The sequence below is a fragment of the Lynx rufus genome, unplaced genomic scaffold, assembly GCF_022079265.1.
Source record: "Lynx rufus isolate CCGP_SWC_20201006 ecotype Redwood Valley unplaced genomic scaffold, mLynRuf1.p SCAF_8, whole genome shotgun sequence".
NCBI lineage: Eukaryota > Metazoa > Chordata > Mammalia > Carnivora > Felidae > Lynx > Lynx rufus.
In genome coordinates this window covers 110,419,048-110,479,995 of record NW_025814896.1, presented here as the reverse complement: position 1 = coordinate 110,479,995, position 60,948 = coordinate 110,419,048, and the positions used below count along the sequence as shown (strand labels likewise).

Below are 60,948 nucleotides of genomic sequence, written 5' to 3'. Positions count from 1 at the left end.
CCTGCTTTCCAAAGTTACAACTTCGCTTGTTCCTAATTTGTAAGACAGATTCAACCCTAGACTGTTGGAACGATTTTCTTGAAAGACTAAACAAATGTATTATGAAAGGCAATTATTCAATCTCTTCTACTTTCTCACAGATCTGTGAATTCAAACGTTAGCGTTCCCCATAATAGGCATGAGACTTCACCCAGTGAGAACCACACACAAAAAAATCAAGGTTTGGCGAGTGACAGAAGGGGATTAGTCTTCCTAAAACTGTATGCTCCGTAATTTAAGCTTCTTTTAAAGGGAAAGTCAGGTATACTCTTGGCCTCGTGCCAATGGCCGCTCTCTTGAAATGCGTTTTCAAACATTAAAATTGAAGGTGGATTAGCTCATCTAATTTATTATGGTCTGAACAATGTTGTATATGTAAATCATAGGGTTGAAAGGATTTTTTTTATGGCCACAGTCCATGCTGTTTTAAAATTATTAAAACACTTCAAATACTTTGCTAATGTCTTCAGATATATAAATAAAACAAACAATGAATTCATCCTAAATTTAAGCAAAAATGAAGATATATTTAGGAACATATGTGGTTTAAGGCAGAATTTGGGTTATGGTATTGTGTTGCAACTTTCTATCATTATTATTAATAGCTATGGTGGCATTGTCCACTTGACTCTTTTGTTTAATGACTGTTGCCAGTTTCTGCATATTTGTATCATATTTACTTGCTTTCTTAACATTTTATTTTCGAATCCTGCAAAAAGAGATTTTAGAGCCTTTCTTCCTACTTTATTTGACGCCGCTGGGCCTAACCTGAATCTGAAAAACAATTTTTCTTTGTTTGTTTGTTTGTTTGTTTCTGACTTGAAAATTACTCTTGGAATTGTTGTTCTTTTGAAGGGCTTAATTAACAGCCCCAATTAATACTGCTGCAGAATTACAAAACTGAAAGGAGTGCTTTTACAATTAACTCTGATTACAGACAGTGTAGCTTCATCAGTAGAGAATTCTCACAATTTCCTATCATTAGAACGTAAATAAATCGAATATAAAACCTTAGAAAATCCATAAATGACCCCAAAGCAAAAGATAACCAGTGCTTTAGTCTTTGCAAAGGTCTGACTCTGTACCGCGGAAGCAAACATTCTAATTTTTCGTTCCATCATTAAAAGCTGGGGTGGATGGATTCGGGCAGGGACATAATGTGGGCGTCTATAGTCTATGTGGCTATTCAAGGAACAAAGGGCAAGGTGTTGTAGTGTGAGGCTTGTGCACGGGCAAAAAGTGAGGGGAAGGGTGGGAGGTTTGGGTCTAAACTTGTCTACTTCAGGGGTGCCTGGGTTTAGAGTGTATTAATTTACATTGTAGTATTTCATTTTTTTTTTAGAAAAAACTTAGCATTTCCCCTTCTAATTAATAGGTATGGTATTAGACATCTGATGAAAGGAGAGAAAGCAATACAAAATGAGTACTCTGCTTAACACTTGGAAATAAAATGATTTCAAAGGTGTCTGGGTTTACATTCAGGACAAGCTTACCTTAGCATATTAAAAACTAGATTTTATAACTACTTAAATTTTCTCCTTTGAAACTGGAAAAGCCTATGGGCTACAGCAAAAGTACACTACCTACAGTTGAGTTGGCTTTGTATGCGCCAGGGGCAGGTTACTTGACCTCTTTGTGCTTTTATTTTCTTATCATTCACAACAAGGATAATAATAATGGTTTTCATCATACTCGTATATAGAATTAGAGGACCTTTAAAAATATATCATTGACATGCCTAACACCTTTGATCATATTTTTAACTTGCATCAAAAAATTTAGCTAGTAATTTTGGATGCAAACAAGTTCGTGCACTAACAGCTTTTTGTCATTCACATAGTAGCATTAATAGTTTCGAGAAATTGGTTCCTTGTCACCTACTTAATCCTTAAACTGCAAAAAAAAAGAAAAAAAATTAATGGATACGCAAACATACACTATATGAACACATACTCTTCATAACAGTCGGTTAATTGAAACCACAGTCAATTTGGGCGTGCAGAGCAGTAAAGAGATGAACTTTTTTTTTGGTTTTTCATCTTTTGATTCTCTCTGCCCTCATCTCTGTGAGGAGATTAAAATTCCTTACTGGAAATTCATTTCTTTGGATCTTAAAGGCTTTTGGTTTTTAGAGCTTGCAGAGAAAAATTGATTTAAAAAAGCAGGATAAAATTAAAAAAGGAGTAAGAGGAATTTTGTTTGGGAGCAAGATGAGTGTCAGTGAAAGGAATCAGGGGTCAAGGGGAATGTTCTCCTCCCCTTCTTTGAGAGGAGAGTGAGTTGTTATTCTAAACGGCTGGGAAGGGAGAGGGCCAGAAAACCAGAGGAAAGGGGATTTTTTTTCCTAACTTTTATTGCCACCTTGACTTGACCTCTGATAAGGTGAAGGGAGCTGGGAAGATTTACAGGAAATCTGGATTCCTGAGATTTCTGAGGAACAGCAAAGGTCTGACTCTGTACTGAGGAAGCAAACATTCTAATTTTTCGTTCCATTATTAAAAGCTGTGGTGGGCAGATTTGGGCAGGAATATAATGTGGGCGTCTTTATAGTCGCTGTGGCTATTCAAGGAACAAAGGGCAAGGTGTTTTAGCGCGAGGCTTGTGCACGGGCAAAAAGCGAGGGGAAGGGTGGGAGGTTTGGATCCAAACTTGTCTACTTCAGGAGCACGTGGGTGACTCAGTAGGTTGACATCTGACTCTTGATTTCGGCTCAGGTCATGATCCCAGAGTTGTGGGATGGAGCCCCGCATTGGGCTCCTCCGTGCTGAGTGTGGAGCCTCTTTAAGATTCTCTCTTTGCCCCTCTCCCACACTCGTGCCTTCTCTCTCTCTAAAATAATTAAAAAAAAAAATTATAAACTTGTCTACTTCATAATTTGTCTAGGATTGTCCCATTTTACCAAGTTCTTTTTTTTTTTTCACTACCATTTCCCTCAGAGCTTTCACAACATGATGATTAATGTTATCATTAATCTGATTATATGATTTTTGGTAATGTATTTCTCGGAGCATGGGATTACTGCAATGGTTCTTTGCCTGCTAGAATCATTTGGGAAGTTTTGAAGAGACCTGATGCCCAGGCCACACACCAGACTAATCATATCAAAACCTTCAGGGGGTGGCACTCAAGCATTATTTAAAAAAAAAAAAAAAAAAAAAAAAAACCTTTCAACATGATTTCACTATGTAGCTCAAGTTAAAACCATTGAACCATTGGCTTAATGTATTATCTTTCCCAGATGAAATAGCTTAAATACAGCAGCTCTCAAATATTTTTTAAATTTTTTTTTTCAACGTTTATTTATTTTTGGGACAGAGAGAGACAGAGCATGAACGGGGGAGGGGCAGAGAGAGAGGGAGACACAGAATCGGAAACGGGCTCCAGGCTCTGAGCTGTCAGCCCAGAGCCCGACGCGGGGCTCGAACTCACGGACCGTGAGATCGTGACCTGGCTGAAGTCGGACGCTTAACCGACTGCGCCACCCAGGCGCCCCGCAGCTCTCAAATATTTTGGTCTCAGGACTCCTGTGCCTTAGTAACAATTATTGAAGACCAAAAATAACTTTTGCTTGTGTGAATTATGCCTATCAATAGCTCTTGTATTGAAAATTAAAACAGGCATTTTATAAATATTTAATCATGAGTTATTTAAAAATAACGAGGGGTGCCTGGGTGGCTCAGTCGGTTGAGCCTCCGACTTCGGCTCAGGTCATGATCTCACAGTTTGTGAGTTCGAGCCCCGTGTCGGGCTCTCTGCTGACAGCTCAGAGCCTGGAGCCTGCTTCAGATTCTGTGTCTCCCTCTCTCTCTGCCCCTTCCCTGCTCATACTTTGTCTCTCTCTGTCTCTCAAAAAAATGAATAAAAATTTTTTTAAATAAAAATAAAAAAAATAACGAAAACACTGTATGTTAAGTAACACATTTTTTATGGAAAACTTGCTGTTTTTAAAAACAAAAATAATTTTGTGAAAAAATGGACATTCTTGAATATTTAACAATTTTCTTGAATGTCTGACCTATTAGAAAATAACTGGATTTATTTATGCATTCAATCTGCTGTAATACGTTATTTTGGTTGAAGGATATGAAGAAAATTTGGCCTCATGCTGACATGTAGTGGGAAAAGAAAGAAGTATTGTAATAAATTCTCTAGATAATTATGGATAATCTTTGTTATTCAATCAAAATATGATAGAAGGTAATGTTGTAAAAGTTAGTCACAAAGTGGAATCTAAGACCATATAAATAAACATTTTTTACTTCATTACATTAAAATCTGTTGATCTTGATTATCTTAGTTAAGTAAGACTGATTTAAGGTTATAATATCCTTCTTACACATATAATATTCTGAGCACTGTATGCTATTTCTAACATTTTTATATTTGAAATAAAGAATAAAGGTGTAAAAGCAATTCTAAAATAAATAAAATCTTATACTTTGAATCGATCTTCTCTCTGTGATTAGGCACTGAGCATTTGGAAAATATTGGTTCACTAAGTTATACAGATATTCCAAATGTTGAAATTTAATTATGTATTATTTAAAAATTACATTTGTTAAAATAACTGACTTGGTCAGAAAAGTTGTCACATATAAGGAAACTGTCAGGCTTATGGGAACATATACAAGTTTTCCAAAATTCGAATGTTTATTTGGAAGATCTAGTTTTTTCATTGGTGATAAAAACTGCCAGTTAGTTTCCTTGAAGGCATAAGCACACTTTATTCATTTTTTTTAAATGTTTATTTTTGAGAGAGAGAGAGAGAGGGAGCGAGAGGGGGAGGGCCAGGGAGAGAGGAGATACAGAACTGAAGCAGGCTCCAGGCTCTGAACTGTCAGCACAGAGCCTGACACAAACCCACGAACCATGAGATCATGACGTAAGCCAAAGTTGGATGCTCAACTGACTGAGCCACCTAGGTGCCCCTATACTTTATTCATTTTTAAACAAATGTCTGCCAAATATCCAAATCTAAATAATTGTAGGTTATTAGTAACTTATCATTCTACCAGAAAAAGTAGAATTTTCTGAAAAAGCAGATAGTTCACAATGCATCTCAAGCAATTGCACAAGTGCTTCTCCTTGAGACAACAATTGTCCTTCAGTATGCAGTAGGAGTACTTTATTTGCACCTCCCATTTTGTCATGTAGAACAGAAAAAGATTCATACTCTCAACTTATGCTTCCAGTCAAAGTGGAGTAAAAGAGACTTGATTTATCATCCCATCTTGAAAAAAACAAAAATCAAACAACGTTGTTCCAAAGTTGGGAAGCAAATATCACAGAAGAGTGATGGCAGAAGGAAAGGAAGTGAAATGAGCTGGGCGCTTTCCCCACTTTCCACCTTAAGGAGCTTCCAGGATGCAATGTCGGTAGGAGGAATCCCAACAGAACCAAGTGGTCTCTGTGAGATGCAAGAACGGGGTTGAGAACATGGGAAAGTGGCTAGAATTTGCAGTACAGAGTGGAGGAGAGAGAGAGAGTACTTCAGAGATCATTTAAGGTTTCTCCATAAGTCTTCACCTGAGTAAAGGACAGCAACTGCAGGTGAGGAAACTATTCAAGGTGGAGGAAAGAGCTAACAAAAAGGAGCAGGCAAAATAAGCCCCAGGACACAGATGGGGTCAGGAATATTTTATGTTTCCACCAGTCAAAGTGGAAAAACTCCAACATACAAGGGGCAAAAGTAAATGCCCAGAGAGTATTGTTTCAGCTGGGGGCCAAATTATACCTGGATTATGAGCTGCTCTGCTCCAGCCTAACAAAATTTAAAAGCAAGCCTCCAAAGGACCAAACTATTTCCAACTCCACTGTGTTTCATATACCAAGATTATTTAAAGGAAAACAAATATGCTCAGCACCAAAAAAGGTAAAACTCACAGCATCTGATATCTAATAAAAAATTACCAAGCATGCAAAGAAGTAGCAACATACAACCCATAATGAAGACAAAAATCAATCAATAGAAACAGACACAGAAATGACACAGATGATAAATTAGCAGATAAGGATATTAAAACCGGTTGTCTTAATATAACTATATTCTATATGTTCAAGAAGGTAGAGGAAAGGTTGAACACGTCAAGGAGAGGCATGGATGGTATAAAGAAAATCTAAATCAAACCTCCAGAGAAGGAAAACAGCAATGTCTGGGATAAAAAATAACCGGATGGAACTAATAACAGGTTAAGCACTGAAAAAAAAAAAAAAGAAGTGGACTTGAAGATATAGAAACTATATATACAAATGAACCAGACAAAAAAATTATCAGATCACTGGTGAACTGTGGGAAAACTTGAAACAATTTAATATGTGTATAATTGGAGTCCCCAATGGAGGAGGCAGATAAAAGTACTTGAAGAAACAATAGTAAACATTTTCCAAATTTGAGGAAAACTTAAAACCCACTGATCCAAGAAAGTCTGTGAACCCCAAGCATGAGAACACAAATTCCACCAAAGAATATCATAATCAAATTGCTTAAAACTTGTGATGAAGGGGAAATCTTAAGGCAGACTGATGCACATTACATACAGAAGAACAAAGATTAGGATGACAGTCAGTTTCTCATCAGAAACAAAGCAAGCAAGAAGACGTTGAAGCAATATCTTAAAAGTACTGAAAGAAAAGAAAAAGTCACCATAATATTCTACACTCAGTGAAAATGTCTTTCAAAAATGAAGGCAAAACAAATTTTTTTTTTCAGCGTACAAAAATTTCCACTATACCTGCAGTACAAGAAATGTTAAAGGACATCCTTTAGGCAGAAGGGAAATGATACCAGATGGATATATGTATCTACACAGAGGAAGGAAGAATATCAGAAATGGCAAATATGTGGGTCAATGAAAAGCACTTGTAAAAACCTCATTTTAACAATTTCTTTGAAAGGTAATTGTTTAATGCAAAGATAATTGCAGTGTATCATGAGGTTAATATTTAGAAGTAAAATATCTGACAACAAGAGCACAAAGACTAAGAAGGGAAATAGAGGTATGCTATTTTAAGATTCTCATACTGTACATTATGTGATATAATAATTCTTGATGGTAGACAGTAATACGTTAAAGATATATATTATGAATCCAAAAACAACCACTAAAAACAGTTATGCTGACAAGCTAACAAAGGAGATAAATGAAATAATAAAAAATAAGTTAGTCAAGATAAACAGAAAAAGTGGTAAAAGATGAACAAAGAACAGATGGAACAAATGAAAAAATAATATAGTGGTACATTGAAATTTGACCATATCCATAATCACATTAAATATACATAATCTAAATACCCCATTTAAAAACCAGAGATTGTCCAATTGGCTAAAAAAGGTGAGACCTCACTTACTATATGCTGCCTACAAGAAACCCACTTTATATGTAAATAAGAGAAATAGTTTAAAAGTAAAAAGGATGGGGAAAGATATACCATGCTAACACTAATCAAAAGAAAGTTGGAGTGGCTACATTAATATTAGGAAAAAAGTAGATTTCAGAGCAAAGAATATTACCAAGCATAAAAAGGGTCATCCCATGATGATAAAGCGTTCAATTTGTCAAAAGGACACTGCAATCCTAAATATGTATGCACTCAATAAGAAAGCTTAGAAATACGTGATATAAAAATTAATAGAACTAAAAGAAATAGGCAAATCAACAATTATACTCAGAGATTTAAGCTGCAGCCCCTCAGTAATCAATATAACAAGTAGAAGAAAACCAGTTATTAATTGGAAGATTCAGAGAACATTATCAACTGCCTTATCTAGTTGATGTTTATAGAACATTCTACCCAATAACAGCAGAATACATGTTCTTTTCATGTGCAGAAGGAACATTTGCCAAGACGGATCATATTCTGGGCTACAAAACAATTCTCAAAACATTTTAAAAGATTCATCCATATCAAGTCTGTTCCCTGACCATGATGGAATTAAATTTGAAATCAATAACAAAAAGATATCGGGGAAATCCTCAAGTATTTGGAAACTAAATAACACAATTTAAATAACCAATGGGTAAAAGATGGATATTTTCATTTTCTTGATGATGGTGATTGTTTCATGTTGTAAACATATGTTAAAACTCATCAGATTATGTACTTTAAGTTTGTATAAATTTAATGTATTTTAATTATATCTCAATAAAGCTGTTTAAAAAAAAGGCCGGTACTCAAGGGTTGAGATTTCATAATAACCACAATTTGTATGGCTTCACTGTGATATTCTTTTTATTTTTTATTTTTTTAATGTTAATTTATTTTTGAGACGCACGCGCGAGCACACACACACACACACACACACACACACACACACACACACAGCTTGAGTGGGGGAGGGGCGGAGAAAGGGAGACAGAAGCCGAAGCAGCTCCAGCCTCTGAGCTGTCAGCACAGAGCCCACGTGGGGCTGGAACTTGTGAATTGCGTGATGATGACCTGAGCTGAAGTTGGATGCTTAACCTACTGAGCCACCCACGTGCCCCTTCATTGTGATATTCTTAAGTGAGATTGGCTCTTTTGCTTTCTTTTGTCTGTTCTTTTCCTTTTCCTTTTTTTTTTTTTATTGTGCAGCAGTGAATAATACTTCTAAGTAAACAGTTGTTTTTAATAGTACAGTTTTGTGTCCTCTCTTGATAAATGCTAAGCTACCAGCAGTTTGGTATCATCAGTGTAGAGTTAATATAGTAAAATAGACTAATTTTGCTTTAGTATTATTACAAATATTGATTCAATCATGCAGATATTCAAAGGGTCTTGGAGAATCCCTAGGGGTCCATGAATCACATTTTGAGAACTATTTATTTTTATTTTTTAAAAATATATGTTTTTACATTTATTTATTTGAGAGAGACAGAGACAGCACGAGCAGGGGAGGGGCAGACAGAGGAGAGAGAATCTCAAGCAGGCTCCACACTGCCAGCACAAGGCCCAATGTGGGGCTCGAACTCACAAAACGGTGAGATCATGACCTGAGCTGAAACCAAGAGTCGGACGCTTAACCGACTGAGCCACCCAGGCACCCAAGAACTATTGCTTTAACAAAACTTTGTGGTTATGGCTGCATTAGTCCAATGATGGGACCATAGCAATATGAAAATCCTACCATGGCGACTGCACAGATATGATCTTTTATAGCAGTTGGTACCTTAATATGTTCAAATCACAGTACAGAATCTAGACTATAATAAAGATGATAACCATCCCACTTGTGATTAGTACTATCACTGCGTACGTAACTGATTATTTTCCATGACGAAAAACAGGGCCTGAAATGGTTTTATTGGATATAATAGTCACGGGCTTTCTTCCATAGGAAGAGTGCGAAGAAAGGAAAGGCTGCAACAGGGAAACATCTAGTAGATACGAGAGATTTCTGACAGTTTCTAGAATGAAAGAAGGGAGAAAAGAAGAATGAGTGAAGGAAAAGCGAAGGAGTCCTTTTATATTTAGTGTCTTTATGTAAAGTCCCTTTACAGTTAGTGTCTAAGGCACAAGAAAAGATACGAATAACGAAGGTAGGGATACGCAGATAGAGGCTTGCAGTTTTCTGGAGAGTTGTCAGAAAAGCCTACACGTGTAAGAAACGGTTTGCTAAAATCAGCTTCACTCATTGGTACGAGATACATCACATGGCTGCATCTGTGGTGGATACAGAGAGGCACTGCTCGGATGCCCCTGCAGGGAAGGACTCTGCTCCAGCTGTTGGAGTGCTGTTGGCAGACGGCCTCTAGCTGTCAGCTCCTTTGGCAGCAGAGAGCTGCTTTCAGGAAGTCACTCCACTGAGGTGGGGGGAGAAAGCCCTAGACGTTTTGGCTCACCGCTCAGACCCGGCTTTCAGCTCCAGGGCTCCCCGTGGAGTTGGCTGAGGCTGTGGAGCAGGGACCCCCTTCTCTGCTAACTTTTCTCTCGCCCAGTCCTATCTCTCCTTCTCCCTGCCTCAGGGGTTTGTCCCAAGGGCACATCCTGAATGCTAAACTCTGTCTCAGGGTCAGCTTCCCGCAGGTCCCAAACTACACCAGCATCTACTGACTAAAATATAAGCAAAATTGAAGAAAACTGGAGAACGCTTGGGGATGGAAAATCATCATAAAATTATGTGTTAACGTTTAACTCAAAGGTTCACTTGTCTTTCACTTTAAATTGCTTACACTGAGCATGACTTTACATTTTGTAATTGCTTTACATTTTTAAATTGCTTACGCTGAGCGTGACTTTAACACTTTGTTTCCTATCAGTTTGCTATGTCTACTTCCCCTTTCCTACAGGAATCGTACTGTGGAAAGATAAAAAGGTAACAGAGTAAGAAAAACAGTTAGGTGGTTTCTTCCCCGACCACTCAGGAAATCCACGATTTCAAGGCTGGCCTAAGCAGCAAGTGAGGAAACATGTTGGGAAATGTGACAGTGGTTTTGTTCTGAACATTAGACTAACAGAAAGTTACGAAGTGGTCTGATTATTGGAAGAACTGTCCCTGAACATAATAAAGAAGGTATTTAATTTTAAGCCTAAAGATTTCAACACTCACTTAGAAGTCTCAGACCTGAATAGGATTAGTAATTTTAAACATAAACAGGAAAGTAGGTACCATCCTGTCTTCCCCTACAGCTCCAGATGAGGGCAGAACAGTGGATTCCCAGGCATTTTGAACTCACGAGTTTAGGAGACAGGGGGGCACCTGAGTGGCTCAGTCGGGTAAGCGGGTAAGCGTCTGACCTCGGCTCAGGTCATGATCTCATGGTTCCTGGCTTTGGGTTGGAGCCCCGCGTGGGGCTCTGTGCTGAGAGCTCAGAGTCTGGAGCCTGTTTCGGATTCTGTGTCTACCTCTCTCTCTCTGCCCCTTCCCCGCTCGCTCTCTCTCTTTCTCTAAAAAAATTTATAAACATTAAAAAAAGAAAAGAGTTTAGGAGACAGAGCAGGTGAGTCTTCTGACTGCCTCCTTTACCTTCAGACCTTTGATCTCTGGGAAATATATCTATTTCAGTCTCCTTGTCCTGATTTTTCTGGGATCTATAGATTACCGGAGATGACTCAGGCAGGTTACACCCTGATCCTCACTGTGGAAAAAGAGAATGGTGACATAATTGTCCTGACAACATAGACTACATACCTACAGACAAAATTGAAATATTATTTTGTTTTTCTTTTCCCTAAGGTTATCTTGATAACAGTGATCTTTGATATTACAAAGTAAATACAATTATATTTAGGTATTCCTTTTGGGAGCATGCACTGGGGAAGATGACTATGTAAAGAGCCACTGTGAACATTTTCGATCTCATTTATTATGAAGATTCACTCAACCATACTCAGTTTGTGAGTATGACGATCTGTTGCCTATAAGGCAAGGCAACTACTTGTGAGAAAAGAGAAAAGATATAATGGGCTATTGTAAAGGAAATACTTTGAGGGTTCTAGTTCAGGCTCTGTACAGGGTTTGAGTCTCGGTTTTCTCATCTGTAAAGTGGGGTTAATACCTACCTCGTTGGTTATGAAGATCACATAAGGGGACATGGGAAGAGCCAGGCACCTAGGACAGTGCCTGGTACAGTAAATGTGGATTCCCTGTCCATCCCTTCCTGCAGAGCTGTGGGAAAACACTCCATAACCTCATAGGGTGTGATGAACTGTCCCTCCCCTTTCTATTCCCAGTTATGGCACTGGAGATCATAAAAACGCCTCTTCCCTGTCTCTTCCTTTCTTCCTTCCTCTCCAAGACAAGGAAGTGGCCGGCTCCCTTCCCTTGTTTCGGAAGCTTTCGCCTCCCAGGACAGCCCAGCCCCCGGGTTGCTAAGGTCGGGGGTTGGGGGTGGGGGGAGGAGAGCTGCGTCTCCGGCCTGCGCAGCGCAGTGGGGAGGCGGCAGGGAGGCGATGGGGAGGCGGGCGCAGTCGACCCAAGGGTGGAGAAGGGGGACGGCGAAGGACGCGCGTTCCCGGGCTCGTGACCGCTGGTGGCCCAGGGAGCCGGCGCCTAGACAGCCTCGGAGATGGCAGGCGGCGGGGACCGGCGCGCCGTGGGCACCCTCCACCTGCTGCTGCTGGCGGCTGCCCTGCCCCTGGCTGCCCGGGGGGTCAGCCGAGGCGCCGCAGACTGGACCCAGGAGAAGGTGAGCGGCTGCCGCTGCGCGACTGCACCTGGGCGGCTCGTGCCGCGCGCGCAGGGACCGGGGACCGGGCGACCACACTTTCGCAAGGGGGGTGGGGAGGCAGACGGAGTCGCCGTCCGCGGCCCAGGCAGCCGTGCCCGCAACGGGCACCCGGAGGAATCGGAGCTCTGCGTCCTCGTCGGGGTGCCTCGCTGGCCTCGGGACTGCTTTGGAGAAGCCTCGGGAGCTGGGTGATGTCACCAGCCTCCCCTCGGCTGCGGTCTGATGCGGGTAGTGATAGGCACAGGAAGTGTGTCTAGCCGGCGGCGGCCGAGCGGGGAGGTGAGGGCGCATCGCCTCGCCGCCGCCCACTCGGGACCCGGGAGGCCAGCGGTCGCGGCGCTCGGCTGGCGCGGGGGTGCCCGGCGCGCCTGGGGGTGTGCCTACTGCTCCCCCACCGCTGCAGCCGCGGACGCCCTTGGGACGCTGGGGTTTCCGTGCAGTCTCGAGACAGACGCGTGTTACCGTTTGCTTTAGGTTTTTTAAGCGGAGCAGCTCTAACTGGAGACCAGCTTCACTTTAAAAAAAATTTTTTTTCCCCTTAAGAGAGTCAATGCAATTGTCAGAGCAATGTATCTGGTTGTAGGTGGAAATTCATATAAGGAACTTAGGAGGCAAGCTTCCTCTGCGTGCAGTAAACAGGTTCAAAATTATTTCCTTTTCTTGTGTAACAGTTTTGAAATCATGAAATTGCTAGGGAATTATGCATATGTTAATGATATCGGAGTAAAATGCCCTTAAAAATAGTAAGAAAAAGCAGTCCAGGGTTATAAACCTTGACCGCGTTGCTGAGCAGAACTTTTAAATGCTTACAGTATGCTTGTATTTGCTGGCACGTTGGGAATACAGGGCACACTGGCGACTGCACGGGCCCTGTGTGGTCAACCGTGGGCTCGCACCCCGCCGCGTGCATGTGCATATGAATAGCCTGCTTGAGTTCTCTGGGTTATGCTTACTTAGCTTCAGGGTTCAGACCCCACAATGTGCCCCGACCTACACGTGGAGACCACCAGCCACAGGGAACCTGGTGAGGATGTGGGAAGGCAAACTCAAGAATAACTGCATTATAAGAAAAAATTTCTGTGGGCGTTCAGAAGGAGTAAGGTCCCTTAAGGGACATTGAATTACACACTTAAATCCTTTCCTTCTTCACTTCATCCTGGGTACCTTCCTGATCAGAAATTGGGAAGGGGGCATTAATAACCGGAATGTGGAGCCACACCAACTGTGTTTTTCTGATACATCTGAATGGGTGAGTAAGTGAGATAGGGAGTATTTGAATGAGCTGTTCTTTAGGCATCATTTGTAGGCAGGGTGTATTTCTAGGGGGGAGAAGGTGTTGGATTCTGGACATGTTTAAAACTAACGAGACTAACTTTTGAGAAAAGTCTTTGAAAGGGTAAATCCCTTTTATGTTTATTTTAAGAAGCTTCTAAATACTGTTCTACTAGGAAACTGGATGCTTTCAAATAGTGTAAGCAAGGGCCTGGGTGGCTCAGTTAGTTAAGCGTCTGACTTCGGCTCAGGTCATGATCTCACCGCTCGTGAGTTTGAGCCCCGCGTCGGGCTCTGTGCTGACAGCTCAGAGCCTGGAGCCTGCTTCAGATTCTGTGTCTCCCTCTCTCTCTGCCCCTCCCCTGCTTACACTCTGTCTCTCTCTCTCAAAAATATAAATAAACACTAAAAAAAAAAAAGAGTACATTCAAATGGTGTGAGCAAATGACAAGATTAACCATGACGGTTCTCAGTTTCTGGTTCTTTCCTCCCTTACTCGGTAGGCCTACATAAAGTCCTTCAGATGTCCAGTACAGCTTGTGGCCTGGGAAGTGAGTTGGTCCATATTAAAACACACGCCTTCCTGCTATATATGGCATTTAACTATTTTAATCACTGAGGTGTGCCCTTGGTACACTGGTCTGCCAAAAGGTGAGGTACAGTAAAGAAAACATTGATTCTGAAATCTGTTTCCTTTGCTTTGAAGTAAAGGCGTGTCTCTTTCAGTGGCATCTACTACATAAAACAGTTCAACCCTACTTGGTGGTTGAGTTCGGGGGACTGTGATTGGGTTGCTTGAAACCTGCAAACGTTTTCCCATAGAGGCAGTAGTATAAATGGTTAGATTCTCAGGTGGGCCCACAGGTGTATATTTAGAGGCATTGGCATCTGGGTTCCAGGACGCTCATGTATAACCATCTCACTTGAACCTCACAGTGCCCCTGGGAGGAGAGAAGTTTCATCCCCAATTTATAGGTGAGGACACTTGACTATGGCTACACCAGTGAACTGAAGAGCCTTCATCTTTCCTCTTCCACTCTCTTCTCCAAGGTAGATGAGTCCTGGCTGAGGGTACAGGGAACAGTGTCCAGGGAGTGAAGGAGGGTGGGGCTGGTGGGAGGGTTGGGGGGACCAGAGGAAGAGCTTATTTCTCTTTTCCTGGGTCAGAGTGGATCCTAAATGGAATTCCAGAATAGATTGTTTCTTTCTGGAACCTTCTCTCCCTATTTAGCCCCTTTCCGGATCTCCCTCGTGGAGCTTAAAGGTTAATTATCTGGGGCTTGGGCCTTATTCCAAAACTACTTCTCTGGAATCCTGTCCCATCCTTGATCCCCAATCCTATTTCTTTGGTACAGACCCATTCCTTTGGTACAACTTTGTCAACTGACTGTTAAAAGGAATCTTGTTAAATCAGTCCTCCCTTAGGTGTGGAAGATGAATGGCTGTTAGGAAAGTTGCATTTTTTTTTTTTTAAAGGAAGCTGTTAGTTAAAAAGTATGGCTTCTATTGAAGTCTCCCCATTATAAAGTTAACATGTGCTCATTTTAGAAAACCAGGAAAATACAGAAAAGTATACTAAAAAGAAAACTGTTGTGACCATAATCCCACATTTGGAGATGATTGCTGTTAACCGTTTTGATGTTGTTATTCCTAGTCTCTCTCTCTCTCTCTCTCTCTCTCTCTCTCTCTTTCTCATTCTCCCCTACCTCCTGTTTCTCCTTCCTTCTTTCTTTCTATAGATATATATCATATTTATATGTACACACATACACATGTATATATGTGTGTATTTTTATTTATAGAAATGGACAACAATTATATCAGTCTTGTAGGTTTTTGTGAGAATTGAGCTAGCCATCTAAAGCACTTAGCACAGTGCTGCCATGTGGTAAATGCTCAATAAACACTAATTATTTATTTTTAAAATAACACATGTGAATACTTATTTCTTACTAGGGATTATGCTCCGTATATGGTTTTATATTTTAGTATGTCACTTAAGAGTATGCGTGTTACCTTGAACCGATAAAACCCATTGAAAGCATCACTTGATAATTGCAAAATCATCAGCATTCCATAATTTGCCTGTCCTTTTATTGTTGGACATTTAGGTTGTTTCCAAACTTTCTCTATCATAAAGTTGGGACTCCGTGTATTGGTAGAATCTTCCTTTATTATAACAAGGGTGACGTAGAAAATTTCAAGTCATATTGGATGTGGAGGGGCAGAGTTTTTGAAGCAAGGCCAGACATACAGGAGGGTTGGCCTCACCTAGGGGTTCTCCTCCATGGTCATCTCTGGCAAGCTGCTACTGCTGTCTTCAGCCCTTCACACTTTTGCTTCTGGAGTCACACATATTCTGAGTGTTTAGGGTTCCCCTCTTCCATGGTTTTAAAAGCTCTTAGCCATTCTCCCATCTACCCGCCATGATTCTTAGGGAAGCAACAATGGAGACTCCAAGTCAGGGGACAGGGCGGTCAGTGATAGGCTGGGTGTTGGTAGGGGAAGAAAGACATTGCTTTTCTTTTAGCTAGAGGGCTCATTGCATTCAAAGAAGGCAGAACTTTACCTTATTCGGTTCTCAACTTCTCCACAACTGCATTTGTCATGCCAGGGACTTCGGACACACTGGAAGGGTGTCTGTAAATGCTGGCTGGGTTGAATTTACTGGTAGACACAGGAGTTAACCTGAGTGCTGTCTGGGAGACACTCATATGGGATGGGAACTAGAATTGAAATCACTGGGCTTCTGTAATGATCTCTCTTTAATTCAATGGCTTGGGACCTCAGATCCCCCTGCAAGCTGGGCCAGCGCTACAAATTATGTAATTAAAACCCTCTTTGGCCTAGCATCATGTGATTAGCCTAGAGGAGATGTTTCAGGATATCTGGTTCACACTTTTTTAGCTGAAAGATTCTTGTCACCCAAAGCAGACTTATTGTCCTTTCTGCCTGGCTGAAAAGACAAAGCAGGGGCTGTAATAGAGACTCATTCCTCTGAGAATGCCTATACTAAAGAAACTTGTCGATGTGCCTTTTAACTGAAATAATCCTAGACTAATTGGGGGTTTGCATTTAGCACTAGGCTCAACACTGTTTTTGCCTCATTTACTTTCCTCATGTCCAGCCCACACTTTCTGTCCAGGTTTCTCCTCTCTTTCCTTCCTCTGATCTCTGCAGAGATTTTTATGTTTATTGGGTTCTGAGAGGAAGGCTTAAGCATTTTTTGGTGCTGTTTCTCAACTATATTTCATGTAGGATATCTGCTACAGCTAGTGATGCTGGAGGGTTATTTATTTTGTTCCTGCTTTTCCTCAAATCTCTTAAGAACTCTCTAGAGTCTCCATAAACTGCCCATTTTAACATGAGCTTGATTTCCTCCCGCTGTGGACATGCAGTGAAGGACCTTGTCCACGGTGACCAGGTAGGCTCTGGGATAGAGTAATGGACACTAAACAGAAAAGGAGTCACTGGTCAGACAGCCTTCCCGACACAACAGTTCTTGGTTATCGCAGAGACTGCCCCGGGCCAAACCAACTCTAAAGCATCACAAGCATTGACTGTTAGAAATGTAAAAAGAGCAAAGACCACAAAACTTGAATCATCGCACTTCCTGGCCCTTTGCAGTAGGTAGCTTCTTGTTTTCCTGTTTTTATGATTGCTTGTACATTTAACTGACTTGATATGTATAATGCCCATTTTACTTTATTATTCTATAAGCATTGTCTTAGTGGAGACAATTTGAGAGAGGTAGTTCCTCTGTCAATTCCTTATTTGATGAGTTCACCCAATATTTCTCGAGTACTCAATATGCCCAGGGCACTGTGTGGCCCTGGGAAGACTAGAAAGTAAAGATAGTTCCCGCCCTCGTGGAGCTGATATCCAATATGAAATCAGATGTTAAACAAGTAAACACACAAGAAAGGGGTCTCCAAATTATAACCTGAGTTAAGTGAAGAGAGAGGGAAGAGCCTGGAAGCCAGAAATCACCGCAGAGGCAAAAGCCTCAACAGGTCAGATTCTCACACTGCTTTGGGACCTGGATGGTCCCAGGACCTGGATGGAGGCCAGGGTGACTGAAGCATGGTGCCCTGGGGGCGAGTGGCCCTGCCTGGGGGCGGTGAGGCAGCAGGAGAGACCAGACAGGCTCCTGTTGGCCTGGTCAAGTAGTAATTAACCATAGAAACCATCCCACTTCTTGCCTCCAGGTTCTTCTTTGCCCTTTTCACATTTCTGTTGTTTTGTCTGTTAGCTTCAGCTTTCTACTTCAAAGTGCTGAGAGTTAACATAAGGACTGAGATCCTGAACGTACCAGGGAATTGAAAGGCTGAGGTGACAAATTCATGACGTATATTTAAAAATGTATTATCACTAAACAAAGATAAACCTTAAGATGTTTGGACACAGCATCCACATTTGGGAGTAACTGGAGGTTCATAGATGAGGCAGGGAGGCAGAGCAGAAGGGCATGGGAGGGGGAATCCATGGAACCCGGATCTTTTCATGGACTTACCTGGAGCTCTCCTATGACCTTGGGAAAATCATCTGCTCTCTAAGAAAAACTCAGTTTCCACTGACATAAATTCAGGAGGTTGGACTAGATCATCTCTAAGTGTCTTTCCAGCTCTAAATTCTATACCTCTTTCATGTATGATAGAAGGTAATAGAATGAAAACTTATTGAATGTTTACTATGGTGGCTTATATATGTTAGCTCACGTAATTATAATTACTCTAGGAAGTAGGTGTTATTACCTCCACTTTACAGATGAGGAAATTGAGCCTTAATGAGGTTAAGTAACTCACCAGCATCACACCTCGTGAGTGGTGGGGGGCTGAGTTGAGAGGGTCTGTCTGAACCCACAGCCCATGTTCTCCGCATGATCACACTGGAGAGTAATGTTGAGACATAGCAAAGTGTAGATGAGTATAAGTGATTGGCAATTAGCATTCTTTAATTCCAGAGTTTCTCACCAGCCACTTGGAGAGGAAATACCTATGTGATTACTGAGACATATTTAACCAACACTGGTGCTGGAAAGAACTGTGAAGAAGAAAAGGCTCCTTCAGTTTCTGTTTTGCATTCCGAAGAACTTAATATCCTATATGACCTTCATCATTCCCCTTAGGGCAGAAATCAGCTGATCAATCACTCACTTACCTAGGGGAGGAGTAACACATTGCATTACTGAGTGCCTGATAAACACGCAATGAATCGATGATTCATCATTACTAGTGTCACAAGAAAATACAGTGTGTGAGGTTATATCTGAAGTACAAATTTGAGGGGCACCTGTGTGCCTCAGTTGGTTGAGTGATCAACTCTTGATTTTGGCTCAGGTCATGATTCCAGGGTCGTGGGATGGAGCCCTGCATTGGGTTCTGTGCTGCCAGCACAGAGTCTGGTTGGGATTCTCCCTCTCCCTCTGCCCCTCCTCTGCTTTCACATTGAGTGTGTGTGTGTGTGTGTGTGTGTGTGTGTGCGCGCGCGCGCACCCTCTCTCTCTGTCTCTCTCTCTCTCAAAAAATATATGTATATACATTAAAAAAAGCAAATTTAATTTTTATGTTTATTTAGCTCTTTAAGGTTAATTCAGCTAATATGTAAATGTTCCTATGAATGTGAGTGTTAATAGAATTTTAAAATAATTTTAAGGGAAGATAAAAAGTGTACTATTTAGCGGGTTATAGAATCATCAAACTCTGGCTGAAAGGAATTTCAATGATCATCTAGTTTAGAGCTCTACAACGAAAATATGTAATGAGAAGTACATATGTAATTTTAGGTTTTCTTCTTTTTTAAGTTTATTTATTTATTTTGAGAGAATGAGAGGTGGGGGAAGGGCAGAGAGAGGGAGAGAGACAGAATCCCAAGCAGGCTCTGCACTGTCAGCGTGGAGCCCGATGTGGGGCTCAAACCCACGAGGTGTGAGATCGTGACCTGAGCTGAAACCAAGAGTTGGACGCTTAACTGACTGAGCCACCCAGGTGCCCCCATTTTCTTTTTAAAATAAGCTGCCAAAACAGTTAGTTTAACTTTCTAGATCTAATGGGCCAATTTGAAAGTTGAGTAGTTTAACTTACTTTATGGCATAAGACCTATTTCCTTAGTTTGAGATTCAAAAGAAATAGTTTTCTATTGCAAATGTCTCAGGATAAGTCCTGACCGTGTTATGAAATGATAGCCAGTTAAATGATGTTATTTAATCCTCAGAATTATCACCAACCAGCCATTTTGAATTCATCGTCTCTTCGACAAGTTGCAGAAGGCACCAGTATTTCAGCAATGTGGCAAAATGACTTACGACCGTTGCTGATAGAGCGATACCCGGGATCCCCTGGAAGCTATGCGGCTCGCCAGGTGAGGACGCAGCACACAAATCTGGAGGTTGCTGAACACTTTGCTTGCACGTGGGAGATAATATTATGTCCCAAGTTCTGAGTTGTCTGATATTCAGACCTGTCATCTCATCATAGCATCCACCAAAATAAGCAACTCAAAAAACCAAACAACTGAGAGTAAATGTCTGTTCTGAACTGAGTGATACATGTTCATCTAAATCAATTTAGGTGTGAAATCTCTGTTGGGGTACAACATGAGATAGGGTACTAAGTATTCAACTCTTGGTCATTTCTATAATACACCCCCAGGCACCCCAGCACGTTTTCTTGGACCCTAACCACCCAACGTCACTAGCCCTAAGCAGTCCTTAACTGACAGTTTCTGGCCAAGAGTGGCTTTACTGTCCTATGAGGCCTTCATTCCTCTTGGAAAATTGTATTCTCCCTGGAGAGCAAGTCAAGATCAGTTATAAGCTACTTTCTCCAGTGCAGTGTTTCTCAAACTTCTGATTCTGATCCATGTTAAAAAAAAAAAAATAGCAAAGTTAAAAAAACTTACATTTTGTGCACACAAATATAAAAATAGATTTAACTGACACCAAAGTTTCATGAAAAAAAACCCGCACTCTTATTACCTGCATTACCTGTGATTTGCTCTGATATCGTTAATTCTACTTTACTAGTTTGTTCTGTATTGTTTTTTTTTAATACTGGTCATGACCCACTAAACTGATTTCGAGATTCACTGATTTTACCACTGCAGTTTGAAAGACACTGCTATAGAGGGTAAATTATACCATAGCTGGGCTAGACCTTGTGTCTCTGCCTCCTTAGTGCCAGTCTTCCTAAGTAATCTGATATCCCACCTCTGAATGAATGTTTTTCAAAATAGCCCCATTTCAAGGGGCAGCTCAGGAAAGAATGGGGAGAGACTGACCCCTCAAATCCTCCTCTGAGAGTACTCCATCTGCCTAACTCTCCAGGCAAAAGACCTTGGCACCCACTTCTGTCATAGAGTGACACCTGCAAGGTCCAGCAACACAGCCGTTGGGCTCATCCCTTGTACCCAGTATATGACTCTGCCTCTGACATCCAACCCAGATAGCCATTGTCTGCTGCCCCATTAGGCGCCTGTCTTCCAACCAAGCACCTGTTTCTCCTAAGGAATTAGATGGTGGAGACCCAAAGAGTGCCTTAGTTCTTTCTAACCTTTAGGCGGGGCGAGGTATAATAATGATGATGGCTGACTTACATGGAGCACTGTTTTTTGAAGTCAGGTACTTTATGGAGTTCTTCGCATGGACTTTTGCATTCAGTCCTCACAACCATGCTGTCGTGTGGGTACTATTATTATCCTAGTGCTACAGATCAAAAGGCCGGAGGTTTAGGTATATGAGTTAACTTGCTCAAGGTTATAAACATAATAGTGATGAGACCAGAATTTGGACCCAAATCAGCTTGACTTCACAATCCTATCACTGAAAAGCGGTGGCTGGGGGGAACCAGTGTGTGCTCATAAACGTCTCCACCTCTGGCTCTTCTCTTGCCTAAGTTGGAGAATGAGATACATACCTCTCATTTCAATGATATTCCTGGACTTCACCTCCCAAGTATTTTCTTTTTTTCTTAAGTTTATTTTTTATTTATGTTGAGAGAGAGCAAGTACAAGCCAGGGAGGGGCAGAGAGAGAGAGAGAGAGAGAAGGAGAGAGAGAGAATCCCAAGCAGGTTCCATGCTGTCCGCGCAGAGCCTGACGTGGGGCTCGATCTCACAAATCATGAGATCATAACCTGAGCCGAAATCAAGAATTGGAAGCTTAACCTACTGAGCTACCCAGGTGTCCTGAAAATCACCAGGATTTCTGTCTAAGCTGTGGAAAGAGAGGGATTTCTACTTTAGATGATGAGGTGGGGACACTTGGGTGGCTCAGTCGGTTAAGAGTCTGACTTCAGCTCAGTTTATGATCTCATAGTTTGTGGGCTCGAGCCCCGTGTTGGGCTCTGCAGAGCTGTGCTGCTTGGGATTCTCTCTCTCTCTCTCTCTCTCTCTCAAAATAAACTTAAAAAACTGAGGTGGGGTGCCTGGGCATCTCAGTTGGTTAAGCATCCGACTTCAGATCAGGGCATGATATCCTAGCTCCTAGCCCCGATGCCCAACATTGGACTCCGTGCTGACATGAAGAGCCTCCTTGGGATTCTCTCTCTCTTCCTCTCTGCCCCTTCTCCACTCGAGTTCTCTCTCTCAAAATAAATGAACTTAAAAAAAAAAAGATGAGGTAGATGACACTTGGGTTCTGATGAGGAAATTACACACTAATGCACTCAGTTTGACCTGTCACTCAGAACTAAATCCAAACAAGAATGGTGGAAAATCTGCTTTTTTCCTGAGGCCTTTTGGAGCATTGGATTCCATGTTTTATAATTTATGGCGTTTCAGGGTTGTAGCTAGAGAAGACTCTCAAATCTAAAGATACGTGGACTTGGTATAAAGTTGTTTTGAACTGACCTGTGCAGTTGACGATAAAGATGTGCATTGCAATGGATTCTTTTTCAGAGAATAATATGAGAACGATGTCCCAGAGTCTCCATTTTTACTGCCTCTCATCATGGAGCCTAAAGACGCCTATTGGATTTTTAGAAGTTTTATTTTTTTAGGAGATAATTTATTTGTAGAATAAATAATTTGAAGGCATGAAATTTTGGGGTTTTTTGGTAATTTCTATCTGAGATAGGAATAAAAAAAATAACTAAAAAATCAGGATGATGAAATCTTCGTAAGGAGCAAGCCAGAAACTTTGTCTAAAAGAGGCAAGCTACAAACCGTGGGGTTAAAATCCCCTGTAGATGCACAGTACACGTGAGAAGTGGCAGCTGGCCTTCTTCAGCCCAAGGTGGGGCTGTCCCTGAGTGGAGGGCCCCGTGTGGAGAGCGCTCAGCATGGAGCCTGGGAGACCGACGTGTCTAAGAAGGAGGAGGTACCTGACGTCCCCCGTGTCAGGAATCAGCATCCTGAGAATGACATGTTTGTAGACTTGGGACAAACATCGTAGAATCTGCTTCCTCCAAACAAACCTGGGCTGCTAATGTTACTGTTTCTTGGAACCTGGAAATAAGAATTTAAGTGAAATTAAATTAGACCCAGGATCATTCACTAATGTTAACCTACAATGCCTGGGGCCTTCCCTCCTGGAAGTAGAATGTCATATTTATGTCTGACTTTCTCTTCCTCTTTCACTCTCTCTCCTCGCCTCCACCTTTATCTTTGTATCCTTTTCTTTTTGGCTCTACCCAATGTCCGTCTGTCTCTGTGTTCATCTCTCTCTCTCTATCCATCCATCTCTTTCTCTCTGTCTTTTTCTCCCTTCCCCGTCCAAAAAATAAATCTAGAATAATCCAAAATACAATCTATATTCTGAACTGTCCTTTGCACTCCTGGCGGGCCTGGGTTCTTGCTACTTAGTTTCAGGAAGCACTCCCTACCTGGTTTCAGGGCATTCTAGTGAGCACAGCGGTGGTTTGGGGAACCCACTCTAGAGAATTGCAGTGGGAACTTGCAGACTAAGCTTGAAAGCCAAAGGCACAACAAAGGATATTGGTGACCTAATGAGATTATGGAGCCAATACGATTGTTTATAAAGAAATTCGTTGCTAAGGTAATTAAAAAAAAATTTACACTGAGTAAAAAAAAAAGATTCCTTCAGAGAGGACTCTTTTGGGGACATTTGCTGAGGCTTTTGTGGATTTTAGTGTCAACATAAGATATCAGAAATTATGCCCACAACTTATTTAGTAGTTGAGAAATGAGTTTGTGTGTGAGACTTCAGCTGAATGAAGCTAACAGATACATATTTTTAAATCTCAGTTCATTTCTGTAAGCATACGGGCTGCTATTGATTTGGAATCGTTCATCATCTGGATACCAGATGTTCTGGAATATACGCCTGTTTTTTGTTTTTTTTTTTAAAGATGACCCCTTTATGGAAAAATTTCTCTTCCCTAAAGTCTGGGAATAACTTATTTTCATATTCTGTGGAAAGCCGATCTTGGATGCGCAATGATTTGTCTCTATTCAAGCTCCCCAAGCTTGATATCATATAATTTTATTGTTCTCATTGAGAATAACTTACTAGTTAGAATCAGCCCATATTTAGAGATAGCCTACTGTGAGCAAAGCCCAGTATTAAGAATTGTGGATGAAAACAAAGTGAATGAGATATGAATGACGATTTCTTTTAATTATTTGAAAGGTTATTAACATTTCTTTTTATTATTTGGAAAGAGAACTTGTGAACTTGTAATACAAAAGGTAAGGGACTGTGTACACATGCCATTGTGACCAAAGTCCGCGTCACTGCAGAAAGCAGGGAATGAGTATCAGGGAACCGTTTGTTTATTTGGCTTTTACAGAATTGAATGGGGAATCCGTGTCCTCGTTCTGGTTTGGTTATTTTCCTGGAAGCTTCCTGCCACAGTTTTTCCAAAGCCTTTGCCTACATGTCTTGTCACATTAGTTATGACAGGCCATACAAGAGTTGGCTAGGCTAGAAAATCTTGTATTTCCTTGGGGGTGGGGGAAAAAACAACCAAAAACCAAGCCTCGATTCTTTTCCAGTGATTATGAGTTGTATGTTTGTCACCTCACGGTCCTTCCCTACTGGATATTCACGGTGCAACAAATTGCCAGTCCTGTTGATGGTTAGTTTGTCGTCTGACTTTTTTTAAAAGATCCTTTAAGGCACACTTACAAAGATGTACACAATATTTCAACATAAAATAAATGAAACCTAGTTGACAAACATGAAGTGAAGGAGAAATGAATGCAGGAAAGGGCGAATGGAACAGTAGTGACCTCCCCGTAACTTGCCACACCATGAAGTCTAGACTCTGAAGGAAGACACAGCCAGTCTCGGAAGTGGTGTTTCTTTTCCATCTGCTTCCTATCAGCCACTGTGTGATTCATTAGTTCCCAGGTGATGAAGAGAGATAGGAAAACAGATTCTTCTTTATGTTTACCGTTTGTAGTGGGGTCTGAACTCGCCTTTGGTGCCGAGGAAAACTACTTGATGTGTCACTATGGTTCAGAGTTGTTTATTGATTCTTAAAGTGGGTGGGACCTCAGATATCCCCCAGAAATCCCCTTGTGGGACATTATACCATCAGAATCTTTTGTTAGTGTATATTACATTTTGAAGTATTTGCTGAACTTGGGGCACATGCTGTGCTCTTGGGACAAAAGAGTTACCATTTGCAGTTCTTGCTCTCAAAGAACTTAGGGTAGAAGTTGAGATCTGTAGGACCTCAGTGTATCTGACTTCTCAAAATGCCTTCTCAGCCTCCTAGAAGTATTGAAAGTGGACTTTAATACATACTGAACTGGTCTCTGTCTCCTGACATGTAGAAATGACCCCGATGGTATTGTTAAATACCAGCAGGGGTCGGAATAATGTATAGATTCTATTCCTATAAAAACATGTACCCCTTTGCCAAATACATGTTTGTGTGCTAGTATATGTATATATAAACAATAAGGATGGTGTGGAAAGATATACATCAGACTATTAACATCAGTTAATACCAACAGTGCGTTGGGATTGCTTGGCAGGGGTATGGTTGAGGGAGAGGGAGAGGGATAGCTTTTCTTTTAATTACCCTTGCTATTAACTCTATAACCACGTATTGCATTTTTACATTGAAAGGCATCACATAAATTTATATGTGTGTGTGTGTGTGTGTGTATATATATGTGTATATATATATATATATATATACAGTGCACCAATGGAAACTGTCTAGATCTGAAATTTTGGTTTTTGTTTTGATCAGCACATCATGCAGAGAATTCAAAGACTTCAAGCCGACTGGGTCTTGGAAATAGACACCTTCTTGAGTCAGACACCCTATGGGTACCGATCTTTCTCAAATATCATCAGCACCCTCAATCCCACCGCTAAACGACACCTGGTCCTCGCCTGTCACTACGACTCCAAGTATTTTCCCCCTTGGGACAACAGGGTGTTTGTGGGAGCCACTGACTCAGCAGTGCCATGCGCGATGTTGTTGGAGCTTGCCCGGGCTTTAGACAAGCAACTCCTTTCCTTGAAGGTATTTGTTTCTGTCTCGAAGATTCTGGGAATAAAACGCAGAGTGAATTCTAGAATCCTTGGGGGAGTAAGAAGGCCATTTAGAAATGTAGACTTTCAGTACATTTTGTAATAATTTGTTGCAAAAAGACATGAGGTTGAATGAATATTAATTGGAAGATTACACTATTTGAAATGTCAACCATGGACGATAAACCTAGGATACATGACAGTGAATTTATTCAGTGGCACTTAATTGCTTAATTTTGCATGCACATTAAATTAAATGCAACATTTCTTTGCAAAAAATGAAGAGGGTGGATGGTTGGTACAGGCATATGTATGAGAACTAGGTTTATTTCTTCTTGTTCATGTAGCCATGAAACATCACAACCTCCTAATCTGAGAGGTGTGGCTCTTGAGTTGGGGGGAAAGGGTTGATTGAAAAGTGCTTCTGAAGTAGAGAGTGGGTTTTTCAGACATATCAAGATGAAAAACTTGGAGCAGAAATGCATTATTGTTATTATCTGTGAATCTCGGCTCAATTTTATGTAGCATAGCAGAGCTTTTGTACGTTCTCAGCTCAAAATACTTCTGGGACTCTCAGATGCTATTTCAGTCTCTGTGTTTTGAAGGGTACATTGGAAAAAAGTGCTAACCTAGATGAAGACATTTTGTTCAGATATCACTCATAACCAAGTAAACACAACAAAGCGAAAACAAAAAACTTTGTTCGCAGGCAGCAAATGCATTTTTCTCCCTCAGAGTTTTATGAAGGGGCCAGCCTTTGCTACAATGGGAGTAAAGAAGTAAAAGGTTTATCTTGTAATGGAAGGAATAGAGATATTTGGTTCTGGTTTTTTTTGCTGGATATGCTGAACTTGAAAGCAAGAATTGTTTGTAACCTCTCAGTGTCCTTTTCACTATTTTTTTTTAGTTTGTTTTGTTTTGTTTCCTGAACCTCCTATAATGTCTTTGTCCCATCCTCTGTCCTGCTTTTAACTAGTACCCTTCCCCAGCAATTGGGTGAGGGAGTTCAGAAGCTGATATAAAAGTTTAATTTTCCATGTTTACATTCTAAGGACATTAAATGAAAGGCACAGTCTACATAGTGGGTGTGTTTTCTCTGGAGCTCAGACCTGCTTATAGTGACCAGAAACAGAAAGGACCAAATGGGTTGTTAGGTGGACATCCTCATCAAAACACACACAGACACACACACACACACATATTCTCTCTCCTTTTTTTTTTTTTAAAGTTTATTCATTTTTCAGAGACAGAGACAGAGCATGAGCAGGGGAGGGGCAGGGAGAGAGGGAGACACAGAATCTGAAGCAGGCTCTAGGCTCTGAGCTGTCAGCACAGGGCCCGACGCGGGGCTCGAACTCACGAACCGTGAGATTATGACCTGCGCTGAAGTCGGATGCTTAACCGACCGAGCCACCCAGGCGCTCCACACATTCTCTTAATTATTCTTTCTCGTAGAAGTAACAGTGATGTAGGTATTTAAAAAAAATGGATCACATTTGATGGAAACATGAAGAGTATCAGATTCATTTTTCCAGGGGTACTTTAACTAAATTTGTATTAAGGTGTTGTTGGAAGCTCTTCAGCTGTCATGGATTGGGTACGTGGGAGTGGAATGTGACCTGGTTGAGGACGGCAGAATAGTCTGGATTATTGTTCCAACTGCATGCACCCCTCCAGGAATAAGATTACAGTTATGCATTCCTGTCTTTTCCCTTGTAACCCTGCTGTGCCTTCCCACTGTAGCAGGTGGTACATTCTCATTCCTTGACTCCGGACTTGGTTATGTGACCTGTCCTGGCCAATGGGATACTAGTGGATATGATACCAGCAGAGGCTGGGAATGAGCTTGCGCAATTGGGTTTGCTGTCTCGTGCCGTTGCCGCCACCATAAGGGCACGCCCTGGCTGGCCTGCCAGTCCCAGGGGGAGGATATGACGTGTGGAGCCCAGCCAACCTTCATGACTGCATGGTGAGGCAGAACTCCTCCAACCAGCCTAGATCAATAGTCCTCCAGCTGACCTACAGACCTGGGAGGACACATGAGTGTTGTGTTAAGCCACTTGGGTTTGGGGTGGGTTTTTACACCCTCTTATTGTGGCATTAGCTGATACAACCTTGGATGGGGAAAGCCTGCAGATAATTCACCTGCTATGTTGACACTGGTAACTAGATTTATCACATTACCATGAAAGACTGAAAGACCCTCACAAACCAGATTTTCCTAGCTCCAAGGTGCTAGACTGAGTTACCAAAAATGGAAGGCCACAGTTATTTTCCTGCTAATCCTGAAAAGAAGCAAAAGGAGCAAAGTGCCTCACAGGACTCAGGATCACTGTCTACATGGTCTACTCCTGTCTTAACGATCAGACGCTTGGAGGACAGAAAATGAGTCGTTGCGCTGACCTCTGGAGTCACTCAGCTGTTGAAATTTCAGGGAGGCATCTGAACCTTCAAGCCTGTAGAATATGAAAACTGCTCTTGTTTCTGCCCCGGCATGAGCAGAATGTCTGTGGTACCGGGCAGTCTTATTCTGTGCTGGTGTTTCGTTATTATGCTGTTTGATTTGGAACTAGAACTTTGCAACCAGTTGGCAATATTAAAACAATTGCAATGACTAGCATACAAAGATAACTTAGTTTTCAGACGATAAAGACATTTTTTTCCATCTTAGGAAATCACCCTAAAACAATCAGGAAAATTCCATCTTTGAAGAAACTAGGGAACATGTGTTAATGGGAACCACAATATGAAGACAGAAGGTAAATGGAGAATGACATACCCAAGTAGAGAGAAGTCACAGCCTCCAGAGCGAGGAGGAAATGGAAAAGCCAGTGGTTCCCTGACAAAATCCTGGAGTGGCTCAGGGATCAGTGGAGATAGTGAGGCCGGGGGCTGGGGAGGGGAGTGTTTGTTAGTCTGCACAAGGACCAGTTGGTATATAGATTCCCACCCCATCTCTGGCAGATGGGTGAGTATGCCACCAGTAGCCTTGCAGGAGAGGACAGGATAATTTTTCTGGAGACACTGAACCAGGGGGGTTCTGGATGTGGGGACACCAGATGCAGAGGAAGATAGGAATGAAGTTTCTCATGGAAGTCAAGGAGATTAGGTGAAAGTCTGCACATTGAGCAGTGAGGTCCCCAGCCTTTCCCTGTTTTCAGCATGAGAAAGCCAGCACGCAGCTTATGCCCCTCAGAGAGGAAACCGGATGGTCCTTCTCTGGGGAGTGTGAACTACCTCATGAAAAAGACCCAAGATCTGGAGGTGCTCAGTGAAAAACACCCAACTGGGCACCAGATTGCCCTGCGCTGAAGCCAACCAATCTGTCTCTGATCAGTGTTTTAGTACCTTATTCTCTGATATGAATGAACACAAAGGACGACCAGACATTTGAGGACAGTCTCCAGCATGAAAGAGTAGACCAATACGAACAATATGAAAAATGAACTCAGAGAAAATAGAGCGTAAGGAGCAGGAGGTAACTTAAAGGGACACTGTTTTAAATATCTTTAGAGAGATAAGAGGAGAAGTTACGTCCATAAAAGATTAGGGAGATGTCAGATTCAGTTCGGTCTGATGGGAGCATGTCCCCCAGTGCTGTACTGAGGTGCAGAGACCAAATGGTTGTGTACCTTTCTTCAGCGAGGTCCGGCTGCGTGCAGGCACAGAGTAGGCAGAGAGCTGGGCTAGAGGTTATATTTTCGCCGTGTGCGTTTGGCCAAGGCAGAGAGAGGCCAGGGAGCTGAGCATGTATGCAAGGGAATGGTTAGAATGATTGGCTGTGGAATTTAAGGTGAATGTGGAGGGAAGTGAGGACTTCATGGGAGTGAAGGACTGTGAACAGGTGAAGGATTCAATAGATCAGGGATTTCAGTGGGGCTGAAGGACTGTGGGGGTTAAGGTACCAGAAGGACTAATCTGAAAAGTGTGAGCAGACAGTGAAAGGTATAAAATCGATCAGAATCTTCCTGACCCTTCTAAGTTCTGCTTGAATCCTGGCTCATAAAGTCTTCCTTGACACCCCAGGGATCTGACCTGTCTTTCTATCCAGTTCCCACAAAAGTTTTGGTGTTCCATTTGTGACCCTTGGCACGTGTTGTCCATGTTGTTTTATCTTTCCTAACCCAGCTGAAGTGTAGACTCTTTCAAAAGAGAGGCTGTAATTATTATTCTTTGTGTCCCTGTTGCATTCCTAAGGTGCATCCTTGAGCCTAGATTCAATGAAAAAGTTGCAGACTCAATTAAGGTGGGCAGCAAGGACAATGTGCAGTTGTTTCGGGTTCCGTTCCCTGGGATGCACACTGACGTGGAGTTTAGCATTTAGGTCATTCTTAAGGGAGTGGCCCTGGTTTAACACCCGCAGCAGGGAGGGGAGAGAAATGGGATTAGGCAGAGGCAGAAGTCCATCCACCTTGCAGGTTCAACAACAGGCTCAGCCAACCTTGGGGAGCTCTGGAGGTGGAGTGGCCCCATAGAGCCGCCAGGACCTGCTTAGATCAGTCATTGGATATAGGACACCCCTATGGCTGAGGCAATCTCTAAAAGAACTAATAGCCGAAGACCTGTGGACAGCTCTCTTGGTAGCAGGGGCAACATATCCTTCTGGAAGGGAACTGGGTGGGTGTCTCTGTGTCTGCCATGACAGTTTCATAGTTTCTAAGTTCTCTAAGGAGTAAGAAAAAAATATAAGACTTCTATTTTCAGAGGGAGTAGGAGAAAGTGAGACTTACACGGGTGAAGACCATGGGGAATGGGATCACTTTTGGAGGCAAAGTGGTACAAAATGCATTTTGGCATATTCTCACTTGCTTTGGTATCTTCCTTTTCTTCATGGTATATCTGTCTTTTTTGCCCAGTTAATAAGAACGTATGCTATTTTTTAAACCCTCACAGTATTTTTGCTACCTTTTTACTATTCTTTTTACCAGAATGTTTCAGACTCCAAGCCAGATCTCTCACTCCAGCTGATTTTCTTTGATGGGGAAGAGGCTTTTCTTCATTGGTCTCCTCGAGATTCTCTGTATGGATCTCGGCACTTAGCTCCCAAGATGGCATCGACACCGCACCCGCCTGGAGCCAAAGACACCAACCAACTGCACGGCATGGTCAGTCCTGGGAATTTTCATGGTGCTGCAGCTGTGGGCTCTGTGTCAAAGGAAGCCAAACCTAAAGCCAATTAAAGACCTAAAAATGCCACGGCATTCTTGGAACAGAGCGTTCATTATAGAACATTCTTTGGCAGGCATTGGGCTTTTGAGGAATCCCAGAGCTACAAAGAATGATTCTGGGTTAGAAGTTACGTTTGACTGAGCTTAATTAAAATGACATAAAAAATTAGATTAAGGAAACATCCCAGGTTCAGTTTGGTCCAATGGGAGCACATTCCCTGGTTCTGTATAGAGATGGTGAGAGCAAATCCCTTCTTTGAAGCTTCTCTACAAAGCCTGAGGAGGCTTGGGTCTTGGGAACTGGAGGGGAGTGAGACATGGTATAGGGATGGGAGTGAAGAATTTCCTTGGTGGCTTTAAAGTGTTATAATGACTCCAAATGTGTAGGGGACATTGTGTTGGACGTGTCTGTTTTGGTGTAATATTGTTGCCATGGGGATGGAAACATTTGCGATGCTGCCTTAATATCCTGTTCTTATTATCAAGTAATTAGTGCAGCACACAGCCCCATTTTTATTCCATTTCTGGGCCCATACCTCATTCCTAGTCCCTCACTCCACCTTTGAATTCTCTTCCTATCCTGATTCTCTTCCCATATTTGACCTTCACTCGGTCTTATGTCCTCACTAACCCCAGTTGGGAACTTCATGCTGCTCTTGAGACTTCTTGCTTCCCTGTGCTTTCATCCATCCCTGTGCTGTGAACTGAAAGTCTATTCCTAACTCCTTCCATTCATCCTTGTCCTTTGCCATATCACTGACCTTCACCCTGTGAGTCCAACTGGCCGCGTTCAGTGTCCTCTGTGGCTCTAACACATCATGTTGGCATTGTCTCCATCCTGTTATCTGTTGGCACCTTATAATGGGTCAGGGGAATATGGTTGGCACCTCGTTCATTCCTTTGGACCAAGTGGCTAAAAAGGGTTCAGAGGAGGAGGAGAGAGACCTGATTGATCAGTAGGAAGAACAAAGTTATTTATTTATGAGTCCAAATCTATGAATCCATAGTCATGGTGAAGACTATTTTCTTCCCTGGGGGCGGGGGGGGGGGCGGGGGGAGGGGGGAGAGACCTCTTAGTAGCTTATCATGCTTTGTAAACATCCTCTTATTTCAAACAAACCTATTTTCCCTCCAAGAATATATTTGATCATTATCCATAAGTTAATAGATCTTATGTCTTTAGAATCATAAACTCTGCATGTATTTATGTACTGTGGGTCAGGACTTGTGCTACGTATCTACCCACATGTTGTCTCACTGATCTAAATCAGGAGTTCTTAATGTGGGAAGTAGTCTTCAGGGAGTCTTCAAGCCTGCTGATGTTTTATGGCTCAAATGAGAAACCCTGGGGCAATGATGGAGGCTTATGATGGAGGCTTATCGTCAGGAGACGCCTTTAAAGACCAGCAAGTTTGAGCTTCTGGTTTGATGGAAAAGGAAATGGAGATCCAGAGACAGAAGGTCACAGAGCTCGTAGTCAAGAAGTTTTTCCAAGATGCTGCCTTGAGGAGTAAATAGTTACTACGCAAGTGCTTTCCTATACGCAGCTGTAGCATTGCAGACTAAGGATATAAGGACTAATTAGAATGGAAGAGATGATCAGACAGGCTTGGAATCCTATTTGAAAATAAAGATAAATATTCTTTTTTAATCTGTAAAATGTTATGTAAATGTTCTCTTTCTAATGTTTCTTGAGTGATATCCTTCTGGGGTTACAGACACAAACAATCTACACTTTGCCATTTGTCTATATTGCATAAGCAAGATTTTTTAAAGTTCTTCAAAATAATTAGTTCACAATGTTATTAAACCTTTTGTTCATTTATACAGCTCTCTAGGTTATTCTCAATTGTTGAAGTGCAGTTAGTTTTGACTGTTTTTTTTTTCTCCCATTGGTGGATCTGAAACGTGTTTTGGTGACAGTGATTAAACAATGTTATTTTCTCCCTTAGGATTTATTGGTCTTATTGGATTTAATTGGAGCTCCCAACCCAACATTTCCCAATTTTTTCCCAAACTCTGCCAGATGGTTTGATAGACTTGAAGCAATTGGTAAGCACCACCGTCACTAAAAGTCAACTTAGTTCCTTCCTACGCACCAAACTACATTTTAAAATTCAAAAGTTATGATTTAAATATGTGATTTGTAGATGTAATATACTTTGCTGGCTTTTTTTCTTGCTTTGTTGATTATTAGTTTATTGTTCCTATTTATCTTTTTTAGTAGGCTCCTTTATTTTCCTGCATGAGACTGCATTTGGAAATAGAAACATACAGTGCTACATTTAATATTTGCACATCCCTAGCAATGGTTTGAAACTATTTTCCCAGAGTCCTGTTTGCAGCATATGGAATGCATGTCTAGGGAAAACCAGTCAGCAAAGCATGCTGGCTAATGATGAATGTTATGTCTTTATGATACCAAAAGATGTTCTTTAATTTTTCTTTCTCTTTTTTTTTTTAATCTCTGTCTTTGTCATCTTTTATTTCTTGCCTTATTCAGACACGATTTTCCTTTAAATCTAGAACAATCTCTATTTTCTAAGGAAGTAAGAGATCGGATGCAAGAGAAAGCCAAGATCCTTCAAAAGTCATTTTAGAGACAGGTTAGTGTCAATTAAACGAGAGTAGACTAGTCCAGACCAGGTCAAGCCAGGCCAGGCAAAGAAACAAAATATCTATAGCTCAAGACAGAGGCATAGGGCTTGAAGAAGGGAAAGGGGAATAGCTTCTTCCCTTCATACCTCCACTATCCCTTCCTACTCCATAACACATACACACACACACACACACACACACACACACACCAAAAAAAAAAAAAAAAAGGCAATTGGCCTCAGGGAGAGATGAAGTAGATGAGATAGATCTTTATGATAAAATCCAAGCCAGAAGGCCTTGAGGCAAGTGCTTCAGACTAGGAATTCCTTAGGAACTGTATGGACTTCCTGGAGCAGGATAGAATTGTATTCTTTCTAAGCATCGAGAAAAACACTGCCATCTCATTCATACTTTTGCTGTGAGTTCAGAATTTGCCAATATCCAAATCTAGAATATTATAAGAGAAACTTTGAACGGAGTCTCCGGTAAACCTACGTATCCCACCCCCACCCCCCATCCCCGCCCGCCGCCATTTTCCTCTGGTTTTCTCATTGTCTATTCCTCTCCATTGTCCTACTTGGTATCTACCTCTAAGGAGGTTCTCACCTGTAATGTTAGAGCCACGTGTGAGTCTTCTCTCCTTGAACTACTATTGAACGTCCACACCCAAGTTGAGCCTAGATGTTTACTGTCATGGCTGTAGTTGTGCCCGCTGCTGTAATTTGTTTAAAAAATGATGACCACATGTGCCAAGAGTTCAAAGTCCTTATGCATTCTGAGTATTGATCAGATAAGAACAGATAATCATCTGCTGTCTATCATCTGCAGAACAAGAACTCCACAAATTAGGTTTGCTCAAGGATCACTCGTGGGAGAGGTGGTATTTCCAGAATTACGGTTATGGAGGTGTGATTCAGGATGACCATATCCCATTTTTAAGAAGAGGTAATGTGTATATATGTGTGTGTGTGTGTGTGTGTGTGTACATGTGCGTGCATATATGCATTTTTTACTTATTTTATATTTATTGTCTTTTGTGTGTATTTGCAACAATCTAGAAGGATGAGGAGCCACTACATTCAATTTCTTGATAAATTAAATCATCTACTAAGCATCTTATGGTTTCTATTTTTTCATGAAAGTCATTCCAAATCCTTGAGCCTCCACCCTCATTCTAGAATATTTATAAAAGCTCATATTCCACTGACCTTGCCTTCTCATTCACAGAGTAAGACAATATTCTTACAGTTTGTGTACTCTGGTGTTTTTTGCTTAATAGAGAAGCAATATCCTTGATGTCGATGGTGGAAGTCTAAATCAACTCAAGGACTCTTGCCACGGCCTCCCAGTTGGTCTCTAGCTTTTGCTTTTGCTTCCCTATACTTTACATAGGAGCTAGAGTTATCTTTTAAAAATGTAAATCGAATTTTGTTTCTTCCCTGCTTTCAAGCTCTGGTGGCTTGCCATCATGTAGAATAAGACTGAAAGTCTTTACCATGACCTACAAGGGCCTCCATTTTCTGACTCTGTTCTTCTCCAACATCTCTTTCTGCTTTTCTCTCTGATTATTGCTCTGATCCAGCCACATTGTGTTCCTGCTGTTCCTCAAGCAGGCCAAGCACACTCCCACCTCAGGACCTTTGCACTTGCGAATAGTGCCGCCTGGAATGCTCATCCCCAGATCTTTGCGCAGCTTGCTTTCTCCTTTGTTGCATGTCTCTAGTTAAAGGTTAGATTCTCAAAGAAGCCTTCCCTGACTTTAAATACATATTTCTTGGCCCAGCTGTCTGCCCCTCATTCTCTATTAGCTTATCTTGTTTTATTATTCTTTAGAATCTTTATCATTTTCTAAAATTATTTTTATATTTGTTTCCTTGCTTCTTTCTTTACTGGAATGTAGGCTCCGTATGAGCAGGGCTTGGTCTTTTCACTGATGAAATCTCAATTCCTAGAACAGGGACTGGTACGTGGGAGGTGCTTTATAATTATTTACTGAATTAATGAACATTTGTTTAATGGCCAAATGACTTTGGAGTGAAAGGGTAAGATACAAGGAGGTACACAGGAAATGATGGGTTATCAGCTGTCCTTAAATGGTACAGAGCTCCCACCCAGACTTGCGCTTGAAGAATGATACTCTCTTCTTTACTCACTGGAAATAAGCACTTAATTACAAGTTGGTTCTTTCTTTTTAGGTGTTCCAGTTCTGCATCTGATACCATCACCTTTCCCTGAAGTCTGGCACACCATGGATGACAATGAAGAAAATTTGGATGAAACAACCGTTGACAACCTAAACAAAATCCTACAAGTCTTTGTGTTAGAGTATCTTCATTTGTAATTATCCTGTCTTAACTTTGTGGTAATCGTATCTAGTTTCACATTCAGAAGTCAAGGCACAACCTAAAATATTCTTACTCCAGACAAATGCCATGTGGAACCTCCCATCCTAAAGATTCATTCTGTAGGTGTCTTTGAATATGTGATCAATAAACCCTAGATTTACATCATGTCCTAAATTGCACATTACTTTTCATTGAGAGATAAAGGAAGAAAAATGTTAGGAAAACAGAAAACAAGTATCTTTAAAAAACTCAGATAAGAAACTATGAAACTAAATCAGATTGATATATGTAGTATCATGGTCTTCTAAATAGTACTTAAATATGATGGTGATGTGAAACATGTAACCTTAAGTTTATTATTTTTTTCAATACTTGGGAATCTCTTGCTTATCATACAAAACAGAGATGTAGTTTGAAGACCTTCAGATTTCTTTGAGAACTCTTTGTAGGTTTTATTTCATAAAAATTAAATCAGAATTAAATGCCACGTGAATTCCTTTGTTTATACATAAATGAAAAACTTATGTAATTTATAGTTCAATTTTTTAAAAAGATTTTATTTTTTCTGTAATCTCTACAGCCAATGTGGGTTCAAACTTACAATCCGGAGATCAAGAGTCACATGTTCTACCAACTGAGCCAGCCAGGCACTCCTATAGTTCAATTTTGATAGCGTTTTACAAATTTAACATTTTTATTGTAAAAAGAATATAGTCAGTCAAAAATCAGAAAATGGAGAAAATCACAATCTCATACCAATAAGATTGCCATTCATTCTTTAGTTTTTCCTCACATATTTTCTTTTTAATGTTTATTTTAGAAAGAGAGAGAGACAGGGTGCGAGTTGTCAGGGGACTTTCTCAGAGGAGGGTCAGAGAAAGGGAGACACAGAATCTGAAGCAGGCTCCAGGCTCCAAGCTGTTAGCACAGAGCCCGACATGGGGCTCGAACTCATGAACTGTGAGATCGTGATCTGAGCCAAAGTCGAACGTTTAACTGACCGAGCCACCCAGGCGCCCCAACCTCACATATTTTCAATGCAAATTAAAAATATGTGATTATAATCCAACTGTATCTACAATATTTTAGCCTTTTTTTTCTGTTAAATTACATAATTACCAGACATTTATTTGCTGTTTTGATCGTGGGTTGAGATGAATACGAAGACTTTTGAGTGTAACCTCTAGAGTTAACATTAAGGTAACACAGTAGTGTGGCACTTTATGATAATTTTTGTGTAGTTAAGTTATGTGGCATTCAATTTGGACTGATTATAGCACACTTCTTTCCAGAGATTCATGGAAGCAAAATTGTTTGGGCCGGAAAAACATAGGAATTCACAGATTTTTCTTTAGCTACAGGAAACAATTCTCTAGAAAGCAAACTTGCTCAATTAAACGTTTAGGAAATTGATCCTGCTGTATAGATGTAGTTAGCTGGTGCCCCTCTTGCTCATGTGGTGTTTTTCTGAGCAGATATTTACTAAATACTCACTGAGTTAATGTGTTGGGGCTGGGTAGGATGTGAGACAGGCAAACTGAATAAGGAAGCAATGACAGCTTTAGTTCTGTGACAAAAGAAGTCATAGGGAAAGGGATTTACTTATGAAAACATTTTTTCCAGGTTAAAAAAAAAGGATGAATATATTTTATCTATTGACTCTATGCAATTATATAAAAGAATAGCCTGAGTTTTATTAAATCATGTATATAACATTTTCTGTCTGTAATTTCATGTTGGTAAGTTATACGGAATTAGATTTTTCTAGGATTTCTTTTTATTTTACAAGTCTGTTTCTAAAGTTATATAAAAGAATGTCATGCCTTGTGAAGTGGATGATATTACGAGCTAGCACTCACTGGGTACCAACTCTGTGTTGGACAGCGTCCCAATTGCTGTATGTGTTTTTTACCAACGTAACCCTCACAACAGTCCTGAGCGGCGGGTGGTATAATTAACCCTATTTTGTGATGCGGGTGGCTAAGTGTCTTCTTCAAGATCACACAGCTAGTAAGTGGCAACAATGGGATTTGAACATGTTCTGAACCACTGTAGAGTACTGCCTCTCCACATGAAAGGAGCTTTGTAGAATATTCTTAATGCCAAATGCCAAACAAAATTGTATCTTGGAATTTTTACAGGTCATTCACTCAGTCTGGAGAAGTTTTTTTTTTTTTTATATTATTTATTTATTTATTTATTTTTATATATATGAGTTTTTGTTTTTTTTTTAAGTTTATTTATTTATTTTGAGAGAGAGAGAGCAGAGGAAGGGGAGGGGGGAGAGAGAGAGAGAGAGAGAGAGAGAGAGAGAGAGAGAGGGAGGAGAGACAGAATCCCAGGCAAGTTCCATGCTGTCATCGTAGAGCCCGACACAGGGCTTGAACCCATGAACTGGGGGATCATGAGCTGAGCTGAGATCAAGAGTTGGACCCTTAACGGACTGAGCCACCCAAGCGCCCCTGGAGAAGTATTCTTAAATCACCCTGGCCGTAGTTCACCTGACAATGTTAGTCTTAAGAGGCACATCATCTGCACGCAGAATTATTTTTCTGCCATAGCAAAGGTTTTTACACCAGCATGGATATAACAGAAATCAACACGAATGCTTCCAGGGTGAAAGAATCTAAGCCCCAAAGCAGGATTAAGGGAGGCTGTTTTCTGGATTCACTTTTGGATGAGATAAGACTTTTGAAAGGGGCTCAGGGAAAGCACATATATTTTTAACACCAGAAAAGAAATTATTTCACTGATGATACTAACACAGAATGAAAAGAAGGTTTAATAAGGAACGTAAACATTAGTTGACAGGACTACACATGTAATTTTGAGCCTCAATAATCACTTCCTTTTGAGGCAGAATGAAATTAATAAACCTGGTATAATCTGTTAGGTTGGCGTTAGTTGAATTATTTTTAGAGGAGGAAGTTGGAGGATATGTTGAAATGAGATAAAAGGAAAAATAAAACAGAAGCAGCTTAATCCAATGAAGGTTTCCTTCCTTCCAAATGGCACATCCTAAAATGCTATTCACTAGGAGTTTGCAGTGATTTGGGAAAAGCAATCACGATGCCGTAAAGGGAGACATTTTAAGCTATTAATCTTGGTATTAATCTCTGAAATATGTTCTATGGAATATATGCCAGTCAGAAATATTACTTTTTAAAAATTATAGCTGCAAAGGCAGTGCTCCATAAACAGTATGTTGTATTTGGAATTTTTCTATGTGCATTTCGGAGCATTTTACTGCCCCTGAGAGAACAATTTGTATGTTTCCTGTATTACTGTCAGCCCTGCAATACATGAGGCTATTTTTCGTCTGCAAGAAAAATGAGTTCAAAGGAGAATATTCATGAAAGAGTATTCATAACCTTGGCATCAAAAAAAAAAATCATGAGTCTGTTGTTGTAGCTTGAGGGTTGCGGCTGGAAGAGAAGAGACAGATCCTTCAAAACGGGAGAATGTTTTAGATGGGGAAGCCGTTGCCGTAAGAACAAAGCAGCCCATGTTTCCAGCTCCTGCTCCAAATCCTTTAACTGTTTCTTTCACGGACCTTCTTTCTTTCATGAAAGAGGTACATTCATTATGGTGCTGCAGCAAAATCATGTGAAAATGGAATATTTGCCGAATCAATTTGGCCCAGCTGGAGGTAATTCCTTCGTATGAAGGAGCGATGGACAGGACCCAAGACTCTTCCATTTCTCTAACGGACAGAGGGCCCCACGTGGTGCTTGGTCGCGGCATCTTCTGTTGAAAACGAAATCTCCGTTTCTTCGCGAACCCTCAATGTGGGAACGAAGGACATAAAGCAAAGAGGAGTATTTACAGCACCCGTAGCAATTTCAAGCAATCCTTATATAGGAAACTTGGGGAACTTGCTTAAACTGGCTGCTCATGAAAGTGTGGGGCTGTGCATTCACTGCCAGCCTCCCCACCAACTTTTGGCTTCAAAGATGAATGTGCGAAAGGTTGAGGTTACTTTTCTGAGTTTCAGGGCTGCTTTCTACGCAGCCTGAGAGTCAAAAAGTGGTTTTGAAGTGGTTTAACTGCCTCCCCTTACTTCGCCTTCTGTCTCACTTTTCTGGCTTCTATGGTGCATCTCTCAGCCTTCAAATAGCTGCCCTCCTGCTTTGTCTCAAGGGGCAGGTACCATCCTGAGAAGTCGCCGCCATGTTTTGTGCAAGGGCCAAGGTGGCGAGGAGAGCTCGTTAGCTAGTCGAGCCAGCAGAGTGGGATAGGGTACCCCTCAAGTCCTCCTAAACTTGAAAATTGGCCCCAGGATCCCAGCACTATTTTCAGCAGCAATAATTTATGGCCGTTTTGAAGAGCGTGGAGATGAAAGCAGGGTCTGTCGTGGCTGTAACCCTCAGCCTGGATTTGGCTGGCTGTGCTCACGCAATGTGAAGTCATCTCATTGTGCTCAGATTTCAAAGGCAGCACATGGAACCGAGCCCACTCTCCCGACATCTCCGAATTGGCCAGTGGAGAGTTGAGGCCATTTGTTTGAGAATTAATCTTCAGAGCGCAAACTTGCCAAGAAGAGACCAAAAAAAGAGAAAAGATTAGAAAGGTACCATAAAAAAATCGATTTACAAACCGATGACTTCTAAAAGGCACTGAAAACTTTATCCTCTTACATTTACAGAGCACTATGGGCTACAAGAGGACCTTGGCATTCAAGGATTTAACGTTTGTGGGGTTGACTAACAAAGAATGACAGGTAGTAAACTATGGGAACTAAGAGATGGGTGTGGAGAAGTGCATGAGTTTAGCTGACTGCCAGCCATCAACCTCACTGTTTGTTCTACAGCGATCCTTGCAGTAACACTTGGGAAGTAATGAAACCCATTTGTTGATTAAAATAACCCCTCCCCACTTCCTAAGCCAATCTCTCCCACTGGAGATACAATTAAAGAGGTCTAGAAAAATGATGGTTAACACAGGATAGCTTTAGAAGTGACTTTAACTCTTTATTGGTAGGTGAATTAAGAGTGTGAAAATATAACCATGAACTTTCAGGGTTTAGAAATTTTTTTTTTTTTTTTGTGGGGGGGATGGAGAGAGCTAGAGCAAAAACGAGTGAGCAGGGGAGGGGCAGAGGGAGAGAGACAGAGAGAATCTTCAGTAAACTCCACACCTGGCGCAGGTGGGTGCTCCTAAAAAATTATCGTTTTATGGACCAATTATAAGTTACAATGGTGTTCAAAAGTCTCTAGACTCCTTGGTATTTACCCAAAGGAGCTAAATGCTTATGTCCACATGAAAACCTGCATACATGTGTTACAGCAGCTTTACTCATAATTGCCAGAACTTGGAAGCAATCAAAATGTCCTTCGGTAAGTGAATGGGTACATCAACTGTGGTCCATATAAATTTGGAAAAAGAATGTTTAAGATATTTCCCTTGGGAATGTTATGGATCTATTTTAGGTTATGCTAGATTTACTTCAAGTAATTTATCACAATGATCCCTTGATAAGTTTACCCTTATAGTTGTATATTAGTGTCCTCATTTTAAAAATAAGTGGATGCAAAAATTTTATTATTTGCAGTTGACGCTAAGACTAGACTCTAGTGAACTTGATTTCTGGTACATGACATGGCTAATTTCAGCTCGGTTGAGAGGGGCTTGGAGATTTTCTAGTTTATTTGTTCTCAACTTGGGAAATAACTTGTCCATAGGAGCCATTTGGAAATGTGCGTGTGTGTGTGTGTGTGTGTGTGTGTGTGTGTCTAGTGGGATAGGTGGTGGGTTTTTGGTTGCTATAATAACTGAAAGGTGCTTCTGGTATTTTGTGGGTGGGGGCAAAAATGAATGTTTGGAGCAGCGGCATCTGGGTGGGTCGGTCAGTTAAGCGTCTGACTCTTGATTTCAGCTCAGGTCATGATCTCACGTTCGTGAGTTTGAGCCACACATCAGGCTCTGTGTTGTGTGTGGAGCCTGCTTGGGATTCTCCCTCTCCCTCTTTCTATGCCCCTCCCCTGCTTGTGCTCAGCTCTCTCTCTCTCTCTCTCTCTCTCTCTCTTTCTCAAGATAAAGAAATAAACATTAAAAAAGATAAATGTTCAGAACAGTGTGCACAATAAAGAATTGTCCCACTAAATGCTATTAGTGTCCGCACTGAGAAACACTGACTAGTCTTAAATATCCTCATTCTAAAGGCTCAGATATCAAGATCTATGATTCTTTTTGTTACAAGTGACAGAAAACTCAATTCAAACTTACCTAAGCCAAAAGAAAATTTATTTCGTGCCTCTGGTTTCAGACACAGCTGAATCCAGAATCCTATATCTTCTTAACTCTCTTCTCTTCCCACCTCTGAATAGGCTCCAAACTTAAGACAGCTTTTTATCTAGGAGGCAAGATGAAGACTAGTAGCCCCAGTATCATATCCCCTTAACTTTACTTTTTATAGGTATTTCCATATGCTTTCTCATTTTTACTTTTTTTTTTAAAGGAGATATACTCATTTATTTAAAGATTAAAAACAAATTTTTTAAAGTAATCTCTACACCCAATGTAGGGCTTGAACTCACAACCCCAAGATCAAGAGTCACACGTTCCACCAATTGAGTCACCCAGGCACCCATCCCTTAACTTTAGTTTTTTTTTTTTTAATTTTTTTTCAACGTTTTTTATTTATTTTTGGGACAGAGAGAGACAGAGCATGAACGGGGGAGGGGCAGAGAGAGAGGGAGACACAGAATGGGAAACAGGCTCCAGGCTCTGAGCCATCAGCCCAGAGCCTGACGCGGGGCTCGAACTCACGGACCGCGAGATCGTGACCTGGCTGAAGTCGGACGCTTAACCGACTGCGCCACCCAGGCGCCCCCCCTTAACTTTAGTTTTAATGAAAGAAGAGTATCCATCTGCTGTCCAACACTAACACTAAGTGGTAGGCTTGATTGCCCAAGTTGGGTTCTAGGTCCATTCCTGACTTAGTCTCTGGGTCAGGGAATGGATTGCACTGAGTGAATCTGGCCTGTGGCTCATGCCCACCCTACAGATGGGAGCAGGGTTAGCCTCACCAAACCACAGGGATGAGTGTGAGGCAGGGGTGGTTCCCCAAAGGAAGGTCTAGAGAAAGGATGCTGTACAGTCAAGGGCAACAAATGGTCACCACATTAAGCAAGTGAGTTTGCTTATTGTGCTTATGCACAATCCTAAGCCTGGTACCACTCTGCCTTTATTCTTACCTTGCATAGGATGTGGCATTATATAATCTCTTAGGATAAAGACATACTTGATTCTCCATCAAAGTTCTTAAAATATAGGGTCAAAATCTTGGAAAAGGAACACAGGAGTTACAAGACTAAATTATGCCTCAGGCTTGAGTCTGGATTAGGAGATTCCTGAATCCCGCTGCTTATACTTCATTTCCTTGTAGTTGGATCCTGTGTTGGAAGTGAGAGTTTGTCCAAGGAAAGCCAAGCTGCTTTCCCTAACTTTGGATTTTCTTCAGCATTGTTGCATTTCTTCCCTAGACCTAGATTGCAAGTCGACAGAGCTTAGAAAATTACATTCAAGGGAAGGGCATCTTTGAATACCTGAACTTGTTAACATTTCATTTTGGCAGAAGACCAAGAGGATACGGTATCTGAGAAACCAAGAAAACTTCATAATCCTTAAAAATTGACCAGGAAAGTGAAACTGCTCTGCTCCAGGAGGCTGGCAGTCACAGATTAGACCTTGTCCAGACACTGCCTGATTCCAGACAGACTGTGAAGCTGATTAAGATCAGAGAGGTAGGAGGAGGCAGGGTTTGTTGGCTCAATGTGAAGTTTCAGTCCAGCAGTTCTCCTCAAAATCGGAGTTCAAGGCAGTCCTTGGATCAAATAAATATGTTTCTTTTTCTTTTTTTTCTTTTCTGTTTTTTAAAATGTTTATTTATTTATTTATTTATTCAGCACCAAATGAGTGAAGGGCAGAGAGAGGGGGAGAGAAAATCCCAAGAAGGCTCCATGCTGTCAACACAGAGCCTGAAGCAAGGCTCGATCTCATGAACAGTGAGATCGTGACCAGAGCTGAAATCGAGAGCTGGATGCTTGACCTACTGGGCCACCCAGGTGTCCCTCAAATAAATGTTTCTTACACCCCTCCTCAAAGGCCCCCAAATGTTATCAAGCCCATGTAGGAGGGCCAGCCAGGTCCCTCAAGGTTATTATCAGACCAGAGCATGGGTGGAGTCTTAAGTGATATTGTTGTCTGGGGACTGGAACCAAGAGAGTGAAACCCATGTGTTTTAGAACTGAAAAACGCCTTGGAAATCATCCACTCTATGGTTTTCCTTCTTTCCCTGGGGGCGACAGTGCAGAGACAGTCCCTCTCCATATTCCTGCCCCTTTCCCAATGGTAGCAGGTGTCCAACAGTTTCCAAAGCTTTGTGTTTTACGTGCTAGAACACTTCCTTCAGAGGAACTCTCACATGGAATCCCAGATCTAAAAGAGGAGCAGATATAACTGAAGCAGGGAGAAAGGCCTAGAACCTGTTTGGCTAAGCCCCCACGGGGCCTGCACGAAACCCAGGACTGCAGAGCATCCCTGGGGACTCTGATTTCATTCTCAGCCATTTTTTAAACTCAGTTCTCAGGGAAAATGACTTGGCTGATCATTCTCTCACTATTGGCTTCTGAGTTACCACTTTCTTTTGATCCTTCCACCTGATCAATCTCTTTTTTTCCATCTCCTTTGTTGGCTAGTCCTTGTTTTCCTGACTCTTAAAAATTGGAATATTCTGGAGCTTAGTTCTTGGAACTCGTCTCCAGCTATACCTATACTCACTCCCCCGGAGATCTCATTCAGCATCCCTCACCCCCCTCCCGCCAGCTCTGACATGTTCAGATGACTCTCAGATTTATATATCCAGTCCCAGTCTCTCCATGAACTCCACACATGTCCACTGGGATGGCCCAAGCTCACCTCAAATGAAGACATGTGAAACTGGACTCATGGTTCTAAATCTTTTCCTTCTGACTCAATTAATGGAAGCTTTTGACCCAGTTGCTAACTCCATTCTCTCTGTTCAGGACACTAGCAAATCCTATGTGTTTTGTACTATGTCCTGCATTTGTCCACTTTCGAGCACTGCTCCCATCACCTCTCACCCGGCCTCCATACTCCATCCTTGCTCCCTTGGTTTTCTCTCCACACAGGAGCCAGAACCATCCTTTTACATTACAATCACATCATATTACTGCTTGACTGAAATCCTCCAATGGCCCCTCACCTCACCTGAAATAGAATCATGTCTCCTCCATGGCTGGCCAGGCCCCATGTGATCCAGCCTCTGTACCTTTCTGATTTCACCTCCCATCACTTTTTTTCTCACTCGCTTCACCTTGGTCACGCTGACCTCCTGGCTTTTCCCAAACAAGCTGAGCATGTTCCTGAGTCACCCGGGAAGCAGACGTAGCAATAAATCATGGCGCAAGAGCTGAGAGCCTGATGCTGGCTTGTGAGCTGTCTGCGCCAGGCCTCCTTATCCAGGGGCAGCTAGAGGCAGGCTCTGGGCTCAAGGCTGGCAACTGGCCATCAGTTTCCAGCAGGTTCTGAGAGAGCTGCCTTCAGAGAAGCGGCTGATTTGGAACCAGCACAGCAACAAACTTCAATGGGTCTGGAGAGCTCTGTACCCTGCTTGCCTCCTCTTACGTTTGTCCTTCAAAAGAAAGGTGTTTTAGCAAAGCTCAGGGAAGGCAGCTGAGAAATATGGGATATGAAATGAAGTGGACTGAAGAATCACAGTATTGGGATTTTTCAGCATTGGGTGGAGTTTTGGAGTGAGATATAGACTTGGGTGGAGGGCAAAAATCCAGAAGAAGTTGACAGAGGAGGAAAGGCAGAGAGTTGAGGCTTTTTATGCTTTTTTTCTTTGTTTGTTTAAATGTTTATTAATTTTTGAGAGAGAGAGAGAGAGCGGGGGAGGGGCAGGAGAGAGGGAGACACAGAATCCAAAGCAGGCCCCAGGCTCCGAGCTGTCAGCACAGAGCCCAACACGGGGTTTGAACTCACGAACCGCGAGATCATGACCTGAGTGGAAGTCGGACACTTAACTGACTGAGTCACTCAGATGCCCCGAGGCTCCTTAGGCTTTGAGTGAGAAGCCTGCCCTCAGACCCTCAGAATAGCCACGCTCCGTCTCCCGTGGTCTCCTGTGTGCCAGCAGGGCCTATGAGTTTAGAGTGTTTCCTCTGTGGAAGTAAAGAAGGCCCGAGAAGATTTGCATAGGCAGCTCTGAGGCATCGACCAAAGAGTTTCTGACTCATCCCGGTGACTCCCTCCCACATCTGTCAGCAGGGGAAGTGCCAGATGGTGAGGTTCCATTTTTCTGCCTCCCTCTTCTGGACCATTTTCCACCCTGGGAGGTGGTGGTGTTGAGGGATTCTCCATGCCCCCACCCTCCTTCCTGTTCCTCTCTATTAAACTCTATGTTTCCATTTTGAGCTCAAAGTGATAGAGAGCAGGGTTTGTGAAAAACATTTTTTAATCGAGAGATTAAGCTCTGATAATGGTGGAATTTCAAACAAGGATCTGTTTAAATCAGATTGTAGACTTGAAACTTTGAAGATGTTTCTGTGCTCTCAGAAATGCGGAAATCAATTCCGAGCCACTTCAGCACGTTGCCGTCAAGGATTTAGAGCAAGACGCTTGCCGGGGCAACAAGCTATGAGCGTCAAGCTGTAGGATGCTCCAGGCCCCTGGGTCTATCTGTCTTCTTCCCCGGGTTCTGGGCATCATCTTCTACATGCTGCTGAGCCCCCACAAGCTGTGCGATACCTGGACGGTTTTCCCAGACAGCTGGCTTGAGCGTTCTCTCATTCTGTGTTTTGATAGCGTTGGGTAGGGCACAATCTGTGGGATCTGTTTAGATTGGCAGTTCTCCCTCTGGACACGGAGCATATCAAAGCAGCCGAAAGGCTGCCTGTCTGAGCCATTTTCTTGACATCAGTGCTACTGCCCTGGCTGCTACCAGACCTACACGGTAGTCACAGGGAGAGGGCTGGGCACCATTGGGCGTTCTGTACAAAGAACAGAAGCACTCAGAGATGTGGGATTTTTTTCACACCGATTCAGGGAACCAAATAGAATATTCTTGGCTTGTGTGCCCATCGAGATTAGAATCTGTTTTATTGCACTTCCCTGTTCTCCTCCAATTCACTGGAGGCTCTTTTGCTGATTTTTCCCACTGTCCAGACTGGCTAATGTTGAAGGGTCCCATGGCTCAGTCCTTGGTCCTCTTCTCTTCTCTTTCTCACTTAGTCCATTGTTGACCTCATCCAGCTTCAAGTCTTTAAAATACTTCATGTATGTTGAGGACTCCCAGGGCTCTGAACTGCCCTCCAGTCTCATGTATCCCATTGTCTACTGAACAGCTCCAGTTGGAGGTCAAACTCAACATCCCTCCGCTGAACTCCTGATCTTCTCCTTACATACCTGCTCCCCTCGGTCTTCTGCATTTCAGTGGAAGGTAGCCTCATTCTTCCCGTAGCTCAGCCACAGACACTGGCGTCACTCCTGACTTCTCACTTTCTTTTGCATGCCACATCCAATTAGTCAGGAAATAGCTCGACCAGGTTTGGGTTCAAAGTGTATCCAAAACCCAATCATCTTTTATCACCTCTATTGCTACCACACCGGTCTGAGCCATCATTATCTCTTCCTTGATGAGTTCAAGACCCTCTTACCCTCTTATCAAGTCTTCCTGCTTCTGTCTTGGCTCCTTCAGTCTATTAATGCAGCAGCAAGAATGATCCTTTAAGACTTTAAGGAAATAGGTCACATTGTGTCACTCTTAGGCTCAAAACCCTACAATAGTTTCTTATTTCACTCAAAATAAATACCAACGTCTTTAGAGTGGTCTATTTGACCCCCTGTGATCTGTCCCCTAACACCACCCTGACCTCATCTCTGACCAGTATCCCCCTTTGCTCACTCTGCTCCGGCGACATTAGCAGCTTCTGGAACGTGTCAGACCTGATCCTACGTGTTCACACAGGTTGTTCCCTCTGCCTGGAGTACTTTGCCCCAAGCTAAATAAGATGTGGATATTTGTGGTGATTGTGTAGAAGTCAACTTTCCCCAGAAGTTCAAAGTTGCACTCAGTTTAGAATATGTAATTCGGCCATTGAATAGTAGGGTGGATCCAAGAGTTTCTGGTTTCCAGCAAGAGGGAAGTGGAGCTGAGAAGAGAAACCTCAGCCCACTCCCTGGGCTTGAGTAACCAGAAACCACATTGGCCGGCAGATTATGCAGAGGCTCTTCGTGTCCTGTAAAGTGAAGTTTGTGGCATTTCTTGTTGGTTGTATAGGCAGACCATGTCCTTCTCTGGACCTTGGTGTCCTCTTCTGCAAAGTACAGGGATTCAACTTAACAGTCTGTTGGGTCCCTTTGAGCACTAAGAGTCTATGCAGTCATACAGCATAATATTCAAGAGCCTGGCCTTTGGAGATTGAACTGAGTTAAAATCCTGGCTCTGCAATGTAAAAGGTACCCGACTGTGAGCAGGTCATACACTCGGGTTTCTCATTGATGAAATGGGGATTATACTCACTCACAGGCTTTTTGTGATGACTAAGTGAAATAATATGTGAGAAAACGCCTGTGCCTGGCACAAAATCCTTCAGTGAAGGATGTGGGCTTCTATGCCCTTGCATGTGATTCTCCTAGCACTGTTTTCAAAACAAGTGATCTGGTGTAAGACTCACAACTGTGGGAGGTCAGCTGGGTGGCTATTGTCACCTTTATTTTACTAATGAGAAGGGTGAAACTCAGAGAAGTCAGGTGATTCACAGAGCCTGAGCCTTGCCAGACATTCATGGAAGAGACTTAACGTGTATTCACTTGCCCAGCAAGGGAGACCTTGACTCACAGTCATTATGTGAGAAAATTCTCTAGACGTATGTACAAAAGGAGAGCCAGTTGTGAGAGTGGTGATTCGGCCGGGAAAACAAAAACACTTTCTCTTCCTTAGTGCAATGGCCTCCGTTTATCCTGTTGTTCTACACTCCAGCGACATTGCACTATCAGAGGCTGTTAATGTCACCACGGACCCTCACTATTCCATCCATATCTGTTTTGGGGCTCTTGTTCTCCCATAAAATGTCATTTTCTTTTTTAATGAATAACTTTTAAAAAATGTTTATTCCATTTTGCGTGTGTGTGTGGGGGGGGGAGGGGCAGAGAGAGGGGCAGCATAGGATCCGAAGCAGTCTCTGTGTCGACAGCAGTGAGCCCTACACTGGGCTTGAACCCACAAACCTTGAGACCATGACCTGAACTGAAGTCAGACGCTCAACCAACTGAGCCACCCAGGAATCCCCTAATAAGTCATTTTTCAAGAGAATATATCTTAAATGTTCTTACTATACACACACGCACACACAGACACACAAATGATTATTACACGAGGTGATGGAAGTGTTACCTAACTTTATTGTGGCAATCATGTCACACTATTTATATGTATCAAATCGTCAGGTTGTTTATCTTAAATTTACACAATGTTGAATGTCAACTGTATCTCAGTAAAGCTGGAAAAAAGTTAAAAAATATAAAAAAAAATTTATTCCTTTGCCTTCTATTCAGTAAGGTAATACAGCTTATTGCAGAAATGTTGAAAAATATAGAAATGCACAAAGAAGAAAACGCTGAACTCAGAAATGACCACTATTAATATCTTCTGCCGTTCATTCCAGATTCCTTTCTCTGAGCGTATACAGACACCAATTTTACTTAATCATTATCTATCATGGTTTGTTTTATAATCCTCATTTTGCACTTAAAAATCTTTATATGAGCATTTCCTTGTGTTATTAAAATGATTTGAGAACACAGCTTCAAATGGATGATCGATAGTTCACGGCACACATGTACCAAAATTTATTTAAGCCATGTTGCACTGTTGGACGCTATGTCTTTCCAATATTTCACGTTTATAAATGGTACTTGATGAAAAATTTCACGGGGCGCCTGAGTGGCTCAGTTAGTTGAGCATCTGAGTTCAGCTTGGGTCATGATCTCATGGGTGGTGAGTTTGAGCCCTACTTTGGGCTCTGTGCTGACAACACGGAGCCCTTGGGGATTCTCTGTCTCCCTGTTTTCCTGCCCCTCCCACCCCCACCCCCCAATAAATAAATAAACTTAAAAAAATTCTTTAAAAAAAAAGAAAGAAAACTGGAATGTAAACCTTTGTCCACATCTCTGGTTATTTCCTTGACAACAGTGTTTCCTGAGTAAGAGGGCAGACCAAGGAACAGCAAGGATTAATCCGCGCTGGAAGCAGCCAAGCAGTAGAAATGCCCCTTGCAGGGACCTCTTGCTGCCAGTAGGTGTCACCTTTGCCTCGTCCTTTCTCCTCTTACCACCGGCTTCTGCCAGGATGGCTTTGGAAGGCCAGGGATACAATAAATTTGCGAGTCAATGGAATTCAACTTTAGATGTTAAAATTTCCCACAGGAGACACAAATCAACAGTGCCTGAGGGCTGCAGGCCTGTTTATTTTACTTCCTCCTTTGGGTTGATTTCATCCAACCCAACAGCATCTTTGCTGCTGACCTGATTCTGAGAAAGTGTTCAATCTGGATTGCTGGCAAAACTCCAACCTTTCAGACTCTCTAGGAAAAAGAAACAACACGCATAAATGTTTAAAAAAAGCTACTGCTTATTGAGAGCTTGCTCAAAGCAAAGAGTAATGAAACATTCACAATGATTTTGAGAGATAAGATTATTATGAACGCCCTCATCTTGATAAAGAAACTGAGGTTCAGAGATGCTATCTTGGCCAAGGTGCTACAACTACTAAATGGCTTATGGCAACATTCAAACCCAGGTACGTTTATCTCCAAAGTCTGTAATTTTGACAATTTTCCTATGCTTGTTAAAAATATAGATTCTGAGGCCCCACCCTAAGCCAATTGGAACAGAATATCTGGGCACGGGGCCCTGGAATTTGCATTTAAAAGACCTTGGAAGATTTATACGTGTACTAAAGAGAGACACCTGTTTTGTCAGTTCCATGACCAACTGAACCAATTGGAGGTCATGACTAGAGAGAGGCTGGGTTGACCTTGGCGGTCTGAGTCTTGAGTCACTTGTCGGATCCTCCCTTTATGTCTGCGGCAAAAGTCTTGAAATGCTCTAGGGTTCACTTGGCCCAGAGCATATAATATGTTTTGAAATTGAGAGCCTCGTTGCTTGGGCAACCACTCCTCTTTCTTTTGCTAAAAGAAGATTCCCTGAAACTCTCTTCATTCCTTAGCAGAGGAGCAGTGCGGCTTAGGGACCCAGCCTGTGCTTCCAGGACAGACAGACCTGGACTGGGATTCTAACTCTGCTACCGACAACCGTCTGATCCTGGTCTGATTACTTAAGCTCAGTGTCTCAGGATCTTCCTCTCAAAAATGGGTATAATTACACCCACTTCATAGAGTTGAAGTGACTATTAAATAAGTTACTAACGGTAAAAGTGAGATATTCAGTGCTTGTCTCATAATAGGTGATTAGGAAATGACAGGGAAAAAACCCCATTTGTTTAAATAACAGGGACAGAAAGAAAAATGCTATCATTTAAAAAAATTTATTATTTATTTTTTTAATGTTTATTTTTGAGAGAGAGAGACAGAGAGAGCATGAGCCGGGTAGGGTCAGAAAGGGAGGGAGACACAGAATCCAAAGCAGACTCCAGGCCCCGAGCTATCAGCACAGAGCCCGATGCGAGCTTGAACCCACAAACTGTGAGATCATGACCTGAGCCGAAGTCGGTCCCCCAACCGACTGAGCCATCCAGGCTCCTCATAAAGCTACCATTTTTTAAAAAGGATCTGATGTTTTAATGTTTATTTTTGAGGGGGGAGGGAGGGGCAGAGAGAGGAAGATAGAGAATCCTAAGCAGGCTCTGCACTATCAGCACAAAGCCCGGTGTGGGGCTTGAACCCACAAACTGTGAGATCATGACCTGAGCTGAATTCGGATGCTCAACTGACCCAGCCACCCAGGTGCTCCATGAAAGTTAATTTTAAACAAAGATAACCGTCTCTTCTCTATCTACTTAAAGGCAGCTTTATTGAGGTATATTTACATACACACCATAAAGTTCATCCATTGTTAAGTGTACAGTTAGGTGATTTTTAGTCAACTTATTAAGTTGCGCACCATTGCCACAATCCAGTTTTAGAATGCTTCCATCACCCCAAAGAGTTCCCTCCTGCCTGTATGCATTTATTTACCATTTATCCCCAGACCCGCGCAACCACTGGTCTGCTTTCTGTCTCCTTAGATTTTCCATTTCTGGATATTTCATATAAATGGGATCCTATCATATGTAGAATATCTTAGTGCCTTGTGCACTATTGGTGGGAATGTAAATCTGGGCAGCCACTATAGAAAACAGTATGGACGTTCGTCAGAATATTAAAAAATAGAACCATGTGATCCAGCAATTTCATTTCTGGGCATGTATCAGAAGTAAATGAAATCACTCTCTCGAAAAGGTATTTGTCCCTCCGCCTTATTAATTGCAGCATTATAAACAATAGCCAAGACAAGAAACAACTTAAGTGTTTATCAGTGGATGAATGGATAAAGAAAATGTGACATACAGTTGATTCTTGAAGAACATGGTGTTGAACGTGGATTTTTTTCATAAGGTGCTATAAATATATTTGTCTTCCTCATGATTTTCTTAATAATTTTCTTTTCTCTAGCTTACTTAATTGTAAAAATACAGTATGTAATACACATAATATACAAAATACGTGTTGATCAACTATTTGTATTGTTGGTCAGGCTTCTGGTCAACATTAGGCCATTAGTAGTTAAGTTTTTGGGCAGTCAAAAGTTATATGCCTATTTTTGACAACACAGGGGTCGGTACCCCTAATGCCTAGGTTGTTCAAGAGTCAACCGTATAACCATCATTCTACTCTCTGCTTCTATGAGTTGGGCTTTTTTAGATTCCACATATAAGTGAAATAATAAAAGTACTTAGCTTTCTCTTCTGACTTATTCCACTTAGTATAATGCCCTCAAAGTCCACCCATATTGTTGCAAATGGCAGTATCTCTCTCTTTGTTTTATTGTTTGCCTTGGTTTGATATTTATTTATTTATGTTTGTTTGTTTATTTATTTATTTATTTATTTAAATTTACATCCAGGTTAGCATATAGTGCGACAATGATTTCAGGAGTAGATTCCTTAATGTCCCTTACCCATTTAGCCCATCCTTCCTCCCACAACCCCTCCAGTAACCCTCTGTTTGTTCCCCATATTTAAGAGTCTCTTATGTTTCATCCCCTTTCCTATTTTTATATTATTTTTGCTTCCCTTCCTTTATGTTTATTTGTTTTGTATCTTAAAGTCTTCATATAAGTAAAGTCATATGATATTTGTCTTTCTCTGACTAATTTTGCTTAGCATAATACCCTCTAGTTCCATCCACATAGTTGCAAATGGGAAGATTTCATTCTTTTTGATTGCCAAGTAATAGTCCATTGTGTGTGTGTGTGTGTGTGTGTGTGTGTGTGTGTGTATGTGTATGCATGCCACATGTTCTTTATCCATTCATCCATCGATGGGACATTTGGGCTCTTTCATACTTTGGCTATTGTTGGTAGTGCTGCTATAAACATGGGGGTGCATGGGCCCCTTCAAAACAGCATACCTGTATCCTTTGGGTAAATACCTAGTAGTGCAATTTCTGGGTTGTAGGGTAGCTCTATTTTTAATTTTTGAGGAACCTCCATACTGTTTTCCAGACTGGCTGCACCAGTTTGCATTTCCACCAGCAGTGCAAAAGAGATCTTCTTTCTCAGCATCCTCACCAACATCTGTTGTTGCCTGAGTTGTTAATGTTAGCCATTCTGATAGGTGGTATCTCATTGTGGTTTTGATTTGTATTTCCCAGATGATGAGTGATGTTGAGCATTTTTTCATGTGTCAGTTGGCCATCTGGATGTCTTCTTTGGAGAAGCATCTATTCATGTCTTTTTGCCCATTTCTTCACTGGATTATTTGTTTTTTGGGTGTTGAGTTCGATACGTTCTTTATACATTTTGGATACTAACTCTTTATCTGATATGTCATTTGCAAATATCTTCTTCCATTCTGTCAGTTGCCTTTTAGTTTTGCTGATTGTTTCCTTCGCTGTGCAGAAGCTTTTTATTTTGATGAGGTCCCAGTAGTTCATTTTTGCTTTTGTTTCCCTTCCCTCAGGAGACATGTTTAGTGAGAAATTGCTGCGGGCAAGATCAAAGAGGTTTTTGCCTGCTTTGTCCTCGAGGATTTTGATGGCTTCCTGTCTTACATTGAGGTCTTTCATCCACTTGGAGTCTATTTTTGTGTATGGTGTAAGAAAGTGGTCCAGGTTCATTCTTCTGCATGTCGTTGTCCAGTTTTCCCAGCACCACTTGCTGAAGAGACTGTCTTTATTCCATTGGATATTCTTTCCTGCTTTGTCAAAGATTAGTTGCCCATACGTTTGTGGGTCCATTTCTGGGTTCTTTATTCTGTTCGATTGATCTGAGTGTCTGTTCTTGTGCTGTCTTGATGATTACAGCTTTGTAGTATAGCCTGAAGTCTGGGATTGTGATGCCTCCTGCTTTGGTTTTCTTTTTCAAGATTGCTTTGGCTATTCGGGGTCTTTTCTGGTTCCATACAAATTTTAGGATTGTTTGTCCTAGCTCTGTGAAGAATGCTGGTGTTATTTTGATAGGTATTGCATTGAATATGTAGATTGCTTTGGGTAGTATTGAAATTTTAACAATATTTGTTCTTCCTATCCAGGAGCATGGAATATTTTTCCAGTTTTTTTTGTGTCTTCTTCTTTCATAAGCTTTCTATAGTTTTCAGTGTATAGATTTTTCACTTCTTTGGTTAGATTTATTCCTAGGTATTTTATGTTTTTTTGTGCAACTGTAAATGGGATCAATTCCTTGATTTCTCTTTCTGTCGCTTTATTGTTGGTATATAGGAATGCAACTGATTTCTGTGCATTGATTTTATATCTTGCAACTTTGCTGAATTCATGGATCAGTTCTAGCAGTTTAGTGGAATCTTTTGGGTTTTACATATAGAGTATCATGTCATCTGCAAAGAGTGAAAGTTTGACCTCCTCCTGGCCGATTTGGATGCCTTTTATTTCTTTGTTATCTGATATCTGACACTATGACTTCCAATACTATGTTGAGTAACAGTGGTGAGAGTGGACATCCCTGTCTTGTTCCTGACCTTAGGGGGAAAGCTCTCTGTCCCCATTGAGGATGATATTAGCTTTGGATCTTTCATTTATGACTTTTATGATCTCAAGGTATGATCCTTCTATCCCTACTTTCTTGAGGGTTTTTATCAAGAAAGGATGCTGTATTTTGTCAAATGCTTTCTCTGCATCTATTGAGAGGATCTTGTGGTTCTTGTCCTTTCTTTTATTGATGTGACGAATCACATTGATTGTTTTGTGGATATTGACCCAGCCCTGCATCCCAGGTATAAATCCTACTTGGTCGTGGTGAATAATTTTTTTAATGTATTGTTGGATCCGGTTGGCTAATATCTTGTTGAGGATTCTTGCATCCATGTTCAGGGAAATTGGTCTATAGGTGTCCTTTTTAGTGGGCTCTTTGTCTGGTTTTGGAATCAAGGTAATGCTGGCTTCATAGAAAGTTTGGAAGTTTTCCTTCCATTTCCATTTTTGGAACAGCTTCAAGAGAATAGTTGTTAACTCTTCTTCAAATGTTTGGTAGAATTCCCCTGGAAAGCCATCTGGCCCTGGACTCTTGTTTTTTGGGAGATTTTGATTACTAATTCAATTTATTTACTGGTTATGGGTCTGTTCAAATTTTCTATTTCTTTCTGTTTCAGTTTTGGTAGTGTATATGTTTCTAGGAATTTGTCTATTTCTTCCAGATTGCCCATTTTATTGGCATATAATTGCTCATAATATTCTGTTATGATTGTTTATATTTCTGTTGTGCTGGTTTTGATCTCTCCTCTTTCATTCTTGATTTTATTTGGGTCCTTTCCTTTTTCTTTTTGATCAAACTGGATAAGGATTTATTAATTTTGTTAATTCTTTCATAGAACCAGTTTCTGGTTTCATTGATCTGTTCTACTATGTTTTTGGTTTTGATAGCATTGCTTTCTGCTCTAATCTTTATTATTTCCTGTCTTCTGCTGGTTTTGGGTTTTATTTGCTGTTCTTTTTCCAGCTCTTTAAGGTGTAAAGTTAGGTTGTGTATCTGAGACCTTTCTTCCTTCTTTATACTTCCCTCTTATGACCGTCTTTCCTGTGTCCCAGAGATTTTGGGCTGTGGTGTTATCATTTTCATTGGCTTCCATGTGCCTTTAACTTCCTCTTTAACTTCTTGGTTACTCCATTCATTCTGTAGTAGGATGTTCTTTAGTCTCCAAGCATTTGTTATCTTTCCAAATTTTTTCTTGTGGTTGATTATGAGTTTCATAGTGCTGTGGTCTGAAAATATGCATGGTATGATCTTGATCTTTTTGTACTTGTTGAGGGCTGATTTGTGTCCCAGTATGTGATCTATTCTGGAGAACGTTCCATGTGCACTGGAGAAGAATGTGTATTCCACTGCTTTAGGATGAAATGTTCTGAATATATCTGTTGAGTCCATCTGGTCCAGTGTATCATTCAAGGCCGTTGTTTCCTTGTTGATTTTCTGTTTAGATAATCTGTCCATTGTTGTAAATGGGGTGTTGAAGTCCCCTACTAGTATGGTATTATTATCAATGAGTTTCCTTATGTTTGTGATTAATTGATTTATATATTTGGGTGCTTTCACATTGGAGTATAAATGTTTACAATTGTTAGTTCTTCTTGTGGATAGACTCCTTAATTATGATACAATGTCCTTCTTTATCTCTTGTTACAGTGTTTATTTTAGTTCCAATTTTAGTATATGTGCTGCCGAAGCGAGCACTACAGTCTTTATTTTAAAGTCTAGATTGTTTGATATAAGTATGGCTACTCCGGCTTTCTTTTCTTGACCATTAGCGTGAAAGATGGTTCTCCAACCCCTTACTTTCAATCTGAAGGTGTCTTTAGGTCTAAAGTGTGTCTCTTGTAAACAGCATATAGATGGATCTTGTTTTTTTATCCATTCTGTTACCCTATGTCTTTTGATTGGAGCATTAAGTCCATTGATATTTAGAGTGAGTACTGAAAGATAATAATTTATTGTCATGTTGTTTGTAGAGTTGGAGTTTCTGGTGGTGTTCTGTGGTCCTTTCTAGTCTTTGTTGCTTTTGGTCTCCCCCCCCACCATCTTTTGTTCCCTCAGAGAGTCCTCCTTAAAATTTCTTGTAGGGCTAGTTTAGTGGTCATGAACTCCTTTAATTTTTGTTTGTCTGGGACTTTTTATCTCTCCTTCTATTTTGACAGCCTTGCTGGATAAAGAATTCTTGACTTCATGTTTTTCTTAATCAGCACATTGGATATATCCTGCCACTCCTTTCTGGCCTGCCAAGTTTCTATGGATAGGTCTGCTCCAAACCTGATCTGTCTTCCCTTGTAGGTTAAAGACTTTTTCCCTTGCTGTTTTCATGATTCTTTCCTTGCCTGAGTATTTTGTGAATTTGACTATGATATTCCTTGTTGATTGCAGGTTTTTGTTGAATCTAATGGGAGTCCTCTGTGCTTCCTGGATTTTTATGTCTGTGTCTTTCCCCAGGTTAGGAAAGTTTTCTGCTATGATTTGCTCCTATTACCCTTCTACCCCTTTTTCTTTCTCTTCATCTTCTGGGATCCCTATAATTCTGATGTTGTTCCTTTTTAATGAGTCACTGAGTTCTCTAATTCTTAAATTGTGCTTTTTTGCCTTAGTTTCCCTCTTTTTTCAGCTTCATTGTTCTCCATAAGTTTGTCCTCTATATCGCTGATTCGCTGCTCTGCCTCATCCATCTTTGCCTCACCCATTCGAGATTGCAGCTCAGTTATAGCATTTTTTATTTCATCCTGACTAGCTTTGACTTCTTTTATCTTCGCAGAAAGGGATTCTAATCTATTTTCACCCCCTGCCAGAATTCTTATTATCGTGATTCTAAATTCTGGTTCAGACATCTTGCTTGTATCTGTGTTAATGAAGTCCCTGGCTGTCATTTCTTCCTGCTCCTTCTTTTGGGGTGAATTCCTTCATTTTGTCATTTTGAAGGAAGAAAAGGAATTAATAAGGTAAAAAAAATTAAAATTATAAAATTAAAAACAGCACACAAAAAAATCAAATAAATGATGCTAAATCCTGGGTGTGTTTTGGTCTGGTTGTTGAGAGGAATTTGATAGATTAGAGAAAAAAGGAGAAAGGAAAAAAAGGCAAAACGTTTGAAAATGTGAAAAAATGAATACAATGAAATAGAATAAAATTAAATGATGGAAGTAAAATAGAATTTGAAAGATGTACAAGAATGAAAAAATATAGTAGAAAAAAATTAAAGAAAAATATTTTTTAATTTTTTAAAATGTTTTACTCATTTTTGAGACAGAGAGAGACAGAGCGTGAGCAGGGGAGGGACAGAGAGATAGACACAGAATCCGAAGCAGGTTCCAGGCTCTGAGCTGTCAGCACAGAGCCCAACGTGGGGCTTGAACTCACAAACTGCGAGATCATGACCTGAGATGAAGTCAGACGCTCAGCCGACTGAGCCACCCAGGTGCCCATAAAGAAAAATATTTTTAATAAAATTTGAAAATAAAAATAAAGTTTTTCTCTTTCTGTATTCAAGAAAAAGAAATAAAAAAAAAAACGAAAATTGAATAGATGGACCAGCGAACAGACTGAAATATGATGGAAATTACATCATTTTTCCCTAGAAGTCAACCTATGAAGCACTTTATAGTCTGTAAACTAAGCAGGCAGAGAGACTCGCGATGTTCCTGAAGAGCAAGGTCGGCCCATTTGGGCCGGGCTTAGTGCAACAGTTCTGTTCTCCACTAGATGGCGCTGCTTAGCTTACTGGGGTGGATTGCTGTCGTGCTTGTAGGTGTGTGCACGCATGCGTGGAAGGGGTAAAAATGGCATCCCCCACTACCTGGTCTCTAGTATTGGGGCTGTGTTCTTCCCAATCAGCAATCGTGCACCTGTCCTTTGTCTCTGACTTCGGTCCACTCCCCGCTTTTACACTGTCTATGACCAAGCCGTCAGCTTGCCAGGCGGCACCTCCGTCCTGAGTTTTATCTCACGCAGCTGTGTTTCCCGACTCCTCACTTCTGAGGGACTGCGGCTTTGACCCGTTCTGCCCATCTGGGAGAGGGTCTCACCGAGAAATGGCCAGGGGCCGGCCGCACCCAGGAATGTTCACAGGAGCACGCTGCTGCCAATGCCCAGAGACTGCTGCTGGGGGCCAGCTCACCGCAGAAAAAGTTCATGCGATCGTGTATCAGCAGCAGCGTTTCAGGGATTATGGAAAATCACAACACACGTCAGGTACCAGGCTTCACCCTTAACGACCTTGTTCCAGCACCAGCGAATGTGGTTGTTCTCTGGGGTCTGCTGGGACTGAGGGCCACACAGCCTCTACCAAATGTCCTCCCAGCAGGCGAACTGCCTCTCCCCATGCGGCCCGAAGACTGCGGACTTCACTCTGCTCCTGGGGATTCGCCCTTCCCACCAGAGCACCGCCAGGTATCAAGCTGCGGAGTTTCAGACTCTGCACTCACCCTGTTTATTGATTCTTAATGGAATTTAAACACTCTCCTTTCTCCTTTCTCCCTTTTTAGTTCAGTCCCTGTGGCTGTTTCCACTTTTCGACTTTCTCTCTAGCTGCTTTGGGGGGGGGTGTTTTCCCCATATTCTTCCCCTGCCCCTCGTCTCCGTCCTCTCTTTGCACACAAAAACAGCTCCCTGCCCTCTGCAGCTTCTGTCTCCGCCAGTTCACCTCTCCGCGCCGTGTACCTGCTGAGTTCTGTGGTTTGGGTCGTGCAGATTGTTGTGTTAATCCTCCAATGAGTTTTCTAGGTGTGCGGGATGGTTTAGTGTTGATCTGGTTGTATTTTATGGACATGAGATACAAGAAAACCCCAAACCTTCCATGCTGTTCTGCCATCTTGGCCCCTCCTAGTATTTCCATTTTTTATGGCTGAGTAATATTCATGTATATATATATCACTCAGTAGACACTTAGGTTGTTTCCATGTCTTGGCTATTGTGAATAATGCTGCAATGAACCTGGGAGGGCAGATATCTTTTTGATACCTGTTTACATTCCTTTTGGATAGATTTCCAGCAGTGAGATTGGTGGGTCAGATAGTAATTATATGCTAATTTTTTGAGGAATCTCCAAACCGTTTTCCATAGTGGCTCTACCAGTTTAACATTCCCGCCAACAAGAAGAGGGTTCCCTTTTTTCTGCATACTTGCCTGCACTAATTATCTCTTGCCCTTTAGGTAATAGCCATTTTACTTAATTTTTTAATGTTTATTTATTTATTTTGAGAGAGAGGAGAGGGAAAGAGAGTGCACAAGCTCAGGAAGAGCTGAGAGAGAGGAAGTGAGAGGATCCCAAGCCGGTTCCTCACTGTCAGCACATAGCCTGGTATTGGGGCTTGATTTCATGAACCATGAGATCATGACCTGAGCTGAAATCAAGAGTTGGAAACTTTACCTACTGAACCACCCAGGCGCTCCAATAACCATTTTACTTTCGAGCCTGCTTAAATTTTTTTTTTTTACTTTATCGTAATTTCAGACTTGTTCATTTCATTAAACATATAATTTATATTTCATATTTGATAATTCTAATACCTGCATTAATTGTGGATATGAATGAGTGGTTTGTTTTTCTATCAACTCTCCATTATATTGGCTTGTTCTCTTGGTTTTACTTTTATTTTTATATTTGTTGGGGATTTTGAAGTATGAGCTCCTGTCCTTGAGAACTTTTAGTTGTAAAAATTCCTTGAGGGCTGGATTACGTTGCATTCCTTTAGG

The 60,948-nt window shown here is 41.5% G+C and overlaps 1 protein-coding gene across 1 annotated transcript; it reads left to right on the top strand.

The window, feature by feature from the left end:
• The first annotated feature begins 11,935 nt into the window (after positions 1–11,935).
• QPCT (glutaminyl-peptide cyclotransferase) lies at positions 11,936–36,183 on the top strand. Its single transcript, XM_047068672.1, has 7 exons — positions 11,936–12,143; positions 19,671–19,817; positions 25,621–25,899; positions 30,836–31,012; positions 33,028–33,127; positions 34,502–34,618; positions 35,869–36,183. The coding sequence occupies exons 1-7, from the start codon at positions 12,024–12,026 to the stop codon at positions 36,012–36,014; spliced, it is 1,086 nt and encodes a 361-aa protein (XP_046924628.1). The 5' UTR covers positions 11,936–12,023; the 3' UTR covers positions 36,015–36,183.
• Positions 36,184–60,948: the final 24,765 nt, after the last annotated feature.

Bases quoted from the DNA above. Each gene is read 5' to 3' on its own strand.
- QPCT (XM_047068672.1), top strand. From the start codon at position 12,024: ATGGCAGGCGGCGGGGACCGGCGCGCCGTGGGCACCCTCCACCTGCTG. The intron at 25,900-30,835 runs GTATTTGTTTCT...TCTTTTTACCAG, and splicing joins AGCAACTCCTTTCCTTGAAG to AATGTTTCAGACTCCAAGCC. The intron at 31,013-33,027 runs GTCAGTCCTGGG...TTTCTCCCTTAG, and splicing joins CCAACCAACTGCACGGCATG to GATTTATTGGTCTTATTGGA.